Source organism: Manis javanica, chromosome 6, assembly GCF_040802235.1.
Source record: "Manis javanica isolate MJ-LG chromosome 6, MJ_LKY, whole genome shotgun sequence".
NCBI lineage: Eukaryota > Metazoa > Chordata > Mammalia > Pholidota > Manidae > Manis > Manis javanica.
The window spans coordinates 99,987,506-100,059,594 of record NC_133161.1 but is presented as its reverse complement, the minus strand read 5'-3'; positions in this window follow the sequence as shown (position 1 = coordinate 100,059,594).

Here is a 72,089-nt window from a genome sequence, read left to right as displayed (position 1 = left end):
TTAGGCCCAGAGTTCAAAGGCAGGGTTCACTGGCTCCAAAGCCCCTGTTGTACCCAGTTCAACTTTCCCTGAAAGCATCATTTAGAATATCTTAGAACAGTTCATAACATTCAGCAGAGCAGTTACAAATATAGGGATATGGACAGGGGACAGTGTAATCAGTGCATCAGTGGGTCATTAGGACAGGGCCACAGTGGGGACCTACAGAGGAGGTGCCAGGGATCTTCTTAGAGCTGGCTTGAATTGGCATCACCACAGGAAGCCAGTAGGTTCTTAGTCATAATACATTATCAGATTGCTTAGAGATTTCAGAATGGTGGACAACAGGAAGCTAGTGGTGCCAGAATAGACAGCTCAGAAGGCCTCAGAGCAAAGGAACTGAATTGGCAGGGGTTTGGACTGGAGCAAACTGGGAAGGGCCCCGCCCCTCAGGCTGGTAGCCTATCCGGGTGAATGGTGCCTGACTGTGGTGCCCTGGTGGAAGAGGGTTGCTTGGAAGTGGCCCAGGTCAGAGGCAGCAAGCAGGAACTATGCACTGGGCGCCAGCAAGACTCACTGGGAGTCAGTCACTGAGGAGCCACTGAAAAGTGAGTCACTGAGAAGCCTGGGCCTGGTGGAGACCTGCTGAGAATCATTGCTGCCTGGTTACCTGCAGTAGACTATCAGCTGGCACCACAGGAGGAAAACAGAGGGGTCCCCAGAAACAGGAAGAGGGCGCTCTTCCTTGTGCAGCACCCCTACTTACTCGTGCTTGTGGGTCCAGCTCCAACGTCCCAAAGCAGCACACAGAGGGTGAGTTTAGAACTGAGGAGAGAGCGTGCACGGCTGGAGCTCATACCAAGCCACCTAAATATCACCACCTCAATAAAGCGGTCCTGCTCTGTGTCATTTAGGATGAAACATTTTTATCAGCTTTCCTTCCACCTTTGTTATCTAAGGTGTCTTATTTGCTGAATTATCTATCACTTGACTATTTTATGAAGCCTTCAAGAGCAATACCTATGTTATTTTACTTTTTGCAAATATGCAAACTTCTAGCCACAGTGTACAGTATACGGTGGGAGTTCAACATATAGTTGTAAGTGTGAAGTATAATGAAAGCTGGTGGTGTCTAATGTGTGCACATGAGTGACTTTCTTATGCTTTTTTCCTAACCATGTAAAGCAAAGTATCTATTAAAACAAGTAGGACTTCTTAAAGCAAATCCGCTTTGGACAGTTTTTTAAATGTTTCAATTTCATCCACCTCAAGGAAAAAACATTTAAGAAATAATTTTGTCACTCATTATTTTCCAGAACTTTAATGAAGCAGAGCCTAAGGGAATATTGCCAACACACCAGCCTAAATAAAGCCACTAAAATGTTGGGCCAAACATCACATGTTTCGGTGGGCGCCTCCTGCATGCTGCAGCCTCCTGAGTGTGACGGTGGGTGTCCCTGAGGTGGCACTGTGCCTCTGTGTCTGGTACTGAGGGGTTTGCTGCCATCTCAGCAAGTCCTGCTGAATCCATCCCTCGCTCCCTACATCACCAGCAGTGCTTAATTCACTCACACCCTGTCTGCTTTCCCTTCTCAACCTGTGTTCTTTGGAAAGCAGCATACCCAAAACCACACAGCCAGAACTGACCTAGCAAAGTTCATTACAGGTGCCACAGAACAGCAATGGAATATAAAAAGTGTGTTAATGCTAGAGAAGGCAGAATGGGGTCCTCTCTGTAGCAACCAGAGGGCACTTGGTGGATGTTGGGAGGCTAATGAAGGAATGGGCTGACCACTGAGGGGGAGGGAAGAGGCTCTGTTTTAAGAACCACACCTGAGTCCATTTAAGACTCAAATTCTTCCTTTGAAATTGAGAGTAATGTTAATTTATCTGCCATCTCCATCAAGTACATGTGGAATAATAATACAACTAAGGAGCACGAGGTTTCACTGTGCTACATTCTGCAAATCCAGGGATTGAACAAGTAATGTTTTGTACAACTGAGACCATGCTAGCTCTAGATCTTAATTTGGTGTACACTAGTATGCTTTGTCTGATTCCCTAATTCTTTATTCAAATTCAAGCATCATTATCTCATTCACTGTCCAACTCAAATTTGCTTCTTACTGACGTCTTCCCCTCTTGGGCATTTCCTGCTCTACCTCTTCCCAGAGCCACTTCTACATTGTAGGATTTCTAGGTCTTGTAAGGAGAAAGGTGATTGCCCACAGAACTGTCTCCCAAACAGCAAGGCAGAGGGCATCTTCGGTTTTACACACCTCCACTGCTGGCCACAGTCGCTGCGTTGTCACCAGACAGTGAGGCTGCAGGGTCAGCAGCGGGCCAGCGAGGGACCAGACAGTGTCCCTGGGCTCAGCTCAAATCAGGGTGAAGTCTGTGGTCTCCAATGTCTGGGATGGTCTCGGCCAGAGCAGGGCCTCCCCGCCAGCCCCTTGCTTGCAGATGTAGATGGGCAGCATCCTTCAGATGAAATTCAGAAGTCAGATCCCTCTTTTCAGAAACACTCCTCAGCAGCAGAGACTGGGAGCTAGAGAAGACACAGTCTCTTACTCCTCCACTCAGATTCTGATAGGAAACAGACAAGCATTCCTCTTCACCCACCTGTCTTCTTTCCTAACTGTTTTGTGTTTTATATCTGATCCTCCAGCAAAAGGGAATGAGACAAAGCACCCCCTGGTTTCTGTGTTTTCCAATCCTGTTGTGATTAGGAAGGCGGTGCTGGGTCTGGGCAGAGAAATGAGCGCTCAGGTTACTTACAATGAGACAAAGGTCAGCAAGAACCCTTCATGGCCACAAGCATCACTTAGTTCCAACTTAAAAGCAGATATGCAAATGCAGTTTGAGAAAGGAAAACACTGTACAAACATTAACAACTGTAAGTGAGCACAATGAGATTGCTTACATCAAGGATACATGGTACTAAATGTGTCTTTATTAACAGGGGTCGTGCATCAGAACAGTGGTTTGGAATCTCCTTGTACTTAGGGTCATAGAAATCCTTATATCATTGATTAAAACTGCCTAAAGTTCTGCCAAGCTGACTAGATTCTCTTGTATGTAAGTTACTATAGGTCACAAGGGTTTTACTGTTACGAATAAGGGATCTTTGCCATGACAGTTAAAATTTATAAACCAATGAACTGTCAGAAAATAACTGAGATAATGCATTAAGCCACCTTCAAATGAATTCTAATCCTTGTTAACCTAAATATGGTGATGTTTTCTTATCAATATGTTAGTATATACTTTGTGGAGTGAATAAATGTCTTGCACATTCTAATTCCATGCATGTCATTTTTAATAGAAAACAATATGTGAATTATCATTATACCCTGTCAGATTTAGTCACTAATTAATACTATTTGGGCTACAGGAGTGCATTCAATCCTGAATATATTGGTCATTAATTGCAACAGCTAAGAGAGGTAAAGAGTGCATAAAAACACCTGAAGACAATTCAGAAAGCAGAATTTCACAGGAATAGTTTAATGTACTAGAAACTTTCATTTCATGTAAACTTCTCACCAATGAGAAACTGAAGTCGATTTGGCAAAACCAACATCAGTTATGCATTGCTTTAATGAAAAAATGACATGAAATCCATCAGTGTCAGCAAGAATCCCATTTCAGAGAGTTTTAAACAAGAAGCACAGTCTTGAAGAATGTGCAGATATGTGTGTGAATCAAATGCCTGTCAGATGTATTTACTCACTTCTAGTTTACAGACCCAGCAAGTCATCCAAAAATGGTTTTCGCTTTAGGAAGACTTATTAATTGCTATAAATTCTTTATTTTAAACAATTAAACTCAAAAGTCAATGGTTTCTTCCATTTACAACTTACACTAAAGTAAAATGTGCTCTTAGTATTTCTTACTATTTTTTAGTGTTTTAAATGCAACCTTTCAAAACAGAAAATAAAATTAAAAAACATTTTTCTATAATTATTCTATCTTAAAATTTAGAAATTTTTGCTATTTTCATATTTATAATTATAGCTTACACATATATCTGCACTCAAATTAAAACCTCATGTTTTTCTAACTCTGTTCCCTGAAGAAAATTATTTTCCTACACACCTCTTTTAATAATTTAATTATAGTCCATTCAATTAGGTTGGTTTTTTTAACTTTGCATTTACTCTGCCATGAGCTATGCTAGATGTCAAATCTAATGTAATAGACAAATTATTCCACTTTTCTTATTTTGACTTATTTTCTATATTTTTATTATTATAAATATCAATTCAATTAACATATTCATGCCCAAAGCACTCTTCTTTCTTTTTGTTTATTTTTCTTAGAATAACTTCTTGAAAATGATGATGGAGTTAAGAAGTCCTAACTACATCATGATTAAAGATTCCCAATCACCCCAGTTTAGCCTGTGGTACACTGATGTCCTCAAATCTAGCCAGGGTTGAGTATTACTATTATACTTGTAACATCTTTTAGAAGAAGTTAACATTTTCATCCAAGGCTAGATTTCCCAACAATATAAAGTATTGAACTCCATGAACTTTCCGTAATCACAGAAGGAGCCCTTGAAATAGTGACACTCGGTGGGAATGTAAGGCTCAAACACTTCATGTCTTGGTCTGAACCTAATGGTTCATCACCTTCAAATCAAGTCCTTACAGCCTGCCCCCTGGCAGGCTGAAAACCAGGAAGAACACTGACTCTAAATCAAAGCCAAGCTCTCAGGACACAGATCAAAGCATAAGGAGAGACACATCCAGTTTCACTGGTGACCCACCAGCAAAGCTGAGGCAAGTGGATGGTGGTCTCCTGGGAACCACAAACCCACTGGCCTATGAGGTCACCTCAAACCACAGGCTTACACGGCCAGTGCCTGTGCCCCACCCTACGACTCTCCTGATGACAGTAGTACTTTTAGACAGCACAGTACATAACAGAAACAAAAAGCCAGCAAATAGGAATGGCCTGACCACACCAAGGATGCCAGATGAAGGAGAACTTAAAACAAAACCCAGTACCACTCTAAGAAAAAATAGCCAAGGACCACAAACTGAGGCGAGCAGGGCTCAGATCCAGTGTTGACTTCCCACAGCTTCATGAACTTGACAAGCCTTGAGCGGCAGGGCATGGGGGCCACTGTGGGTACCATACCTGGCTGAAGGCCAGGGTCCATGCTGATGGGCAGTGCAGTCTGGACCTTGGTGGGGCTGCCCTGATTCACTGTGGGAATAAATGAAGACCGACCAACTGTAAATATGTGAAGGCTACATTTTCAGAGCTGGTTACATACAGCAAGAGGAGCAGCGACCAACACTTGTGCTTTGGCAGAGACCAAAAGGCCAGAAGAGGAGTGGGGAAACTTTCTAGTGGAGTAGGCTCGGGCGGGCTCCAGCGGAGGAGCAGTCTGGGGAAGCTAGAGCAGGCTAGTAGCAGGGCACCCCATTGATTGGTTAGAGGAGACTATTTGGCTCTTTCTGTTGGTCCTAATTTAGAAGTGAGAGCAAACATTAGGGAAGCTGTCTGTTATTGATCATGTCCTGACCATTTGGGACCAACTATTGCAAAAGTTATTGTTTAGCCTCTTGGCTTGTCACTAGAGAACAATCTGGCTTCCTGCAAGTCTTAGCAGGCTGGCTTCCTGTGTAATTTACTGTAAATAAGGGGTTGGTTTCTGGAGCAGGTTGGTGCCAGTTTGGATCAGATTCTGTTTTTGTTTCTGGTCTGGTCATTGTCTGTTTGCACATTCCATCTCTGTTGGGATGGACTAAGTCATTTTTAGCATTTAACCTTGTGTCCTTAATCCTGATAAAGCTTATCTCACCTTAAATATTCAAAATAAGCCACACCAGTTCCCTCACCATTCAATGCAAACCTCAAAATATTGAAAATCTAAATTATTATCCTGGAGAAATGGTGAGGTAGACAGTGCTCATTTTTCTGAGCAAAGCCCTGCCTGGAGAAGGTGGGAGCTGGCAGGTGTTACAGAGACATGCTTGTGTTAAAAGGTCTTTTAGGTCCTTAGCTAGGAATGAAAACAGAGAAACCCTCCCTGCAGATGCGAAGTCATCAGAATCATCTTCCTTTAATTTTTCCAGAGGACAGAGAGAGAGAGTTCCCTCCCCATCACATTCCTTTTTTTCTCTTTCAACCTCAAGTGTAAATTCCTGCCTTTGGACTTCATCTTTTGTCATATGTTACCCTCATTCACTAGTCTACACAAGCCCACTCTAGCCATTGAGTTTCTTATGGTTGATGTTAGTCAGTGTCCTGTCTGACCAGCCAGTGTCTCTTCTAAGACAGTTGTTACGTATTTTGAATATCATTCTGTGCGCATACATTATGTTTAAGTTTTTTAAAATAAATGCATGTTGTTTGATATATATATGCATTTTTATTTTATGTAAATGGAATTATGCACATAAATAGTTCTGTTTCTGACTTTTTTTCACCCAGCAGAGTATTTTAAAGATCCATCCATGTTTCTGTGTGAGCACCTAATCCATTTCTTCCATATGGTAGAAGATGCTGTTTGGTTCCCTCACCAGATACACTCAATGGGACCAATGTGTCCATTTGGGATGGTTACATTCTAGGGATGTTGGCCTCTGAGTTTCCACACCTGTTCTCTTCTCCAAATCAATGCCTTTGGCTGATGGGAGCCACATGGCTGGGAGGATACAAGAACACATCCTCTTACCCCCAGGGCAGCTGCTGTAGACCAATGTACTATAACAGATAACCCCTTGTCTCTGGTTAAGACAAACTGAACGGTGGCACAATTTATACTCTGAAGTTCATCAGATGAGGCTACCACTACCCCTTTTCAGAAACATCTATTTGCCCAGGTTCTTTGCTGCTCTAATCTGCATCCCTCACTTTTCTGTTGGGTTCTCCTGAGAGTATTCAGTCAATAAATCACTGTAAAGCGATCAATGCTGTAAGCCCTGCTTTTAGAGAGCCCATCCAAACCAGGCCATACTCTGAACTTGCATCTATTACATTTTCTTGCTTTACCCAGTTGCCCTTAACTTCCTCCCACCACAAGCATCTCTCTAATGAATATACTTGCAAACCGATTTGAAGTTTTCTTTTCTTAATACACTCTCAGGAGTGGAATTGCTGTAATAGAGTGTGCTGCACATTATGTAATTAAGTACTTCCATCCTGCTCTACTGAGGGTTCCATATCTCTCTAGATTCTCAGTCTGGAAAGTTTTAAATTCCCACAGTTATTGATGAAATTTTGTTTCAGATTGGCTGGTCTACTGTCATTGAGATTTTGTAAGACAAAAATATCATACCTTGGGTCCTATTTATCCTATCAACAAATTTATTGGTTCTTTTTTAAATCAAACTGTGTATATGAAGTTTGTGGGTTTGAGTAATAGAAGGGTTTAGGTAAATTACATCAGCAAGGCACCATCTACATATAAATTCCTCTAGCTTTTGTTTCCCTTTCAAAGTCTTGATCCTTAGCTTCCTAAGTTGTCAGGGAAATACATTAACAAGGCTCAGATTTTTCATTCATTCAGATGACATTTTTTGAAGAATTCAATCAACACCTATTGTGCACATACTATATTCGCTGCCCTGTGTTGTGCTCTGGGAAACATAACATTTTAATAGACATATTTTACCTGATTTGAGTATGGACTGAGTCAGTATTTAAATTGCTAGTTGAAAATAAATCTAATGATTTGGTTAAGTTTAGCAAGCAGTGTAGTTAACTGCAAGAGTCCAGGGCTGGGGACAGCTAACTTATTGATAGGGGTGTAGAGAGTGGTCTCCAGCATGGAGCACATGACTCATTTACCCTCATTCCTCCTGCTCTTCTGTGGCCAGAACTGGAGTAAAGTTCTGGGGTGGAAGATGAACATTCTGCAATGATGTCATCTAGGATTCTTTATGAAAGGTTCCCTGGCCCTATTTCATTACTCTAATGCATTAAATAGAAAGGCTTTAATACATTCTACAAGTGCAGTGAGGGCATCACAGAGACCAATGATTCCTAACTGATTCAATCAAAACAACCCAAGGTCCCACTAAACATTTAGTGATTACTCAGTGTTTTTTGGGCAGCCAGACTGCTCACTTTTCCTTTCCTATCAGCTCACTTCATACTATTAGTCCAAGGTTAGATGTGGTTCTTTCCCTTATTGGTCCAAGTTCTGACTGAGTCTGTCTTTTACCTCCACCCTCTTCATTTACTTTTGGGTAGTATTATTATTGCTGCAACTGCTGTTATTTTGTGCAGCCTTTCCTAGCAGGCTAACTGTTCTAATGATAGCCCTTAGCCTCATCTCCAGACTCTAGGTTAGTACTTCCCAAATTTGGAGTTACACTGCAGTCATCTTTGGAACTCTGTAAAAAGTGGAGAGGTTCTGATATTGGCCCTAGAAATTCTGACTCAGTAGGTCATGTGGAGCTTGAGAATCTGTAATATTTTAAAAATATTTTCCACCCCATTTATGACCCACCCACTAACCTGCAAGTTCACACTTGCCCTGTCTTGAGCCTAATAGAATTTAGTGTAGATATCCATAGAATGTCCCTTAGCCCTGCCCTGAACCCAGCCAATTCTACAACCCCTGGACAGACTATAAAGTCATTTTCTTTCACAAATTACTCTATTCTCCACAAAAGTGGTGCTTCGGGGCTCCAGGGGTGAGCTCTGTTCATGGATGGAAGCCCAGACCCAGAATTTCTTCCTTGCTCCCAACTGACACATCATTATGAAAAGGCTTCAGGCCAGCTAAAGCTTTAAACCATGGGTAGGGCACCAGTTATTCACCCTACCTTAAAGAACAGTGAGTCCCTCTGTCTTCATCTTTAGCCATTACTCTTTCATTTCCCTTCTTACTAACTGGATTCTGACTCCCTCAGCCCACCTCACTCTAAAATGTGAACTTATAAGAAACCTAGTTCCATGGCATTGGACAATAATTTGAATATACAACCCACCTGTCTGGGTGACCTACAGCTAATTTGCTCTAGAAACAAATCTGAGACTACCAGATGCCTAAATAATGTCTCAGGCTTGGTCATTATCCATATAGGAACCAAAATATATAACTAACATGATTCTCTCCCATCCTTGTCCCACTCAGTCAGGCATCTTCTGCCTCTCTCTCCTCTCTGACCCTGATTAATGTTCAGTAAGGTCTTGTGTGCATGCATGATCCTGTTCTTTTAAATTTTGATAACATTTGACTCAGTATTCCCACCATTGATTCTATAACATAAGAACATAATCCAAGATTAAGACAAAGAATTATCCACAGTTATATGTACTGCAAAATTTTTAAAACAAATTGCAATAACCCTGCAGTTCAACAGAGAATAATAGTTTAGTGAATGATGGCATAGTTTTAAATTGGCATATTATGTCACCATTAAACATAGTGTTTGTGAAGAGGTTGGTGACTTGAGTAAATGCTAATGATTATAGTGGTTTGAAAAAAGCAAGATACAAAATTATGTAAAATTTTAAGTCTATAAAACATTGTAATTATTTTCATTTTTTATTTTTAATTAATTTTAACCTTAAAGAAAAGTTGCAAAAATAGTACACGGTTCTCTTGCATTACTTACCAGAATTTCTCTGATGTTATCCTACAAAACCACAGTACAGTTATAAAGAAGAGGAATTAATGTTTCTGGATCCTTTTACTATTGGTATTCTTGCTCTTTTGTATTTTAAAAATTCATATAATTACTATGGATTTATTCAATAATCAAAAGTTATAAATTTCAAAAAGAAAAAGATCAGCTCTGGTCCAGGGATGTGAACCACAAATGTAGAAACATACTGAATCATAGTAACAACCACATCCTACAGATATTTTGATTAGTTACTGAATTTTGGTTTTGATTAGATCTTTGTTTTGCATCAACGATGAAACCAACACTTCCCAACTTGTCTTTTCCACATTTTGTATATTTATAATTCCATCAAATCCCTTGTCTGATTTACCCTGATATCCAGCTGACTTCCAAAGTCAGCTCTTCCTATTTTGTCAAATCACCCCAAGCCACCTACTATGAAAGCTCTCATATACATTAAAAATTGAATATTCCTATCATGGACTCTATCGACTCACTTACAATCAGAAATTACTGCCTTGTGAAGAGGATTGATCAGCATATACTCTGCATATAATACTTCATCTACTTTTCCCCATAATCCAAACTACTTTATTTAACAAAGAAAATAATATTCCTCATCTACAGGCATCTTTTGAAACTAATTCTTTGAAGTGATCTGCAATTAGATCTTACAAAAGTTTATTAGAAAACTTAACTGACCTATGCCACACACACACACACACACACAGGCTATGTAGCTATTAATATTTGCATCTTTGTGAGTCCATAGGTCCTGACCCCTGAGAAAAATATTGTTTCTTTGAACACGAATGCTAACAAATAAAAGAAACACTAACTTGTGTTTAAAAAAGACTATTAATCCTGAGACTCTTGAATAAGAAGAGTAAAATGGCATATCAATTTATTCAATGTTCAGCTGGACTATAAAAGGGATACAGGATATATGGGCTTTATTGTGAGATTCCAGTTGATCAGTCATAGGCTTTGAGACTTCTGTATAAGGTTCTATAGTAATAATAAGACTTATTCCAACCTTTGAAATAAAAAGAGTGCCAAAGTGAACCAGATGTAATAATTGTTATCTGTAATGGAGTAATTGATTCCAGGTTTCCTTTCTGCTGTAAACAACACTTACGCTGCACAGAAAGCCAGCTATTTTCAAGTATAGTTCATCAAGCAAAGCAGAGCCATAGTCCTTGAGATGAGGAATGCATTCAAGATGAGCTAGACGTTAGTGCCATCTGCATACCTGACAGGCTTGAGAAAAGCCCAAAGTGAGAGTTTATCTCTCTGAACTGAGGAGGCATAAATCAGAATTTATGAATACTTAGAAGTTTAGCATTTGTGGTACAGGTATAGGAGAGGTGGTAGGTCCATACGATTGTGATGCTAGAGTTCTTCCTAGGTGATAGCTGAGATCTAGGAATCACATGTGTACCACTCAACAAAAATTAGTGGAGAGAAACTGCTAGAAGGCAACTAACTAAACAGAGACAACAGAGGTTGCACAGTGCTAGGAAATGTTGTTGGTTATTCCTAGCCATAGCAAAACCATCCCTGAAAACACATACATTCTGATGAGAGCCACACAAAAGACGAAAGAAGGTGACAGTAGTTAAAAAACATGACAGCTGAACACCCTTTGAAGGAAGACAAGATAATCCAGGTTCTCTAAATTGCATTACCCATAATGTCCACCATACAAGAAAATTACTAGATTAAAAATTTTTACATGTCACTCATAATCAAAAGAAAAAAAATAACATAATCAGAGCCCAAGATGACTCAAATGTTGGGATTAACAAACAAGAAATTAAAAAGAGATATTACGAATTATTTAAAGGATTTAAAAATGGACAAATGAGTATGCATGTGGACTACCAAAAGAGAAATGTAAAAAATAAATAAATAGATAGATAGATAGATAGATAGATAGATAGATAGATAGAAAGATAAAGTGGGAATTGTAAAACTGGAGTATAACATACTTAAAATAAATGTGCTTTATTTAAGTATAACATACTTAAAATAAATAAAATGGATGTGCTTATTGTATATTGGACAATACAGAATGAAACGTCAATGTACATGAAAACAGATCTATAGAAATTACCCAATAAAAGAACAGAAGAAAAATAGATTGAAAAAAGTGAATAGAGTTGTAGTAAACACTGACACAATATCAAGCAGTCCAATATATGTAATTTGAGCTCCAAACGATAAAAGAGATAACACAGGAGAAGAAAATAAGAAACAATAGATGAAATTGTCTCAGATATAGAGACAAAAGCATCAGCTTACAGATCCAAAAAATTCAGCAAACCCCAAAGTTGATCAATGAAAAGAAATTCCTACACCATGCTGAGGAAACAATGTTGAAAAAAAGGTTAAAATAAAATTCTAAAAGGCATCAAGAGGGAAAAAAATCACGTTAATGAAGAAAAACAATGAAAGGGACTGGTTGCTTCTTATTTGAAATAATAGTGAGCACAGTACCATGAATAATATACTTATAATCCAAAGAAAAAAACAAAAAGCATTAATTTAAAATGTATAGCCAATGATCGTATTGTTAAAACTTGAAGGAAAAAAATATGAGGAAATTTTCAGGTAAATGGATGATGAGAGAATTTGTTTTCATCAGATTTGCATGGAAAGAAATATGAAAGGAAATTCAGGATAAAAGTAAATATATAAAACCTGGATCATCATGAAGGACTAGAATGCTATAAATGATAAAAACGTTGGTAAATTCAAAGAAATCTATTTTTCTTTTTAAAATTTATTTAAGATACAATTAACTGTTTAAAGCAAAAATACTAGTCCTGCATTATGAGATTTATGATACATGCAGAAGTAAAAAAAATGTAAAAAAATAGCACTAAAGAAATACATTATTTCAAGATTTATATATTTGATGTGAAGTTATATAATGTTAATTTTTAGTCGACTGTGATCAATTAGGAAGACATTTTCATTCTTAAAGCAGCCTATAAAGATAATATCAATGTAACTGCATTGCTATGAAAAAAATACAGAGAATAAAAATAAATAGTACAGTATATTGGACACAAATATCAAGAGAAATAGAAACAACAGTGAAACCTAATACAGGAAGACAGTGAAAGATTTAATCACAACTATCTCAATAATTACACCAAAGGTAAATGTAATAAACACCTCAATTAAAAGATAGCACTTTTCAGCCAAGATAAAAAAAAATAAGACAAAACTACTTACTGTTTAAAATATAGGCACTATAAATATAAAGACATAAAGATGTTAACAGTAAAAAGATGGGACATCAGATTAAGCAAACTGAAGAAACTTGCTTCAGTAGCAAATAAAAATTATATATAGAATAAATGCTTCTCTGGCCCTGCCCAATATCTCAAATAATAAGACACAAAGGGAAAAAAGAAATTATTTCATATAACTTATCTGCATCTCAGAATTACGCTCATGAATATATATAGAAAAAATAAAGTGATCAAGGGGGACATTTACAAAGTCTAGCATCCAATCAAAGATTACCAGATATTCAGAGAAACAGAAAATGTATTAAATCATATGAGGAGAAAAATCAATCAATAAGGAAAATGACTCAGAACTGGCACAGATATTAGAATTAGTAAATCAGGACAATAAAACAGTTATTACATCTGTATCCCATATATTCAAAAAATTAAGGAGAAAGTGGTGAAATGAAAAAGATTCAAATCAAACTTTCAGAGATGAAAACCATTATGACTGAGATGAAAAATATCACTGGCAGAAGTAACACCACATTGAACACTGCAGAAAAAAAGAATAGTGACTAGAAGACATAGAAATGGAAACCACTCTATATGAAAGCAGAGAATATTTTTTTAAAGAAAAAAGCATTAAAAGTTTAGGGGAAACTTTAAACACTCTAATATGCATGTAATTAGTCAAAAAAAGAGAAGAATGAAGGAAAGAAACAAAGTATTTGAAGGAATAAGAGGTAGAAAAATTATAAATTTAATAAGAACCATTAACTCGCAGTTCAAAAAATATCAACAGAAGTCAAGTATAGGAAATATGAAACTACATCAGAGCACAATTACAATCAATTTTTTAGAACCAATAAAAAAGAAATCTATTGATGAACTAAGTGACACTGCACACAGAAGAACACAGATAAGGATGACAACAGATTTGATTTCTCAGAGGAAACAACTCAAGTGAGGTAACAATGTAGCAATACTTTTTAAGTTCTGAAAGAATAAATAGAAACTGTCAACCTAGAAATCTCTACCCAGTGAAAAAATATTTCAAAAACAAAGGCAAATAAAGTCCTTTTACATGCAAACGCTGAAAGAATTGACGAACAGCAGCCTTTCAGATGGAAAGAACTGACATAATGTGGAAATACGTATTTAAACAAATGAATAAAGACACCTGGAATGGTGACTACATATGTAAATACATGATTATTTTATTCACAAAAACAACATAAAATTCATCAGAGAAGAAACTGCAAGGTTTTTATTCTATAAAATAGTATAATATCATTTGAAGGCAAACAGTGATAAGATAAAGATTTAATATGAATTTTTAAAAAGTTATTTTTTAAAAAGTGGCATAGTTAGTAAGCCAAAGAAAGAGTTGAAATTAAATTATAAATTATATTCAAGTCATCCAAAATAAGGCAGAAAAAATGTAAAAGTAGGACAAAGAAGAGGTGAGACAAATATCAAATAGAAAGATGGTTGGTTTAAAGTACCATATTTGTAATTACATTAAATGTAAATTATCTGTATATATCAATAAAATGACTGAGAATGTCATATCAAAACAATCAAAAGTAAGACCCAACTTTACATTGCTTACCAGAAACTTGCACTTGAAAATGTCATAAAAATGTTAAAGTTTAAAAACTATAATATTTCTTCATTAAAAATTATACTGGAGTGGCTACATCAAAAACAAAGTATTTCCCCAGCAATAAATATGACAAGGAAGGTCATGTAATAATGGTAAATGAGCCAACTAATCACAAGGACATAAAAATCCTAAATATTTATGTACCTAGTAGCAATATTTAAAATATACGAGAAAAAGAAACTGGTAGAAATGTAAGCAGAAAAATATAAACCCACAAGTATACTCACAGAATTCAAAACTCATCTCTCAATAAATCATAGGAAAACACAAAACCCTTAAGAATATGGAAGATTTGACCAACATTGTCAACTAATAAGACCTAATGTATGAAATCCAACATTTGAAGATGGCACATTGCTTTCAAATTCATACAGGCCGTCTACCAAGATAGATCATATTCAGTACCAGAGAGGAAGATAAGTGAATTTAAAAGGCTTTAAGTGGAACTAATAATAGAAATCAACAGTAGAAGATACTGGGAAAATTACCAAATTTTATATAATAAAACTTCTAAACAACACATAAGTCAAAAATTAAATTAAAAGGGAAATAAGGTATTTTTTACTAGAGGAATAAAAACAAAACATTTTAGTATTTGTGGGGTGCCACTAAACAGTATTTAGTTTTCCTCTACAGCATATCACCACACTTATTTTTATATTAGTAAAGAAGACAAGTCTCAAGCCAATCATCTCCAATTCCATTCTAAAAAAAGGAAAATAAGAGCAAGGGAAACACAAAATAAACCAAGAAAACAAAATGACAAGAATCAGAGGGGAAATCAATAAAATAGAAAAGAGAAAAACAATAAAGTCAAGTGGAACAAACAGCTGAAATCATAAATCACTAGCCGGTCAGTATAGGAAAAAAGAAATCTCAAGCAACCGATATCCACAGTGAGAGAGGTAGTATAACTAGAGATTCCATTGTTATTAGACTGATGACAAGGGTATATTAGTCACTAACTTGGGTAACTTAAGTGAAATTGGCAAATTCCTTGGAAGTCACATGCTACCTCAAGAGTAATAGATAATCTGGTAGCTATATATCTATTTAAAGAAATTTTATTTGTAGGAAAAAACCCTTCACACACACACACACACACACACACACACACACACACACACACACACATGCAAAACTACAGGTCCAGAGGCATTCACTATTGAATTATATAAAACTTTAAAAAACAAATAATGCCAGAAGCTCTTCCATAAAATTAATGAGAAGGAAATAACTTCCAACTTATTCTGAGGCTGGCATTACATTAATATCAAAACAAATAAAATAAATTACAGGTAAAAAAAGCCCCAGACCAATATCCCTCATGAATATACAAGCAAAATGTTAAATATAGTTCTTACAAATAATAGCCAATAAAATGTGGGAAAGGGTAATATGCCATGAAGAAGTGGACTTCCACTGTTTCTTACAACTGCATGTGACTCTACAATTATGTCAAGGTATAAGTTTAATTTTAAAAATATCCTAGCAGGCATTCTTTTAGTAGAATTCAACAAGTTAATCCAAAAATTCGTATGGAACTAAATGCAATTCATATGGAAATGTTGACAAGTCAAACAACTCTGAAATAGACAGTGAAATAGATTTTTAGTCCTTTGAAAAAGCTACAGTTGTCTTGGACAGTATGGACAGGACTCAAGATAGGCAAATAAATTAATGGACCTGGATAGAATGTACAAAAATAGTTCTATATATCATATATGGACAATTGATCTCTGATAAATACACAAAATCAGTATGGTGGCAAATAAATAGTATTTTCTACCAATGTTGCAGGAACAATTAGATATACATTTGCAAAAATTACATTTGGAGCTATACCTTGCAACCTACAGAAAAATTGACTCAAAATATATCGTAGACTGAAATGTAAAAGCTAAAACGATAAGACTTTTGGAAGAAAATATGGGAGAATATTTTGTGAAAATATGGGAGAACAAAGCTTTCTTAGGCTATAAACAGAAAAATGATCAATTAAAACAATTGACAAGTTAAACTTTATCAAAATTGAGAATTTTTCTAGAAAATGAAAATAAGTCACAATTTGGGGAAAACTTTGAAAAGATGTATTGGATAAAAGGGTTGTATCTGGTGGAAGGCGGAGCCAGGATGGCGGTGTGAGTAGAGCAGCAGAACTCTCCTCCCAAAACCACATAGAATTATGAAAATATAACAAAGACAACTCTTCCTAAAATAGAGACCAGAGGACTCAGGACAACATCCAGACCACATCCACACCTGTGAGAACCCAGCGCCTCACGAACGGGGTAAGATACAACAGCGGGACCCGAGCGCCCCTCCCCCTGGCTCCCGGCTGGTGGAAAGAAACCAGAGCGGTTTTTTTTCTATTTTGGTGACTGCTTTTTGGAAGCCTTAAAGGGACAGGGACCCCAATACCAGGGAAACAGGGCAGTAAGACCGGAGAGCGGGCGCCAAAGACCGCCTGAGGATGAAGAAAATCGCGCGTTTTTCCCTTTTTTTTGGTGAGTGCTTTTTGGAAGCCTTAAAGGGACAGGGACCACAATACTAGGGAAACAGGGCAGCAAGAACAGTGAGCAGGTGCCTGAGAATGGCACCTGAGGACAAAGGTGCCTCCCTTGCGCGTTTCTCCCTTTTTTTTTTCCTCTTTCATTGTTGCAGTTGTTTTGGTTTGGAGAGTGCTTTTTGGAAGTCTGAAAGGGGCAGGACAGGACACTTAGCCCAGAGGCAGGGAATCTGGGGATCTCTGGGCACTCTAACCCCCTGGGCAACAGGGAGCACAGAGGCCCATTATGGAGACAAAGAGCCTCCTGGCTGCTCCCCATCCAACTTGGCTCCACCATTTTGGAGGAGCAGCCAAAGCCAGGCCACGCAAACAGCAACAGCAGAGATAAACTCCATAGCAACCGGGCAGGTAGCAGAAGCCTTGTCTGTGCACAGCTGCCAAGCATAAGCCACTATAAGTCGCTATTCTCCCAGGAGAGGAAGGCCACAAACCAACAAGAAGGGAAGCTCTTCCAGCGGTCACTCATACCAGCTCTGCAAACTATCTCTATCACCATGAAAAGGCAAAACTACAGGCAGACAAAGATCACAGAGACAATACCTGAGAAGGAGACAGACCTAACCAGTCCTCCTGAAAAAGAATTCAAAATAAAAATCATGAACATGCTGACAGAGATGCAGAGAAAAATGCAAGAGCAATGGGATGAGATGCAGAGAAAAATGCAAGAGCAATGGGATGAAGTCCGGAGGGAGATCACACATGTCAGGAAGGAGACAACAGAAGTTAAACAATCATTGGAAGGATTTATAAGCAGAATGGATAAGATGCAAGAGGCCATTGAAGGAATAGAAACCAGAGAACAGGAACATATAGAAGCTGACATAGAGAGAGATAAAAGGATCTCCAGGAATGAAACAACACTAAGAGAACTATGTGACCAATCCAAAAGCAGTAACATTCGTATTATAGGGGTACCAGAAGAAGAAGAAAGAGGAAAAAGGATAGAAAGTCTCTTTGAAGACATAATTGCTGAAAACTTCCCCAAACTGGGGGAGGAAATAATCGAACAGACCACGGAAATACACAGAACCCCCAACAGAAAGGATCCAAGGAGGACAACACCAGGACACATAATAATTAAAATGGCAAGGATCAAGGACAAGGAAAGAGTTTTAAAGGCAGCTGTAAAGAAAAAGGTCACCTATAAAGGAAAACCCATCAGGCTAACATCAGACTTCTCAACAGAAAACCTACAGGCCAGAAAAGAATGGCATGATATATTTCATGCAATGAAACAGAAGGGCCTTGAGCCAAGGATACTCTATCCAGCACGACTATCATTTAAACATGATGGCGGGATTAAAGAATTCCCAGACATGCAAAAGCTGAGGGAATTTGCTTCCCATAAACCACCACTACAGGACATCTTACAGGGACTTCTCTAGATGGGAGCACTCCTAAAAAGAGCACAGAACAAAACACACAACATATGGAGAATGGAGGAGGAGGAATAAGAAGGAAGAGAAGAAAAGAAACTCAAGACACTGTATTATAACAGCTCAATAAGCGAGATAAGTTAGGCAGTATGATACTAAAGAAACTAACGTTGAACCTTTGGTAACCACGAATCTAAAGCCTGCAATGGCAATAACTACATATCTCTCAATAGTCACCCTAAATGTAAATGGACTTAATGCACCAATCAAAAGACACAGAGTAATAGAATGGATAAAAGAGCAAGACACATCTATATGCTGCATACAAGAAACTCACCTCAAACCCAAAGACAAGCACAGACTAAAAGTAAAAGGATGGAAAAACATATTTCAGGCAAACAACAGTGAGAAGAAAGCAGGGGTTGCAGTACTAATATCAGACAAAATCGACTTCAAAAAAAAGAAAGTAACAAGAGATAAAGAAAGACACTACATAATGATAAAGGGCTCAGTGCAACAAGAGGATATAGCCATTCTAAATATATATCCACCCAATACAGGAGCACCAGCATTTGTGAAATAAATACTAACAGAACTAAAGAGGGAAATAGACTGCAATGCATTCATCTTAGGAGACTTCAACACACCACTCACCCCAAAGGATAAATCCACCGGGCAGAAAATAAGTAAGGACACACAGGCATTGAACAACACACTAGAACAGATGGACCTAATAGACATCTATAGAACTCTACACCAAAAAGCAACAGGATATACATTCTTCTCAAGTGCACATGGAACATTCTCCAGAATAGACCACATACTAGCCCACAAAAAGAGCCTCAGTAAATTCCAAAATATTGAAACTCTAACAACCAATTTTTCAGACCACAAAGGTATAAAACTAGAAATAAATTCTACAAAGAATACAAAAAGGCTCACAAAACATGGAGGCTTAACAACATGCTTCTAAATAATCAATGTATCAATGAACAAATCAAAATAGAGATCAAGGAATATATAGAAACAAATGACAACTACAACACAAAGCCCCAACCTCTGTGGGATGCAGCGAAAGCAGTCTTAAGAAGAAAGTATATAGCAATCCAGACACACTTGAAGAAGGAAGAACAATCCCAAATGAATAGTCTAACATCACAACTATTGAAACTGGAAAAAGAAGAACAAATGAGGCCTAAAGTCAGCAGAAGGAGGGCCATAATAAAGATCAGAGAAGAAATAAACAAAATTGAGAAGAATAAAACAATAGCAAAAATCAATGAAACCAAGAGCTGGTTCTTTGAGAAAATAAACAAAATAGATAAGACTCTGGCCAAACTTATTAAGAGAAAAAGAGAATCAACACAAATCTACATAATCAGAAATGAGAATGGAAAAATCAGACCCCACAGAAATACAAAGAATTATTAAAGACTACTATGAAAACCTATATCCCAACAAGCTGGAAAACCTGGAAGAAATGGACAACTTTCTAGAAAAATACAACCTCCCAAGACTGACCAAGGAAGAAACACAAAAGTTAAACAAACCAATTACGAGCAAAGAAATTGAAACGGTAATCAAAAAACTACCCAAGAACAAAACCCCAGAGCCGGACGGATTTACCTCAGAATTTTATCAGACACACAGAGAAGACATAATACCCATTCTCCTTAAAGTGTTCCAAAAAATAGAAGAGGAGGGAATACTCCCAAACTCATTCTATGAAGCCAACATCACCCTAATACCAAAACCAGGCAAAGACCCCACCAAAAAAGAAAATTACAGCCCAATATCCCTGATGAATGTAGATGCAAAAATACTCAATAAAATATTAGCAAACAGAATTCAACAGCATATCAAAAGGATCATACACCATGACCAAGTGGGATTCATCCCAGGGATGCAAGGATGGTACAACATTCGAAAATCCATCAACATCATCCACCACATCAACAAAAAGAAAGACAAAAACCACATGATCATCTCCATAGATGCTGAAAAAGCATTTGACAAAATTCAACATCCATTCATGATAAAAACTCTCAGCAAAATGGGAATAGAGGACAAGTACCTCAACATAATAAAGGCCATATATGATAAACCCACAGCCAGCATTATACTGAACAGCGAGAAGCTGAAAGCATTTCCTCTGAGATCGGATACCAGACAGGGATGCCCACTCTCCCCACTGTTATTTAACATAGTACTGGAGGTCCTAGCCACCATAATCAGACAAAACAAAGAAATACAAGGAATCCAGATTGGAAAAGAAGAAGTTAAACTGTCACTATTTGCAGATGATATGATACTGTACATAAAAAACCCTAAAGACTCCACTCCAAAACTACTAGAACTGATATCAGAATACAGCAAAGTTGCAGGATACAAAATTAACACCCAGAAATCCGTAGCTTTCCTATACACTAACAATGAACCAATAGAAAGAGAAATCAGGACAACAATTCCATTCACAATTGCATCAAAAAGAATAAAATACCTAGGAATAAACCTAACCAAAGAAGTGAAAGACTTATACTCTGAAAACTACAAGTCACTCTTAAGAAAAATTAAAGGGGACATTAACAAATGGAAACTCATCCCCTGATCATGGCTAGGAAGAATTAATATCGTCAAAATGGCCACCATGCCTAAAGCAATATACAGATTTGATGCAATTCCTATCAAATTACCAGCAACATTCTTCAACGAACTGGAACAAATAATGCAAAAATTCATATGGAAACACCAAAGACCCCGAATAGCCAAAGCAATCCTGAGAAAGAAGAATAAAGTAGGGGGGATCTCACTCCTCGACTTCAAGCTCTACTACAAAGTCATAGTAATCAAGACAATTTGGCACTGGCCCAAGAACAGAGCCACAGACCAGTGGAACAGATTAGAGACTCCAGACATTAACCCAAACATATATGGTCAATTAATATTTGATAAAGGGGCCATGGACACACAATGGCAAAATGACAGTCTCTTCAACAGAAGGTGCTGGCAATACTGGACAGCTACATGTAGGAGAATGAAACTGGACCTTTGTCTAACCCCATATACAAAGGTAAACTCAAAATGGATCAAAGACCTGAATGTCAGTCATGAAACCATTATACTCTTGGAAAAAAACATAGGCAAAAACCTCTTAGACATAAACATGAGTTACCTCTTCTTGAACATATCTCCCCAAGCAAGGAAAACAACAGCAAAAATGAGCAAGTGGGACTACATTAAGCTGAAAAGCTTCTGTACAGCGAAAAACCCATCAATAGAACAAAAAGGAACCCTACAGTATGGGAGAATATATTTGAAAATGACAGATCCGATAAAGGCTTGACGTCCAGAATATATAAAGAGCTCACATGCCTCAACAAACAAAAAAAACTAAACCAATTAAAAAATGGGCAGAGGAACTGAACAGACAGTTCTCTAAAAAAGAAATACAGATGGCCAACAGACACATGAAAAGATGCTCCACATTGCTAATTATCAGAGAAATGCAAATTAAAACTAAAATGAGGTATCACCTCACACCAGTAAGGATGGCTGCCATCCAAAAGACAAACAACAACTAATGTTGGCGAGGCTGTGGAGAAAGGGGAACCCGCCTACACTGCTGGTGGGAATGTAAATTAGTTCAATAAATTATGGAAAGCAGTATGGACGTTCATCAAAATGCTCAAAACAGACCTACCATTTGACCCAGGAATTCCACTCCTAGGAATTTACCCTAAGAACGCAGCAATCAAGTTTGATAAAGACCAATGCACCCCTATGTTTATCACAGCACTATTTACAATAGCCAAGAATTGGAAGCAACCTAAATGTCCATCGGTAGATGAATGGATAAAGAAGATGTGGTACATATACACAATGGAATACTACTCAGCCATAAGAATAGGGCAAATCCTACCATTTGCAGCAACATGGATGGAGCTAGAGAGTATTATGCTCAGTGAAATAAGCCAAGCGGAGAAAGAGAAATACCAAATGATTTCACTCATCTGTGGAGTATAAGAACAAAGGAAAAACTGAAGAAACAAAACAGCAGCGGAATTATAGAACCCAAAAATGGACTAACAGTTACCAAAGAGAAAGGAACTGGGGAGGATGGGTGGGCAGAAGGGGGATAAGGGGGGGGAGAAGAAGGGGGGTATTAAGATTAGCATGCATAGCAGGGGAGGGAGAAAGGGAAGGGAGGGCTCTACAACACAGAGAGGACAAGTAGTGATTCTACATTTTGCTAAGCTGATGGACAGTGACTGTAAGGTGGTTTTTAGGGGGGACCTGATATAGGGGAGAGCATAGTAAACATAGTATTCTTCATGTAAGTGTAGATTAAAGATTTTAAAAAAAAGAAAGAAAAGGGGAATTACTCCTTGATAGGATAAAACAATTGGTAAATCAAAGATTAACGCCTGCTTTAAATATCCCTAATGTTGATCACTTAAAGGGTGTCAGATGATCAGCTATGGAGGTACTCTTTTCTGATAATACTCCTTTCTCTTAATAAAAATAAAAATAAAAATAAATAATGCAGTTCCTGTGTGCTGACCTCCAATGAGTTCTACACAGTGGTATAGAGGGCATGTCAAAGTGTGGGCAAAGGATCTGTTTGTTTCTATGCAGAAGATCAAGGCCTAGCTTGGCTACCCAGAAAATGAACTAAGATATGATATGAGGAGAAGCTTCTGGCATCAGCACTCTCTGGAGGACTCGTGCCGGGGGATGATCATCAAAACGCGTTCACAGGGATCCAGGCGATGCTGCGGTTGTGGCTGCGTCCACCCCACCATTTCCTGGACTTGCCATTGGAATGAGGAGGGAGATGTGTAGGCTGGCATGTGCATACGGTGAGACAACAAATTTGACCGGATCTGTACTGTTGGAACTCAACCAGGAGTTGGGAGGGGTGCAAGTTGTAGCGCTCCAAAATCTTACGACTATAGACTATCTACGGTTAAAAGAACATATGGGATGTGAACAGATCCCAGAAATGGGTTGCTTTAATTTGTCTGATTTCTCTCAGACTGTTCAAGTACAGTTGGACAATATCCATCATATCATAGACAAATTCTCACAAATGCCTAGGGTGCCTAACTGATTTTCTTGGCTTCACTGGAGATGGCTGGTAATTATAGATTTGCTTAGTTTATGTCACCATATTCCTATTATGTTAATATGTGTGCGCAAGTTAGTTAGTAGTTTAAAACCTATACATGCTTAAGGTACTGTACAAGAAGATATGTCAAAGAAATAATCAATCCTCCCATGTTTTCTTCCATCTGCTACCTCTATAGCTTTTCTTCTTCCTTCCTAATTATAACCCTTCAATATAATTCATGCCTCATATCGAATTTACCGAGTATCATAATTCCTCCAGGTGATAAAGATACCTCGAGACAAGTGCTGGGCATAGAAGCCACAGGGCATACATCTGCAAAGAAGTATAAAGCTAACCTTTTCAAACAATATGGCTTCTTTCTCACTTACCAACTTTATATTTCCCTGTATGGCCCCGGAAGATGACTGGTTAGCCAGAGACAGGTAAGATTCCTCAAGGGAGGAACAACCTAAGACAGGCACAGTCGCAGGGGGGCCATCAGGTGAGAAATTGGGGAACAACAGTGGTGAAGCTTAGAACCTCACCACCCCTGTGTTGAGAGAAAGCTTCTGCATGTATGGATGTTTTATTGCCCTTGTTTAGCTCGGATTAGCACATAGTCTACAGGCACACACCTGATCATCTACAATTGCTCTCTTACAACACTGAACTATGTTTTCTACCTTTATCCTGCATCTACCTACCACTTTAGCAGTTTATTAAAAATAAAAATAATATTAATAATAATAAAGGGAGAAATGTGGGATCCACATATAAATCAAGTATAAAAATGAAACAAATATTCATATTTGACCTGATTGTTTATAGTTCATAATGCGTGATCAGAACCGAAAGTTTCTGTGATGAATGCCCTTGTACTGTTCACCATGTAAAAACTTATTCACTATGTAAGAATTCGTTCACTATGTAAGAACTTGTTCGTTATGCTTCAGAAGATTGGAGACTGATGAGAACTAGGCTTGAGATGGATTAATGATTGTGCATTGAACATTGATTCCCCTATACAGAATTTTATTGTTGTTAACAACCATTTGATCAATAAATATGAGAAATGCCCTCTCAAAAAAAAAAAGGGTTGTGTCTATAATACATAGAGAACTTTCAAATTCTGCACTATAATGAGGGCACAGGTGGCACATATAGGATTTTTAGGGCTGTGAAAATATTCTCTATAACACTATAATGGTGGGTACATGTCATTTACATCTGTCCAAACCCACAGAATGTACACACCAAGAGTGACCCCTTTCATAAGGATCTATCAATATAGATTCATCAGTTGTAACAAATATCTCCTGGGGATATTTATAATGGTGGAGGCACTGTATTTAGTATTTAGTTTTTATGCAACTAAAGTTGCTCTAAAAAATTAGTCTTAAAAGTCAATAATAAACAAAAATAATAATAAAAATGGGAAAAGATTTGAACAGATAAATCACCAAAGAAAATATATAGGTGGCAAATAATCACATGAAAAGATACTTAACCTCATTAGTCACTGGAAAAATTAAAATCAAAACCACACTGACATCCCATCACACATCTGTTAAAATGGCTAAAAATAAAAAGACTAGATAAAGACAACTGAATATCACAAAGAATGTAAATTAACTTGTGGCACACTGTCACACAGTCTCATACACTGCTAGTAGGACTGTAAAATGGCATAAATACTTTCGAAAACATTTTGGATTTTCCTTAAAATTTGCACATACACATAAAATGTGATTTAGCAATTTTGCTTATAGGAATTTACCCTAGGGAAAGAAAACAAATACCCATACAGACATTTGGCATGAATGTTAACAGCAGCTTTATCTTTAATAGCTTCAAACTAGGAAAAATAATAGGCAACAATTATCCATCAATATATGAGTGAAAAACCAAACCTGGTGTATCTATAAAATGGAATGTGTGAGCACAAGAGCCCAAAGTAATCAGCTCTAAATGTTCACAGCAGTCATGAATCTTAAAATAATTATTCCAGACTCCTCTCTCCAAACAAAACAAAAATACTGTGGCATCCAATTTGTATAAAACTCAAAAAAATACAAACTCTTTTAGAGTGAAAAAGAGCATATCATTGGTAGCCTTGGGCAGGAGGGGTCAGAGAAGGTGTCCTAAGATGTGTGAGCAAACCATTGAGGTAAAGGATCTATTCCATATTGTGGTTGTGATGGATGTTTCATGGGCAACTACATATATCAAATTTTATCAAATTATATACTTTAAATATATGCGGTTGTGGCTAATTATCTTAACTAAGCTGTTAAAATGGAGAAAAACCATTTGCAATTATACTATAATATATGAAGTAATAAATTAAACAAAGGTCATGCAAGACCTTTATGCTGAAAACAATTTGCTAAAGAGAGAAACAAATAGAGATATAACATATTCATGGATTTGAAGACTTACTACTGTTAAAATTTTATTCTCCCTCAATTAATAGATAGATTCAATGCAACTCCAATGAAACCCACAGTTTTTTGTAAACTGCATCAAACTGACACTAAAATTTCTTTGAAATTACAGTTAGAGAACATATACCTCTTGATTGCAAGGGGTGTCATAAGTCTGTAGAGAAGGCAATGTGGTGTGGGTATAAGAACAGACAAGCAAATCAATTAAACCAAAAACATATATAGAAATAGTCCCACAACAAATTGTCAATGCAATCCAAAAGGTGTCAGAACAACTAGTTAAATATAAGAAAAAAAAGGTAGTCTTCAAATCCTACCTCATATCATACACACATAAAAATAATTTGAGAAGCATTTATAAGATTAAAAGTAAAAGCTAAAACTGTTGTTTTTAGGAGAAACTATAACAGAAAATCTTCGTGTCCTCTTGTTAAACAAAGACATTTTTGAGAGGACATAGAAAGCACTTGTATAAAATAAAAATCATTGCTAATTTAGGCTACATCAAAATTTAGAGCTCCTTTTCAAGAAAACGAACCATGAAAAAAAGGAAAAGGCAAGCTGTGGACAGGATTCATAGTTCACAGTCTGCCAAGGGACTTAGATTACCTACATCACTCCTGAAATCAATAATAAAAGTAATCTGATAAAAATGGACAAAAAACTTGAAGAGACACTTAACAGAAGAAGATAAAATGCCAACAGATCCATGAAAAGATGATCAGCATCAGTGTTAGGGAAAATGCAAATTAAAACAACACTGGGGAAAGACCTATACACTGAAAACTACACGACACTCTTAAGAGAAATTAAAGAGGTCACTAACAAAAGGAAACTCATCCCATGCTCATGGACAGGAAGAATTAATATTGTCAAAATGGCCATCCTGCCTAAAGCAATCTACAGATTCAATACAATCCCTGTAAAAATACCAACAGCATTCTTCAATGAACTGGAACAAACAGTCCTAAAATTCATATGGAACCACAAAAGACCCAAATAGCCAAAGCAATCCTGAGAGGGAAGAATAAAGGAGGGGGAATCTTGCTTCCCAATTTCAGGCTCTACTACAAAACCACAATTTGGTACTGGCACAAGAACAGACCACAGACCAGTGGAACAGGATAGAGAGTCCAGATATCAACTCAAACATATATGGTCAATTAATGTACAATAAAGGAGCCATGGACATACAAAGGGGAAATGACAGCTTCTTCAACAGTTGGAGTTGGCAAAACTGGACAGCTACATGTAAGAGAATGAAACTGGATCACTGTCTAATCCCATACATAAAAGTAAACTTGAAATGGATAAAAGACCTGAATGTAAGTCATGAAACCATAAAACTCTTAGAAAAAAACATAGGCAAAAATCTCTTGACATAAACATGAACAACTTCTTCATAAACATATCTCCCCAGGCAAGGGAAACAAAAGCAAAAATGAATATGTGGGACTATATCAAGCTGAAAAACTTCTATACAGCAAAGGACAACACCAATAGAACAAAAAGGCATCCTACAATATGGGAGAATATATTCATAAATGACAGATCCGATAAAGGCTTGATATCCAAAATATATAAAGACCTCACACACCTCAACAAACAAAAAGCAAATAATCCAATAAAAAAATGGTCAGAAGAACTGAACAGATAGTTCTCCAAAGAAGAAATTCAGATGGCCAACAGACACATGAAAAGATGTTCCACATGACTTATCAGCAGAAAAATGCAAATTAAAACCACAATGAGGTATCACCTCACACCAGTAAGGATCGCCACCATCCAAAAGACAAACAAGAACAAATGTTGGCAAGGTTGTGGAGAAAGGGGAACCCTCCTACACTGCCAGTAGGAAGTTCCACCATTGGGGAAAGCAGTGGAGGTTCCTCCAAAAACTAAAAATAGAAATACTATTTGATCTGGATGCAGCGGCCCAGTTTGAATAAGACAGATGCACCCCTATGTTTATTGCAGCACTATTTACAATAGCCAAGAAATGGAAGCAACCTAAGTGTCCATCAGTAGATGAATGGATAAAGAAGATGTGGTACATATACACAATGGAATATTATTCAACCATAAGAAGAAAAGAAATCCTACCATTTATAAAAACATGGATGGAGCTAGAGGGTATTATGCTCAGTGAAATAAGCCAGGCGGAGAAAGAGAAATACCAAATGATTTCACTCATATGTGGAGTATAAGAACAAAGAAAAAACTGAAGGAGCAAAACAGCAGTGGAATCACAGAATCCAAGAATGGACTAACAGTTAACAAAAAGAAAGTGACTGGGGAGGATGGGTGGGAAGGGAGGGATAGCAGGGGGGAAGAAAGTGGGCATTAGGATTAGCATGTATAATGAGGGGGCATGGGGAGGGCTGTGCAACACAGAGAAGACAAGTAGTGAGTCTATAGCATCTTACTACGCTGATGGACAGAAACTGTAATGGGGTATGTAGGGGGGACTTGGTGATGGGGGGAGTCTAGTAAACATAATGTTCCTCATGTAATTGTAGATTGATGAAACCCAAAAAAAAAAAAAAACCACACACTGGGATACCACTGGATGTCCACCAGAATGGATAATATGGAAAAGAATGATGCCAGCAAATAATGGCAACTAGATGTCTCTCATTCATTTCTGGAGGGATTATGAAATGATACAGCCACTTTGGAGAATTTTTGGTATTTTGTTTCAAAGTTAAACATTCATTACCTTTTGTCCCAGCAAGTAATTCCCAATTGGCCTTTGGAGCTGCCACAATAATGCAGAGGCAAGGGATCGAGAACTGAAGGAAAAGTGTCAAGAAAGGAGGGACAACAGTGTTTTGTCACAGAAGGAAGTGGCTTCTAACAACATCAGCAAAGCATGAGACTAATACACAGCCTGGGAAACATTCAAAACCTGCCTAACTTTCCTGTCCTATTTAGCTAACAGCTTATACAGCTGATTTACATGCTTTTATTATCCATCTTATCCTTCTTCCCCACAGCATTCCCAATGCTGTAATTCACTTCTCCACATGGTGATATTCTTTTTAATCAGCCCTCAGCCAGGCATCTCCCCTCCTAAGGAACTTTTCCTGACTCTCTAGTCTAAATTCTAGAACTTGCCCAGATGTCTCACCAGCACCTTTTATCTAGTGCATAACACTTCCAGAATATGCACCACTTTACTCTCCCAATAGACTGAATGTTTTTTATCACCAAGAAGTGTGTCCCTTGGACATATGTGAATTACTAAATCTTGGCCAGACCCTGGCATGCACTGAGTCTTTGATGACTATTACTAGAATGAATAAATGTCTGAATAAAGGATTGCCTCTGTAAATCTAAGAATTTTTATATTGAAAAATATTTTTACATATTAATACCCTAATACTAATCATCACTAAGTTATGTTTCATCTTACCAAATAAATAATTATCAATCTCCCCTCACCACATAACTAGGGACTATCAATTATAATTCTTTAATATATCAATCCTGTGTCATTAATCGTATTTAAAAACTTGGATCATGACTGCAAAGGCAAAATCAAAATGCATACAAAGAACATTTTGATACATTCTCTAATTAAAATTCCTACTTTGTTCTTAATAACGACAATTAAAAAATACATGCAGGTATTTATACAAATCATGACTGTATCCTGAGGAAATAAGAATGAAAGCAGTATATTTCACATTGATGCTGTGGCTCTATCATCATGTACTTGAAAGTCCTTCAGAAGTCCTACTCACTGGCTAATTTTTTTCTATGTCCAGAGCTAAGCATCAGCAGTACAAATACCTGACCCCAATATTGATGGGAACATATCGATATGGTCTACAGTATGGCAAACTCTAACTACCCAAAAATATCAAAGCAGCACTTATACCATGGTGAGTCCTCCACCAAAATGGCTTAATGAGGGTTGATATATAACTGGTCATCAGGGAAAGCCTGCTTTTTAGACTTACATGAACTTTTACACCACTGATTGAATATAACAAATTGATTTAAAACAAAGTCTTTAGCAGACTTCAAGAAATAATATTATTTTGAGAAAAGATTTTCTTCAACTTAATCTCATTCAGATACGATGTGATCCTTGATTTGGAGAAAGTGTAAGACAAATGTACAACTCTTCAAAGAACTTCACCTTTACTAGCGACCTGTTTAGTTACAAAATAATGCAGTATCTATAATTTAGGAAAAAAATCAGAAAATTTTTACATTCGTTGACCACAGTCCATCACTTATCAAGAGGCCTGTGTTACATGAGGAATCCTAGGACATACTCAACTCAGCTGCTGGGTAACACCCAACCCAGAATCATGTGATGAATGGATGAACATGGTGGATGACAGTGGATGGGCATTTGGGAGCATAAAGAAGTTGTCACTTATCATCTATCATCATTTTAGTACAGGTAATATACATACCCCTAATTTTCTAAGAAGTCAAGAAGATGAGTTTAGAGTAAATGTAGTTAACTAAAGGGAAGCAAGGTCAAGTTCCTACAGTGAGCTTATTTAACTTAAAAATAGGGACAGTTATCAGATCAAAGTAATAATAAGATACAAGAGCTGTTCTTTCCTGGGTCATTTATGCAGTAGAAAGCAAGATATAGGTAATAGAACACTGATAACTCCAAGCTTGCCTATATAAAATTCATCAGAAAGAGGGAAATATAATGAAGATAAAATTCAAAAATGACAATGAAAGCAGTAGAGATGATAAAGGTAAAACTTGGAAACTGCAGTCCACAAGTCTTAAGGGTTAGCAGTAGAGGCAGCAAAAAGACAGCTCTTGTCTAAAGGTACAAGTAACATGGAACAGAATCCCCTGGCTCAAGAAAGGGGGAACAAACCAACAAATGAACTTTCAGGTCACTGGTGCTTCACTGGTGCCTTGTGGCTCACGATACCTCTATTTCTCATGACAAACAATTAGGTAGGTATCATCATTCCTCTGCAAGTGCAGAAACTCAATTACTTAATTTATCAAAGGTCACAAATATGGCAAGTAATGTAGGCAGGATTTGAATCTAAGCCAATGTGAAGTTAATGTTTAATAAACATTTAAGGTTCAAACAATAAGGCTTCTCTCTCACTTACCAACTTTACATTTCCCTGTATGGCCCCGGAAGATGACTGGTTAGCCAGAGACAGGTAAGATTCCTCAAGGGAGGAACAACCTAAGACAGGCACAGTCGCAGGGGGGCCATCAGGTGAGAAATTGGGGATCAACAGAGGTGAGGCTTAGAACCTCACCCCCCCCCCTGTTCTGAGAGAAATCTTCTGCATCCATGGAGGTTTTATTGCCCCTGTCTAGCTTGGATTAACACATAGTCTACAGGCACACACCTGATCGTCTACATTTGCTCTCTTACAACACTAAACTACCACCTCAGCATTTTATTAAAAATAATAATAATAAAGAGAGAAATGTGGTATCCACATATAAATCAAGTATAAAAATCAAACGAATATTCATATTTGAACTGATTGTTTATAGTTCATAATGCATGATCAAAACTGAAAGTTTCTGTGATGACTGCCTTTGTACTGTTCACCATGTAACTTAGTCACTATGTAAGAATTTGTTCTCCATATAAGAACTTGTTCATTATGCTTCAGAAGATTGGAGACTGACGAAAATTAGGCTTGGGGTGGATTAATGATTGTGCATTGAGCATTGACTCCCCTATACAGAATTTTATTGTTGTTAACAACTGTTTGATCAATAAATATGAGAGATGCCCTCTCAAAAAAAAAGTACAGACTTCCAATTGTAAAATAAATAAATAACCAGGATGTAATGTATAGCATAAGGTATATAGTCAAAATATTGTAGCAACTTTGTATGGTGATAGCTGGTAGCTAGAATTATCATGTATATAAATGTTGAATCACTGTGTTGTACACCTGAAACTAATGTAATACTGTGTGTCAACTACCTTTCAATAAAAAAAAAAAAAAACATTTAAGGAAGACCATGGCATTTCTTCAGTTTGTAAGAATGACATTCAGGAGAATGGGGTATTTTGATCATTAGGCACTGCTGTCTATGCTATTCTCCACACCACTTTATGTACCTCTAGTGTGCCCAGCCAAGGATGAGTAGATTCATATCAGATGACACTGTTGGCAGCTCATACTGGGCAGCCATGGATTGCCCGAGATGGAGAGGTACCCCCACCAGAGAACTCACCATGGGCAGATGTTACCAGATCCCATTCAGGAACCAGTCTTACACACTCAACAACTAATATGGCATAGAGTATGATTTATACCTTTGTAAATTCAGATTATCAGAAGAAAACATACTCAGAATAAAATAGATCAAATTCTTATAAAATGTCTTCACTATTTTATGCTTAACTGTGATCACCTTAGCTCTTACAGAAATAGATTTCTCTACCTTCAAATCCGAATTTATATATAAATGGGCAATTTCCCTTATCATAGAAAACACTCCCCAAAGCCTCCATTGCATTCAATACTATTGGCTCTCTAGCAGAGCCAAGAAAGTTTCCATGGGAGAAACAAAAAATTAGAATTCTGTAACTTAACAGGTATTTCCTCTCTGCTTATGCTGCTGAACCACAGGGCAAAAGGTATGCTTGGAGGGTGTAACTGTATCATTAGAAAAAATGATTTCATGTGCCTTTATCTTCTTCCTAATTGGTTTTTTATTTGCCTTTAAATTTTAATTGTCCTGATTTATGTGTATTTCATTTTACAATATTCCTCAAAACTGTGGAATAGGCTATAAAATATAAATTCTTTAGGAAATGTATTGTCTAATAGTACGTATCTGTGCAGATATATGAAGGGTATGGCAGTGTGATTACAGAGCAGCCTTTCTCTATAAATACCTAACCGAGTTGAAAATGATTAAATGTACATCATTAGCTTCATTAGCCTGTTCCTGGTAAAGATGGGGAAGATAATTCATTCTTGCTACTACCATGGAAGGCATTTTATAAAATACTTAACAAAGCTCAGTTGGTTTTTCAACATCTTCTTCCTTTATGCTGACCATTTGGGCATAAAGTGGAATTTGATTTAATTCTGTGCTGCAAGATCAATAGAAGATGGTTACCAAATGTTTATGAAATTCTTATTGATTATTCTAAAAATCAAATATCATCATGTTTAAAGTCATCATATCAAAATTAAAATATATGTTCCAGGACTAATTTAAAGTCACATTTAGTGTGAAAGAACTTAGACACATATTTGTTTAATTAACTTTCAATTAAAGTCATTATACAGTTGAATCTCACCATAACCTTTGGGTTATGTCACAGTTGAATAAATTGAAAAGCCTTGTTACCTTTTAATTTAAAATCAGGAGAAAACCAATCTAAATGAATTTCTTCATTGCCTTACTTTATTATTGTATATATGAGAAAATTATCCTGGCATGAAGAAGCATAAAAGGTTCTTTACAGAAAGAAATATGAAATTAATCTTTCTTTGACTGAATCTATTCACATTATCTATTATTGCCTTGGTGTCCTTGTTTGAGGTTCAGTCAACCATCATTTGCCATCAGAAATCTTAAGTAGGTCTTATAGATGTCAGGACAGTGGTTGCTGACTTTGGCTATGGCACGTGGAGGATGCAGGAGACAACACAATACTGATCCTTCTGTGCACAGCCCAAAGTGAGTCATTTATGCCTCTTACAGTTCTACAGTCAACAGACCTGTTGTCACATCTTGAGGGACAGACATTGTGTTCAGCATCATAAATTTAAGGATAGAAACTCTTGGTCTCTCTTCTCAAAGGGCTTACACCACTGGACAGAGAAGGGCTTTGGAGGAGTAATCACATATAAATGACATATAATGACATGGAGATAGGAGTAAATTATAACTGACACCCCGAGGAGATGCACGGAAATAAGAATGAAAGTATTAGGGAAATCCCCTTAGAGACTTCTGCTGTGACTTAAAGAATGAATAAAATTTACTCTGGCAGACAAAGGCAGGAGACGACTTCAGACATGAGGAACGGTGGATGTGATGTGTTCAGGGAAGACAGCATCATTCAGTACTGCCAGAGCACATGGGTCTCAGGAGAATCTCATGTGCAGACCCCCGGGCGAGGCAAAGGCAGACCACAGAATGCCTTCTCACTTGGCCAATAACCTTTCACCTTTCCCAGCTGTCAGTGGGCAGCTATGGAAGTCTCAGAAGCTAAGGAAACAGCACTATGGGATAGAACCAGCAGCGGAGGAGGTGACAGCAGTCAGTAATGACATGATCTGGACCAGAGACAATGAGTGACTTAAAATTATTGAAGTACAATGGAGAGTAAATGTGATTTTAGTTATGGCACTTTGACATATGGCTTTTTAAGAAAAGTGGATTTTGTTCTCCTAAAACTGAAGTGGAATTTATTCTACTATTGCGTGTTTATAAGTCCTGTGACCGTTGCTAGGTACTGTGAGGCATCCACACCTAATATACCTCTGGAAGGTCTAAACCAAGGAGTTTATGAAGTTGGTTGACCCTACAGATGGATGGGACAATGACTTGTTGATCACATCCTTAGTAAAGCTACTTTGAAAGCCAGCATAATTTATAGGAAATCTATAAGGTCATCAGAAGGTTTCAGGGGATTATTCAAGCACAAACTTAGTTTCATAAGAGGAAAATCTGTTGAAGTGTTAAGCTTAGAAACAGTTGTACTGTTCAGCAATCTGGAAGGAATCAGATGGCATGTATTCAAAGTATGGGCTGAAGGGAGTCCAATGAAGTGGGGGTGAGCTTAACAGAATCAAGAGTTCATAGAAGGCCCTGAGCACTAGCAACCTTTCTGCTCCCCAACCTGAGGGGGGCACATGAGAAGGTGGTGTTCCCAGAAATGGCGAGAGCTGTAGCTGAAGAAGGAGGCAGGTGCAGCACCTGGCAGGAAGGGGGTCCGTATGTAGAGGGAGGGATCCAGGTCAAAACCCATTGGAGGAAAGAGAGTGGGGGACAGTTACCCATACCTCTCCCTTCTTTCACATGGCTCTCCTGCTGGTTTCCCCATGTGCAAAACCAGGCAGCAGAGCAGTGGTGATGCTGAGCAGAGAGAGCCCCCAATCCAGGACCCAGAACTCAGAGGATGGGCACGGGCGGACAGGACAGGGAAGGGACAATGGGCGTCAAAGTATTGAACAGTACCGGGGATGGCAGCTATGACTTCTTTCGAATGGTGGACCTGGCTGGCTGTGCATACTGCTTTCCCACCCTGCACTTCCCAAAGCACGTGCTCTGGCATGTGGGGCTCCCTCTGCCTTGTTTGCTTCCACACCCCTGCTTTGCCTTTCAGAGTCTTGCTTCGTTCGACCCCTCTGTGTCAAGTCTCCCTTGAGACCCATTTGTCACCAGAGAGGACTGATCCACTATCCTCTGTGCTTTATTTGTCCAATCATGCATTTTAATACAATAAAGTGCATGTTTGACATTTCTTTATAGAAGCTTTAATGAATAAATAAAATAAGCAAAGGCCTTGATAAATTATCCTAAGAAAGATAAGCCTCAAAAGTGAATTTCCCAAGATTAAAGAATCTGGGCTTTAGATGACGAAGAGTTTTACTCCATCTCACTTAATTTTGTCACCGTCTGCCTTACCTTCACCCAACAGTTATTTAGTTGTCAGCACATGGCGACCATAAATGAGAACTTTCCTTCCAGGCTGACTAAAAGCGTCTGTACCAATGGCAAGAGAGTGGAAGCAATCACCTAAAAACAGTCATGATTACGTGAATTGCCAGTTGAAATAACATTTTGGTGCAACAAGAATTCTTGCTTAATAGGTTTCTAGTGCATTAACTCAGCCAGTTTTATAGAATTATAGGCTTTTTAAAAAACAAATAATCCACTTATTATTCATAATCTTCAGAGCAGTACTTAATGTTAAATAGCCCTTAACATATACTCAATAAAATAGCAGTGCCTGCTCCACACTTCACTGGGAGACCAGGAGCTCCTCTCTGAGGCTCTGCTCAGATGCTCAGAACCATGCACTATTATTTTTGAAGCACAGCTATTTAATCAAGTGCAAAGGCATGTTGCTCAGTCTCTAGAATTGAGGGTTATAAACAACGAATAATGCGGCATCGAAAAAGCCAAACACGCACCTTAAGATTTATGGCTGCGGTGTTAGTGAGGAAACAGAAAAAGAACTTTTGCTTGAGTGTTGAGTTCTGCATCCTCAAATGCCAAGACTGTGGCTCGTGGGAGAAAGTGCAAGTTCCAGAAACAGGGTTCCAGGGAACTGAGATCCCAAGCATCCTGCACTGTAAAATAGGGTCACCATACAGTTAATCCATTGCATTTTTGAGGATAAAAATGGCTAATAAATGTGAGAATGATTTGTTAATTGTGATGACTTAATAAATAATATTTTTTGCTTTGGACATACTATTTCTGAAACTTGCCAGCATTCAGTTTTCTGATCAGAGATATGTATTAATATGGAAATAAAATTATCATTTACTCCTAAACATTTAGTGGTTAAAAGAAAGAAAGATAGAAGCAATTGCTGCACATGGATTTCCCATCGTGGTCAGGCTGATAGCTGATTTCCTGCAGTAGCTACATGGTTCCCACATAGGATACTTCTCCACAAGAGCTCTGATGTGTGCCAGGAAGTTCTAAGGCTGGGAAGCTGAGAGCCCAGCAGATCCAATGACCATTCTCTTCACTGTCTCAGTCCTCCTCCAAATCCCACACAGCAAAGCCCAGGACACTTCCTCTGTGACTTTTGCTTCCTTTCCCTCTTTTCTGCAGAATACAGCAGAGAGCCTTCCTTAAATCCATCCCCTTGCCTTTCTAACCATAACTGTCCTTATTTAGGTGTCCTTCATACTTTGTCTAGACTATCTATTAACTTTCTGCTTTCCCTTCTATTTTTCTCAAAACGATTTTTTTTATAATGTGATCACAGCTGCTGGACAGCAGCCTAAAAGAGTTAACCCTCACAGTGTCGTTTTTCTGTTACTGGCTGCTCCAGAAGCTGGCTTCCATCTCCTCCTCAAGTCTCAACTCTTGCCACACTCGGTTTGTGCTCCCTGGCCGCCCACGGTGCATGGTCAGGGTCCAGCTGCTGTGGGAGCCTTTGCTAACAGTGAGGCCATTTCCAGTCCTCACGTGGTAACTGCTGCTCGTCCTCCCAGACTAAGGGTACAGATTCCCCATTGCTCCACTTGCGCAAACTGGGTACCTCATTCGGGCATCAAATCTACTGCAGCCACTATCCTAACCACAGTGAGATGGAATGAGCTCCTTGCGATTTTTTCTTCAGTTTTCTGTGATCTATTTTCAGTCAGTCTGTCTTCCTGATCCTTTGAACACCAGTTTCAAATGCAATGTTTTGCACACATAGTAATGCTCTGAAATGAAAGGTATGCTCCTTGATCCTGATCTTACAAATATGCGAACAGTATCCACAAATCCATAGGTGCCCCATACTGCTTCCTGGGGGGCTTATGCTGTCACTGGGATTCTCCCTTCTCACCTCTATTACATTCGCTTTGACACCAGATGGGCTAATAAAATAAACTGAACTCCTGCCACATCCATAAATGCAGCACTGGGGCTTTTCTTACCCACTGTGGACCTACCGAGTCATTTTCCATGTTCCTGTAATTCTTGATCATCCTTTGACATGTGAGCTTTAACCAAGGGGACTGATTATGATGCAGAGTACATACTGCATGAATTGGATCCTCCTTTATTTCTTTTAGTCATTAAATGTTCAAAAGTAGATGATAAATTTTCTTGACTTCAATATATTTCCCTGACATAAAAAGCACTAAAAGGGAATTAAAGTTTCATAAAATCTCTAATATGCACTGTACATATTTCCCTGTCAGACAAGCTGTTTTTAGTAAAGACTAGCAGGATATTTGGTTTCAATCATTGTAAATTTAAATAAATTCATTCCAATCCCCACTTTCCCTTCCAGCTATAAATCTGGGGAGACCTGCAGAATTAATCTGAGCTCATTCTCAATATAATATCACTGGGAAAGATATTTTATTGCTATTTAACAGAAAATTACAATAGGTGGTTCAACTAAATCTCTGGATTGGAAGATATAATAATAGAATTAAATCAAATTTTGTCACCTTAGATTAAGATATTTAAATGTAAGCTGCTATTGTCAGAGAAAGGTAAAGCTACCCCAAAGATGATTTTTAATGTAGTGTGAACAAACAAAAAAGAATGAATGAAAAAGAAAAAGAATATTCTGGTAAAGGGAATGGTATATTTCACACATGCATAGCCAACTTCACCTCTAAATGTGAATCAAGTTTATTTGATTCTCAAGACATTGAATATTGCTCCCAGTACAGGCCATTGATTTATTTTTCTGATGATTTAACCCCAGAGACTGGGAGGTGTAGTACAAGAGACAATGACCATTATCTCCCAAGGCTAAACGAAGCCACCTCCAATAGCCTTCCAGCTCTGACTTTCTAAGATTGCAACCATTCCCACCATCACAACACTTTCCAACAATGGCAGTAATGTGGACGCATGGGAAAAATGAAGCACTGAAAGAGAAATTACAGTTTGCAAATCTGTACTGTGATTTTCCAGATAAATCACTGTCATCAAGCCAACCATGACCACAGACTAAGTTGAAACCCTTGGAGGAAAACCTTGTTTATCACCATGTGTTTGGGCTAAGATCACAGTCAAAAAGCCCAGGCAGGAATGGTATGGGTTAGCGTTCTAAGAGGAAGTCCACTGACTTCTGGTGATGTGCCTGATTTATAAAAATCAGATCATAACTAGGGAGATTGCCTGGAGACTTGCCCTCATCCTCTAAGCCTCGGAAGCTCTCTTCCATGACACTCCTCTCCTGGAACAGCCCTGTTTCTTACAGTGTTTGTTGTCTTCTGCAAAACTGATAAACCTAGATTTGTTTGCCTCTAGGTGTGTTCCCCAGGGTCTTTAGCTAGGGAAACAGTCTAGTTTCCAGATCGTAGGGCTGTCACAAAGATTAAATAAGTTTATGTACCTGGTACAGTATGAATTTTAATAATATTAGGTGTTGCCACCGGGAAGTTAATTTATTTTGTCTCAACTTCAAACTCATCTTTAATGGCCTTGCTTTGTTATACAGGAGCTGGACCCTGTCATTATTTTTCTTTGGCAGCTGGCGTAATGGTGGCAATGTACAGAAGGCTCGGCAGTGTCTCCTTCCCTCCTTTCAGTGTGTTTTCTGCGGTTCCAGCAGGAAGCTTCCAGCCTCTTAGTCCAGTCTACCGCTCCATGCTCTCTGTGATTGGCGGCTTGCAGTCACCCAGCTGAAGGTATTGTGCTCAGCAGCCCCTGCCTAAGCTTTCCTGCTCCTCAGCTTCACCCCAAGCCTGTGGCCTGGTCTAGCCAAGGCAGTCAGACAACTCTCCATCACCTCTGGGCCACAGCCACCCCAACAAGGTCTGAAAATCAGTCCTGGGGAGGGAACTCCCCTCCATCTCCCCTCCGTCCTCTGGCACTCTGGCTTAGCCCTGGGTCCTTAGCAGAGCTCCCTTGCATCCCTTCTCTCCCAGGCAGGCAGGAGGCCTCCTGTAGGAATGCTGGAAAACTAGCCGGAGGGAGATGCCAAAGAGAAACATTACCGTTTAATAGTACTTTACGTTAAAATCCCTCTCTTTAAGTTACCAATGTTTCCCCTCTCCTGATTGGACCCTGAATAATATAGTCTTTTAAAATACCACTTTTTCAAATGAAATGTTATTTATATGAATTTATTTCTAGACTTCTCTGAGGGATCTCTTCCTTCTTTGGCTCCTTGACCTCTGACCAAGTAAGATCTCAAACACTTCACCTGAGTTGGGGCTATTTTGAATTTTAATGATTTGCAGTTCCCTAATTTATGATTCCTTTCCCAAGATAATGGTTTTGGCCAGTTGTTTTCTTTCAGGTCTGATTGGGGGTAACATGCTAAGCCAGCTTTGACCTCAGTTTCAACAAATGCAATGTTCATAAATGTAGTAATATCCCAAGACTAACCACCTTCTTTCCTTCCCTCTGCTTGCCTGCATTTAGTCTTTCTGCCTAATAAGGGAATAGTGTAGGTAATGCTAATATAATGTTAATAACAACAGAAATAATAACAATATTGGCATTTATTGATTCCTTACATTTTTGTCAGGTACTGTGCTAAATAATACCTTATTTAATTTCCACAACAGTCTTACTAGTTAGATATTATTCTGTATCATATCTATATTATAAATAGTGAAACTGAGGCATGGAGAAATTTAGTGACTTGGCCAAGATCATGTGACTGAGAAGTGGCAGATCTGAGGTAAGGTGAGTCATGGGAAATGATTCAACATTAAATGATTATTATTTAGCCCATGTTATTCCAACAGTGGTCAGAATTTCACTTCTCTATGGCTTTTTAAATAGGTTATTTTTCAATGAATACTCTTTAACTATTGAATTTATTCACAACTCATGGTATTTAAATGAGTATCACTGTTTGCATATTCCTGTTACAGTGACATCTGATTTAGTAATTGTTACAAAGGTGATAAAAATTATTCAAATATGTGTGAAACTGATTTGATGGGCTCAGATAATGTCAATGAGGGCAAATATTTTGCCCTGAGGACCCCAGTGACTAAATTTGGGTGACAGAAAGATCATGGACTACATTTTTGACTCAATTTAATTAATTAAACTAGACTTTGTGCATTAAAATGATGATTTATCTTTCTAAATGTAGTTCATAAGCTCATGCCTCAGCATATTTAATCAATTTTAAAATAGCTGTTGCTGTTTGGGTAGATCAAATGAGTAAATCACTTTAAAATATAATTATATAGGGTTACCATATAATTGGGAGGAATCAGGAGGCTAGTAACCAGAAAATACACATAAATACAATTAATTAGCTTTTATTCGACAACCAAAGCAGTTTAATTTCTATTTGATCAGGTAACAAAATATGCCTGTTCACTTACCTTCACAATTCTGAATCAGAATAAATTAAGAGTCATGCATAATTCAGAAGAAGCCCTGAGATACAGTGAAAGGAAGAGTTTGAAAACAACATGTTCCTCACTGGGATTTTAGATTAACTCTTTACAAATAGAGAGGTGGCCATCATGGGGCTGAGATGAGTGTCAAATGATATGTGTATGTGTGAAAATATAACGTATTTTACAAATATAAATAGGCAATACTGGTGTTGTAATCTCCAGTCTTGTTCATGTCTTCTTGCTGCCTCGATTGGTGAATCTTACATTCATCATTTGCTTATTGTTGGTTTTTGCTTTTCCCAGCATCTCCAATTTTTATACATTCCAAAATCTTTAGACCTCTTTATTTCTTCTAATAATTCAGAAGGCAAAAAAACATCACCTTAACCTCTGCAATTTATAATTGGTGCATAGGGAGGAAAGCAGAATGGAAACACTAAATCCTCCATATGACAAAGTTGTGTTACGTTACTTTTTAATGACATTCAATGTATCTTCTATTTTTAATTTACATTCAGTAAATTTCCACTTTTAGAGCTTGCAGTTATATATTTTTAACAGCTTTGTTGAGATGTAAGTGATAAAGAACTGCATATATTCAATGTATATAATTTGAAGTTTGGACATACTGTAAACATCTGTGATTAAATCATCACAATCAAGAGAATAGACATCCAACATTTACCAGTGTTTCCTTATGTCCCTTTGGTTTTATTTTGTTTGTTTGCTCATTTGCTTTATGGTAAGAATGTCTAAGACAAGTGCACAACGTAATACTGTTAACTACAGGCAGTATGTCTTGCAGCAGGTCTCTCAAACTTAACTCATCTAGCGCAACTGAAAATTTATAGCCATTGAACAATTTCCAGTTTTCCCCACTCCCCAGCCCCTATCAACATTGTTGTATTCTCTGCTTCTGAGTGGCCATTGTAGATACCTTATATAAATAGAATCATGCAGTATTTGTCCTTCATGATTGCCATAGGTCACTTAGCATCATGTCCTCCAGGTTTATCCATGTAGTTGCAAATAGCAGGATTTCCTTCTTTTTTAAGGCTGAGTAATGTTCTATTGCATGTATACACTACACTTTTCTTTATCCATTAGTCTCTTGATGGACATTTGGATTGTTTCCATATCTTGGCTATTGTGAATAATGCTTCAGTGAACATGGAAGAGCAGATACCTCTTCTCTATGCCCAGAGTTGTAGAGCCACCATCAATACACAAAATGGTTTCATCACAACAATTTCCCTTTGATTCTGTCCCTTTGTAGTTAACACAGCCCTCACCTTTAACTTGTGACAATTACACATCTGTTTCTGTCTCTACAATCATGCATTTTCCAGAATATCATGTAAATGGAATTACACATTGCATAGCCTTTTAGGACTGGCTATCTTCACCTGGAATAATGTAACTGAGATTTACCACATATTCCCAGGTATCAGTGGAAGATTCCTTTTTATGTTTGAGTAGTATTTGATTGTATGGATTTGTCAGATTTTATCCCCTCATCTTTTGATGGATACTTGGGTTATTTTTTAGGTTTTAGCAGTTATGAATAATGTTACTGTAAACACATTTGTGCTTTTGTGTGGACATTATATTTACCTAGTATAATAAATATTTAGAATTAGGATTGCTAAATCCAATGGCATGTGTATGTTTCACTTTATAAGCAACTGCCCAACTGTTGTAGAAAGAGGATTTAACAATTTTTTTTAATTTATTTATTTTGTTGTCATTAATCTACAATTACATGAAGAATATTATGTTTACCAGGGTCCCCCCTTCACTAAGTCCCCCCCCACAAACCCCATTACAGTACTGTCCATCAGCATAGTAAGATGCTGTAGAATCACTACTTGTCTTCTCAGTGTTGCACAGCCCTCCCCATAACCCCCCCCAACATTATACATGCTGATCATAATGTCCCCTTTCTTTTTCCCCACCCTTATCCCTCCCTTCTCTCCCTTTCTCCCCAGTCCCTTTCCCTTTGGTAACTTTTAGTCCATTCTTGGGTTCTATGATTCTGCTGCTGTTTTGTTCCTTCAGACTTTCTTTGTACCTATAGTCTTTGGGTTTGAGGTGAGTCTCTTGTAAGCAGCATAGAGATGGGTCTTGCTTTTTTATCCATTCTATTATTGTGTCTTTTGATTGATGCATTCAGTCCATTTACATTTAGGGTGATTATTGAAAGATATTTACTTATTGCCATTGCAAGCTTTAGATTCATGGTTGCCAAAGGTTCAAGGTTAGCTTCTTTAGTATCTTACTGTCTAACTTAACTTGCTTATTGAGCTATTTTAAACACTGTCTGGTCATTCTTTATTTTTCTCCCTTCTTATTGCTCCTCCTCCGTTCTTTATATGTTGGTTGTTTTATTCTGTGCTCTTTTGTGCTTCCTTTAACTGCTTTTGTGGGTAGTTGATTTTATTTTTTGCCTTTAGTTAGTATTTGGTTGGTCTGCTTTCTTTGCTGTGATTTTATTTTCTCTGGTGAGATCTATTTAGTCTTAGGAGTGCTCCCATCTAGAGCAGTCCCTCTAAAATACCCTGTAGAGGTGGTTTGTGAGAGACAAATTCCCTCAACTTTTGCTTGTCTGGGAATTGTTTAATCCCTCCTTCATTATTTAAATGATAGTCATGCTGGATATACTATCCTTGGTTCAAGGCTCTTCTCTTTCATTGCATTAAATATATCATGCCATTCTCTTCTGGCCTGTAATGTTTCTGTTGAGACGTCTGATGATAGCCTGCCTTTGTAGGTGACCTTTTTCCTCTCTCTAGCTGCCTTTAAAACTCTGTCCTTGTCCTTGATCTTTGCCATTTTAATTATTATGTGTCTTGGTGTTGTCCTCCTTGGGTCCTGTCTGTTGGGAGTTCTGTACACTTCCATGGTCTGATCCATCGATTATTTCCTCCCCTAGTCTGGGAAAGTTTTCAGCAATTATTTCTTCAAAGACACTTTCTATCCTTTTTCCTCTCTCTTCTTCTTCTGGTACCCCTATAATGCGGATATTGTTCCTTTTGGATTGGTCACACACAGTTCTCTTAATATTGTTTCATTCCTGGAGATCCTTTTATCTCTCTCTGTGTCAGCTTCTATGCGTTCCTGTTCTCTGGTTTCTATTCCATCAATGGCCTCTTGCATCTTATCCATTCTGTTTATAAATCCTTCCAGAGTTTGTTTCACTTCTGTAATCTCCTTCCGGACATCATCCCTTGCATATTTCTCTGCAGCTCCATCATCATGGTTATGAGCTTTATTTTTAATTCTTTTTCAGGAAGACTGGTTAGGTCTATCTCCTTCTCAGGGTTTGCCTCTGTGATCTTGGTCTGTATCAATTTCTTCTGCCTTTTCATGGTGATAGATATATTTGTGGGGAGCTGGCATGTGTGTTGGGTAAGAGAAAGTCCCTTCTTGCCAGTTTGTGGCCTTCCTCTCCTGGGAGAACAGCGGCCTCTAGTGGCCTGTGCTGGGCAGCTGCATGCAGATGACTTCTTATCTTGCCCAGCCGCTATGGAGTTTAGCACTGCAGTTGCTGTGGGCGTGGCCTGCCTCAGGCTGTTTTTCCAATATGGCGGAGCCACGTCGGAGGGGGAACATGTGGGAGGCTGTTTATCATGGTGAGGGGCCTCCGCGCTGCGCTGCAAGGGTTCGGGTGCCCAGAATTCCCCATGATTCCCAGCTGCTGGGCTAAGTGTCCTGGGGCACTTCTATCCAGCTGTGGGGTCCCTGTCCCTTTAAGACTTTCAAAAAGCACTCACTTTTCTTTGTACTGGGTGCACCGGCTGTGGGGACCCACTCACAGGTCTTACTCTCCTATTTCCCTAGTTCCCAGCACCCCACGCATGCACTGTGTCTGTGCTCTGATGCGGATGGCTGGGGCTGGGTGTTCAGCAGTCCTGGGCTCCCTTTCCCTCTTGGCTCTGACTCCTCTCCTCCCACCGGGAGCTGGGAGGAGGGGTGCTTGGGTCCCGCCGGGCCATGGCTTGTATCTTACCCCCTTCGCGAGGCACTGGGTTCTCACAGGTGTGGATGTGGTCTGGATGTTGTCCTGTGTCCTCTCGTCTCTATTTTAGGAAGAGTTGTCTTTGTTATATTTTCATAGATATATGTGCTTTTGGGAGGAGATTTCTGCTGCTCTACTCACACCGCCATCTTGGTTCTGATTCGGATTTAACAACTTTTATTCCCTTGAGCAATGAACGATATTTCCAGTGGATACATACCCTCATTGGCACTTGGCAATGTCATTTTTTTTCAATTTTATTCATTTTAATGGATGAGAGGTAGTACTTATTTTTTCAGTTTGCATTTCCCAAATGTAAACATCTTTGTATGTAATTATTCTCCATCTATATATCTTTGGTAAAGAATCTTTTCAAATGTGTTGCCCTTTTTAAATTGGGTTATATATATGCTTATTGCTGAATTTTGTGAGTTCTTTATATATTATAGTTACAAATCCTTTGTCAAAGGTAGATTTACATACCACTTCCTAGCCTGTAGCTTGTCTTTTAATTTTCTTACCTGTTTTTTACAGAACACTTTATTTTTCATGACATACAATTTACCATAGATTTTCTATGTACTCAGATTTTTCTACTGTATTTCCTTTTTGACCATTATAGTCTCACATTTTACATTTACTTCTATAATATGATTTGACTTAATTATTTTAAAACTTTGAAATACAGGTCAAGATTCATATTTTATTGATATACAGCTAATTGTTCCAACAGACAATTTTTAGAAAGATCATGCTTTTTCCCCATTGAATTGTCTTTGCATTTTTGTCAAAAATCAGTTGGGCATATCTATGTGTGTCTATTTCTGAACTCTCAATTTTGTTTCATCGGCTTATTTCTCTAATCTTGTCAGTACTATACTTTCCCTGTTACTATAGTTCTACATTAAGTCTTAAAATTAGTGTGAGTCCTCAAGTTTTGTTCATTTCCAAAATTATTTTGGCTTTCCTTATCTGTTTTAAGATCCAGCTTGTTTACATCTATAGAAAAGCCTGTAATATTTTGATTGCAATCATATTAAAACTATAGCTCAGTTTAGGGAAAATGAATATCTTAAATATATTGTGTCTTCCAATCCACAACTCTAAGTCTTCTCACTTATATCGGTCTGTATTTAATTGGTGTTCTGTTGTTTGTGTTGTCATACAGACCCTGAACTAATTGTGTTAAAATCTAAGCATACCAGTTTTTGTACCCTGCTGGTATCTTTACTGGGGGCTGGAGGGGTGCAGAATGTCTATGGTTTTAATTTTGGTCTCCAATTGCTTGTTACTTTAATAAAAGAATATATTTTATTAGGTTGATTTTGTATCCTACAACCTTATTAAACTCATTATTTGTTCCAGGAGATTTATTCTTTAGGCCTATTAAGATTTTCTATGCAGACAACTATGGAATCTGTTAATAGAGAGGATTTTATTTCTCCCTTTCTGATTTTTGTGTCTTATGTTTATTTTCCTCAATGTATTGTACCAGCTAGGACTTCCTCTACACTATTGAATACAAGGGATAAGAGTAAAGATATTCGCCTTGTTTCAATTGTGAGAGGGAAAATAGGAATTCTTTCACCACTAATTAAGACTTAGCTATGTGTTTTTGCTTGTTTGTTTGTTTTGGTAGATGCCCTTTCTCAAGATGAGGAAATTTCCTTCAATCTTTAGTTTTCTTAGTTTTTTTTTTTATCATGGGCATGTGTTATAATTTTGTTAAATTTTTTTTCTGCATCTATTGAAATTTTATGCATTTTCTCATCTAACATGGAGATTTTATTGACTTGTCAGATTTAAACCAACCTTCGATTCCCAGTATAAATTCCAGTTGGTAATGATGGGGTTTCTTCGAAAAGAAGAAACTGACAATTTGATTTGTTAACATTTTGTTGAGGATTTGTGTGTGTAAGTTTTTAAGGGCTATTGGCCTGTAGTTTTCTTTTTATTCTCTGCTTTTGTATGATTTTTCTCATCAAGACAATGCTAGCCTCATAAAATCATTTGAGAGGTACTCCTATTTTTCTGAAGAGATTATGTAGAATTTGTATTTTATTTTCCATTTATGTTTAGTAGAATTTACCAGTGAAACCAACTTGTGGAATTTTCTCTTTTGGAAGGTTTTTAACTACAAATTCAAGTTCTTTGATAGATATATTTTGGTTATGTTTCTTCCTGAGTGAGTTTTATGGTATTTTTCTTATGAGTGTTTAGTTCCTATGATCTAAGTGGTCAGATTTTGTGCATTGAGTTTGTCCTTTCATTAGCTGTGAGTGTTGTAGTGACAGTTCTAATATTGGTCATTTATGTCTTTTTCTCTTTGTCCAGAAATGTTTGAGGTTTATCAGTTTTATATATTTTTTCCTAAAAACAGCCCTTGGTTTCATTGATTTTCTTCATTGGTTTTATTTTTTTATTTTTTTATTTTTTTCAGTTTCATAAAGTTTTACTCTAATATTTATTTTATTATATTTGTTTTAGTTTCATTTTGAACTCTCTCTGTTTTTTTTTGTTGTTGTTGTTCTCAAGATTGAAGGTTAGATTATGGATTTGAGGCCTTTGATAGCTCACGAATTTAATATCATAAATTCCCTCTAAACATTGTTTTAGTTGTATCTCACAAATTTTGAAGTCTTATTTTCATTTTCATTCAGGTCAAAATATTTTCTAAGTTCCCTTAGATTTGTTTAACTCATGGATTATTTGGAAGTCTGTTATTTTTGCTTTCAAATATGGGGAGATTGGTTACTGATATCTAGTTAATTCTCATTATGTCAAAGAATATACAATTGACCATTTCAATTAAAGTTTGTTGAGGTTAATGATTAAGGATCCTATCTATCTGAACAAATACTCTATGTGAACTTAAAATAGTTTGTCTTCTGCTGTAGTTAGGCGGAGTATTCTACAACTACAGATTTGGCTTAACTGGCTCATATTGCTATTTAGGTCTTCATATCCTTGCTGACTTTCTGTCTACTTCTTTTATCACTTAATGGAATATTATCCATTTCTCCTTTCAGTTCTGCTAGTTTTTGCTTTATGTATTATAAAGCTCTGATATGAGGTGCCTACTCATCCAGGTATATCTTCTTGGTGAACTGACCCTTTATTCATGTTTAATGCCTTCTGTTATCACTGATGAACGTTCTTCTTCTGAAGTCTACCTTGTCTGATATTAATATACCTACTATAGCTTTACATGGATTAGTGTTTGCATGGTAGATTTTTTGTTGTTTTAGGGTTTTTAGGGGGTTTTTTTGGCTATCCTTCCACTTTTGGTGTATCGTTCATCCCAGTTGGTATCAAGCTGCAAGTCTGACCCACCTTCTGTAGCCAAAATGTGTGTTGGGTTTTTAAACCCTGCACAGTGATATTCAAATCTTTTGAGTGTGTGCTCCCCCCTGGGCCCTGTCAGCCTCCTAGTTGTTGGTGTAGATCATAACCCATTTCTTAATTTAATTTGGTGTGCTATTCCAGGACAATTCTACATCTTTAGAGTTCTAGCTTGGGCCCAGGATTTCATACATAGCTTTATAGGATCTCTTTCTTGAGCAACCTCCTCCATGAATTTTCCCTCTTCTTCAGCACCCAGCATCTTCTCTTTCTGGGTTACTCTCTGTAAAACCATGGATGTGTCCGCCTTCAGACCCTCATGCTGTCACACTCTTCTTAAAGCTGAGTCTGCTCTGGGGCAAGGTAGCAAGAGAACCGAGAGAAGGAAATGTGGCAGGGGTCCCCCTCCACCGTTCAGGTGACAGAGGGTGCATCCCAGTCATTTGCTGAGGATTTTTCTCTCAGAGGTGTATTGTCTTAGCAACAGTGTCCGCCACAGACTCTGCAGGGGGCTGCTTTGGATACTGAGACTTATTTAGAATCTGGGCTGGGAGAAAAACTTAAAACAAAACATAATAAGGAAACAAATAAACCAGGGGAAATCTCCCCCCTAGCCTCTCTCTTTCTCTGTGTCCATCCCTTAGGGCACCTAGTCCTGGAAACAAGAAAGAGAGGGTTTGTCTTGGAGCATTTCTGCTCCTGCCTATTGAACATTCAGGTGTCCAGACAGCCTTGAATCTAATTCAAGAGATTTGGGAGGGAAAACACAAACATCCAAATATTCACAAACCATACACAACATACACAACACACATATACACAATACACCACATATATATATATATATATATGCATACAAACCACAGACACCACACACTGCACATAAATACCACACATACACACACATACCACACACACAATACATGTAATACACACATGCCACATATACACATCCTACACTGCACATGTATACTACACATATACATAAAAACACCACACACATATACACATTCACACCAATACACACATCACACACACAAGCATGCATACACACACAGCCACAAGCATACAAACGTATACATACAACACACACATGCATAAACCACAATATACCACATACACACACATGTACAACACACATGCACACAAATGCATGCACACAACCACACCATGCAAACATGTATACATATACCAACACATACTATACACACAGATACACAAACATACAAATACACACTATACACACCACACATCACCCATATATACACCATACCCCACACATACCTACACAAATATATGAAACATTCCACCCTCAGATCAGTACTTTATGGTTTCCATCTAGTGCTTTTGGTTATAATAGGCAGAAATAATAATGTGAAACATCCTTACTCCATCTTTAGAAAAACCAAACCACTCTTTTGTGTTCTTGATCTCACGGCTTTTGAAACTAAATGTATGCAATCCTTTATAACTCATTTGACACTTCCTCATGCAAACTTTGGGATTAGGGAAATACCGTCAACACCATCCCTGCTTGCAGTTCCATAGTATCCCAAAGGAAGCAGCAGATGGCAATGCCACAAAGAGCAGAGACACTACAATGACCTAGGTCCCAGACCCAGAGCTCTAGTCCAGATCTAAGGCTTCATGCAATGGAACGTCAGCCTAGAGATGCTGCCCTGTAAATCTAGTGGGAGCAGCCCAGGAGAGGAACAATCAGAAGCACCTTTGTTTGCCTTTATTGACAAGGTAAGTTGGGTCAGGAGACTGGTGCTTGACCCCAGAGAGTTTGGGGGAATAACTAATCTCATGAATCTAGACCTTGCAAAGTGATTTCTGTTCTGTCTTGCCTCTTAATTCTAACCTTATATAACTGAAGCTACATGAAGTCCTGCCTCATTCACTAGGGTTCTACACAGAGCTTTTCTGGCAGTTGTTCGTTGTTTTCTGTGCAAACATTTCCTTCAGGTCCTAGAAGGGAGGCATAGCTATCGAGAATAGTATTCCAGTGTCCTAGACCCATTGCCCAGCATTCAACTTCATCTTACTTCCTATTGTAATATGGCTCCAGTAACTGCTAAACTAACTGCTGTTTCTGCACACCTCCTCACCAGGCATGATGGGGCTCCTGCACTGCCCCTAAGCTCATTAGAGACCTCCTCTGCCTTGCCAAGGAGAGGCACCACCACTGTCACATGAGGGAGACAACCAGATAGACTTGAACTCAAATCACAGCTCTGTGGAACCTGAGGGCACCACTTACATTCTCTGGGCTTTCGTTCTTACATCTGCACAAGGAAAATCGTGCTCTCATATCACAGCTGTGGGGAGACAAATGAGGAAATATATATCCAAAACCTAACACCCATAGCTGGTACCAACTTGATCCTGAAGGAAAGGTAATGTACCTTTTCTACCTTAAATTCTGTTGCCAGGTCAGAATTTTCTGGAGAGCTCTGCAGAACACCTATCTCAGTGAAATAGTAGTTGGGGAGCCGAGCTGGAGATGAATTCTGTGGTTAACAAAGTCTGGACACTGTAAATATCTGACCTTATAGCTTGAAGACTCACAACTTTTATCGACATACCGGTTGCTCTGGAGTGTTGTCAGGTAACAAAATCACTATTGCTTCATTTATTCCTGGGAGAAAGGCCAAGCCAACTGGGGGTCATGCCATAAGTTTTCTCTCTTGAGTCACTACCTGCCAGCCTGCTGATCAGTCCTGGTGGCCCATGCTAACCCCAGACCACATGGCTCACACAGACCCTCCTGAGTAGCACACTGACATAATTTCCTTGGTCCCCCTCTACCAGCCTGTGTAGCAGGCATACTCTGGGGTTCTTGCAAATGCCACCCTTGAGCCAGTTTGTCTTCTCACTCCTCCAGCCTGCTGCTCATCTCCACTAACCTGCAAGGTGTTGGTGATTAGCACAGTAATTGCCGTAGCACCAAGATGACAGCCAGAAAGCATCTGAGCTTCCAAGCTGTTTTAATGGAAATTTTGCCTGGAAAGGTGAGGAGAGAAAAGAACAAGGAAAGCTTAACTAGGCCAAGAGACACTACAATGACCCAGGTCCCAGACCCAGAGCTCTAGTCCAAATCTAAGGCTTCATGCAATGGGACGTCAGCCTCCCCACACCAGCTAGCTTTGCTGGCCCATTATGCAGTTCTGTATGTTTTTCCTTTGTTCTGTGTCTGTGGGTATTTTTACTGTACTTCCCAAAGTCAGCAAACATTCATTGAGTCCTATGTAAAATACTATGCAGAACAGAGAAAGAATAGTTTCAGAAGTTCAAATTTTAGCAGACATCACAAGCTTATAATAGGTATAATTCAAGGGTAACTGATATATGTCACAGCAGGGCCACACAGAAGCAGATAGGACGGTGAAGGAAAGGTGGACATTATTTCTTCCTGGAGGCATGTGACATGTGAAGAGACTTCTTAGAAGGAATGGGATATGACCTATATTGAAGGGAATTCCCTATTAGACCAATTTCCTACTGGAGTTTCTCCAGCTTACAGCACAAAGCCTGAGTACACTGCACATTCCTGAGAAGTTTTGCGTTCTTCTATTAAGTGCCCTGGATCTTGGAGATTAACTTTGTTAACATGGAAGGAAGGGCATTCCAGGCAGAGAAAGTCCTAATAAAGATATGCAGATGGTAGTGTTCCAAGAGGCTTTAGAGATGAAGTAAAGGCAGATTACTGGAGGAAAGTTAGAGATCTGGGTTTGAATCCTAAATGTGTATGTTCAAACTCTGTAAATGAAGTGAGCATACAGAGCAGGGTCCTGAGCATTGCCTTCCCCCTCTGTCCCCCAGCCCTCTTCCCTGGGGAACACTAACCAACATGGTATCTCATGGCTCTGAGCTTCAGTGCACTGAACCAGTGACTGAAACCCACTTCCCTCGTATGAAGATACAGTTTCCCCCTGGATGTTTAACACAGTTTACTACCTCCTAGTTAGTTTTGAAAAATAAGTTGGAGGGTTCCAATGGGGCCATCTGAAGCAGAGTGTGGGGAAGATTGAGGCTCTGCCTGTGGACCCCATCCTGAGCCTCCGTGAAGCATCAACTTATCAGTTAGGTGAAATCACATTGTGTCCTTTTCTTTGATTTTTTAGTATAGTTTCAGAATTTGCATTTCTACTTCCCAGACAAGAATAGCCTATGACTATTTTTTAACATGAAAAAGATTATCTTAATGAAAACAAAGTAGAAAAAGTACTCTACTAATGTATCTCTGATTCATTCACATAAAGTAGATGTGAACAAAGCTTGTTTAAGATATAAACATTTTTCCTCATGAGAACCAAAAGTAGGAGAATTTTAAATTGAAAACTAGACCATACGTGCCTAATTAGATCACGTCAAATGAGAGTTCCAGAACACGGAACTTCCTGAGTGTTTAGCGGTCACCTATCCAATGTCTGCATTTTGGGGAATTTGGAATTCCACAGTTAAGACTGTCTGGAGGTTACACAGCAAAGCAGCGGCACAAAGGACAGAATCAGCAGTTTTTCTCATCAGCCCCTGTTGCCAAATAAAATATGCAGTATAGAGACCTTCAGGCTCTCATGCAGAACACACCCAGTTCAGTCTCCCAGGCGATTCCCAGACAGATGGTTTGTTATAAAATATGCACTATTTTTTTTTCAGCTGACAGGAAACACCACAAGAATCCCATTCTTTAGTAGTGCACGTTTCAACAAAAATCGGCCCTACTTTCGCTTATTCGTGGCCAGATTCACAGCTGTGAGGCCAAATCTCCAAATCATGCCCTTTAATTTCTCACTTTGGTCAAGGTTTAATCCAATTCCTCTCTCCATCCTTCTGCCAACAGCTCAGTTGCTGCCATTCTGATGCCCCTTGCATTGCAAGAGCCTTCGCTCTGCCCTTTCTGCCACCTCAGTTCATATTTCAAGCTTTCACAGACTTATTTCATTATAATAGTACATCTAATTTCATCCTTGCTAAAGGCCTCCTTTGCCAGTTTCTTCAGGATGAAATGCAAAATGTCTTAGCTAGCACACAGCTGCTGAAGCTTTTCAAGAGAGAGGCCCCAATTCATGTTCTGGCCATTTTCCTGACACTTCCAACTAGCATAGCACCACCAAAAAAAATAATCATTTCTCAAAATCCTTTATTAAGTCGTCATGCCTCTGGTATGCCTGAAATGCCTTATCCATCTTTACCCCCAACAAATTCCTACCTATAATTACCTGTTACGCATGTGGGGGTGCCTTTCAGGGCTGTCCTCCCACGGCAGTTGGAGATGACAGGAAAAGCCCCAGCCCCTTCTAGAGCCTTCTTCTCTGGCACATGAACTTGCTGGTGTTTAAAGGAGGAAGGAGGGAAGGGACAAATCTGTCACTGCAACATTAACAGGGGGAATGATGGCCACAACACGAACAGTGCTGATAACTGGTATTCTTTCTGCTCATTGTAAAAGAACTGGGGTTGTGTTACATCAGTCTGACATCTTCCACTGCAGTCTTGCTCTAGAGCTGCATCATTTTAAAAGTAGCTTATTTCATACCAAAAATAAAACATAAAATGGTCATGGATCTATAGCCTTTATACTTAACAACTTTTAAAATATCTTATGAGAAGGGAAGAGCTTGGAGTCTGAAGTTCTCTTAAGAAGACTGGCGCATGTGCATATTTATGTGTGTGTGTGTGTCATAACAAATATACTGTAGACTTTCGGTTGGCACAGGCAAACGGTTCCCCTGAGATTTATTAATAAATCCTGTGGAACTGAAAGCTGGATGGAATAAGTAAATGAACTGTGAGGAAATATTAAATTAGCAGCAACCTCATTTGTAGAACAGAGGCTTTATTCTAAATTCTAGCAAAATCCCATTTCTGCCAGGAGGCTTATGCTGCTGTATGGGCAAATACAAATCTTAAAAGAAATTCTAAAAATTCCCCTGGTGAAAAGAAAAAAGACGCTGCCCCTGTGTTCTTCTTAAAGCACTTCCTTTAGAAAATATAATTGCAAATACTTTCTCTGTCCCTTTGAGATGTATGTAAACATTTTAGAGGGTAAATAAGCTTCTTTCCAGTTTTACAATCAATAACAGTTTTTCTTACGTTCCCCCAGGGGCTATTTCTTTTGAAATGTAAACATCAAGGAAGTCAGCGTCCCCATCCCCAGTCTCCCCTTCTCCTGGGAGGATGAGCATTAACTTAGCTTTAACTCAGTTGTTTGGCTCCAAGCTGTAAAATTTTCTGCTCATCGTAGAAATGTGAGAAGTTCTGTTTTGCTGCTGGATAAATGCAATTAGCTAAAACAAATGGCCACCTTAACTATCAGATTAATTTAGGATGAACTCTGTGTGACTATTGGTGCTGTCATAGTCTCTTATCTGAGGACTAGTTATTGTTTATCCTGAGAAAATGTATACATTGGGTGTGATCTGCCAGACTTTCCCTCTGTTTTTATAGATTCCTTTCTGTTTTTGTGATCTCACTAGGGAATGGCCTGTGATGTTCACTATGGTTTAATGCTTACTCAATAATAAGACTGTTCTTTTCTACATTTACAGAGAGGTAACCTGGGGTGGCAGAGATTTTGCTTTTAATTATTTTCCACTACCACCAGGAAGCTCTTATTTTCCTGTCTTTTAATAATCCAGATGTCTATGAAAATAATTATCCCTGTTTCCCAAGAAAAATGACAACAGTAAAAAATATTGTCATATCTACCATTCCTGATAATGCCGCAAAAGATGGACCTTGGACTTTCTATGGCACTGTAGGCATCTATATGTTTTCTGAATAAAAAAGACAAAGTGTGTTTAATATTCACACACACACACACATACACAAATTGATTGGTACCAGATATAGGAAGTGTAGCTCTGTATGATATTTTTGAGGCTAGTAACTATAAAGTAATTTTTATTCATTTAACTAATTTTCAGAGTATATATTTTGTGTCAAAAGTATGCTGAAAAACATTATTCAACAGAGAGATGCAAATAAAAGTTCTTACTGTGACCCTCAGCTGCACAGAAACTGTGCCTTCAGAACAGCCATGATCCCTGTCCTATACTCACATTCCTCAGACTAATTTTGGGGTCCCATCAGTAACACAAGCAATCCTCTTAGGAGACACTGGTGAGTGGTCTCCAAACCCCATTAAATGACACAAACCTAATTATTCCTTTTTTTTCTTTTCTTGTAGCAAATATAAATATTTTAGAAGGAAAAATATTCAAAATATTTAAATTTCAAATTTTTACTACAGCAGTCATGATAGTTGTAGTCATAATTCAAGTTCATTTTCTTACAATGAACAATTTTGATTGAGAATTAGAACCTAGTTTTTACAAGTGTATCAATTATTTCTTTTGACTAAGTCAAGGAGCTTTTGAAACTGCAGTGAAGTTTCAGAGTCCCAAGATATCATTTAACTAATGGGTAACTCAGTCTGTTACCTGGTACTGTGATGGTGTGTTTCAATCAGTGTTACCATGTGTAACAACACCATGAAGATTAAATCAGTTTACACAATGGGTTTCATTATTAAATCTGATCGAAAGAATTAGACGTCTTTCCCAGGTCAAGTTTTACTACTAATTTCAAAGAGCTTTGAAGTATCCTGGATGGCTCTCTAGAGGCTTCCTTCCCACCTAGGACATACACGGTCTGACTTAACTGGGCTGAAATGAGGGCTTACCTCATACATCTCCATTTTATAGACCCAGAAAGTAATGTATCTTACTTGAGTTTTCCTGGAGAGCCACCCATCAAAAATCCATAGATTGTTGGTTTGTTTACTGTAAACAATTCTAAGCCAGAGACACCTAACTATTAGCATTCTATAGATGAGGATTCTCCTTGGTACAAACATCATTCCTGTTACTTTTACAAGAGAATCAGACCAGGTCACAGGTTTTCATTTCTTTTCAGGAAAGAAATGGATGGCAGCTAACAGTTACTCCTTCCTCCCTGGGAGGTAGCCAACTAGATGCATATGGGGCTCTAACACCCATAGCCATCTGGTGTGACCTCTCTTCTCTGAACCTTAGCTAAGGATATCAGCATGTAAATTCCCGGCTTTCTCTTAGTGTTAGTTACAATAAAAAGAACCAGAACCAGGATTTCAAAATGCTTGAATCAAGTCCTAACATTTACCATCACCTACACATAAAAGAGACAAATCAAGAAAATTTCTAAGATATATGGGGCTCCATCCCTGATCTATTCAATCAGACTCTTTGGTAACTGAACCCACCTGGAAACTGCATTTTTTAAATTTCCTAGTGTGATTTTTATACACACCAAAGTCTGACATGATCTGCTCTAAATGCAGGTTAGAGGGGCATACTACTAGTGAAAATCACAGACAACATGTATTAAATGTTCAGCACAGGGCTCAACTCATAATTAATATACCCTGAATAAAGGATTTTGATGATAAGAAGCTCCACTAGTCTTCCTTGCACTGCTCACTCTCCTCAGATATTGACTTAGTGAAGAGTTAGCCTCTGGGGTCAGGAACCATAATTTCTGTAGGTTAAATTGGAGGTGAGAAAGATAAAACAAAAGTAAAACATTTTGGTCCAAAGAAACCTTGCAACAGTTTCCTAATAACCCAGATTCAGTAAAAATTTACTGAGACCCAGAAGCTGCATACATTTTGATGACTCCTTATCACCAAAGCAGCATGAACTGGAGCTAGAATGAACTAGCTGTCGCATTTTGATGGGGCATTCTTTAATCTCATGGGCGCTGGGTGTGCAAACCATGAAAGTCAGAGGACAAGGCAAAAATGATCACGTTCGCATATTTATGTTGAGTTTTCAGGCTGCAATAGGCACAAGGAAGGAGGGCCTGCACATAAATCTGAACTCAGGTTCTCTGCGCCTTGGACAAATTCCTTTCTTTTCATTTTTCTGAAAATTATACTTCAGGCAGTGCCTAAAAAACAAGGAAATATATGTGAAACACCCCACACAGTGCCCAGCATGGTAGGCACACACCAGAAACTGTTTCCAGTCCTGTTCCAGAATTCCAGCAATAATATTATTTAAGAGTAATCTGTCTTAGTTATTTTTCCCCAAAAACTATTCTACTTGCTCAGATCTTAAAATACAGGGAGGCCCAAGTGAGAGAAACCATTTAGTTTGTTCTCAATTGACCCTTTCCTCACTTTTCTCCTCCATTTATCACTGAGTTGTGCTTTTTCTCTGGGCTCTGATATTTGGCTCCATGACGAATCTCTGCCTCACTCATGCATCGTGCATGTTCTTAACAGCCACCACCCACCTGCTCCTGTAAGGTCCCCAACGGAAGAAGTGGCAGTCTCAATGGCCTCACCCTCTCTGTGGTTTTCATCTTACTGCTTTAGGGGAATCCTCAGTTCCCCTGACCTTTGCTGACTCCTGAGTTCCTCGGATTTTGCCTGACTGACAATATACATATATATATGTATGTGTATATGTTTATGTTTATCTTTATATTTATGATGTTGGCTCATTAAATTATGTGTATTATAAATTATATATATATTCATAATTTAATGATACATTATAAAAGGGTCAATTAGTCATTTGAAAGCTTTTCTGTGTACTTTAAAATCTCTGCTGTTGCATATTTTAGCTGCTTTTAAAAATACATTCTTCAAATATATTAATATTTTAGTGAAGTTTTTAAAAAAACCTCTACTTTCAATATGTTAAATTTTTAATTCTTATACAATCGATTCAATTTTGAGAAAATATATCAGTGATCGGTGTTATATGCAGCAAGTCGTTTTCACATAAGTTTTAAAATTTTTAAAGAACCGTTTGGCATTTTCTTACAAAGTAAAACATAAGCTTATGACTCAGCAATTCTACTCCCTGGAATCTCTCTGAGAACAATGAAAGCATGTGTCTCTACAAGTGTTCACAGCAGCATTACTCATAATAGGCAAAAACCTGAAGCAATTCAAATGGCTATCAACTGGTGAAGAGATAAACAAAAAGGTAGTATATCCATTTAATTGAATACTATTCGACAGTTAAAAGGATACACACATCACACCATGGATAAGCTTAAAAACATTTGCAAAGTAAGAGAAGCTAGACACAAAGACTACATATTATATGAGTCAATTTTTCTAAAATGTTTAACACAGGCAAACTTTGGAGACAGAAAGCAAATTGATTGTGCCCAAACCTGACACCTGAAGTCATCTGGGATTCCCCTTCTCCCTCATTGCTCTATATCTAGCCAATCACAAAATCTTGCTCAATCTGCCTTCTAAATGTGTATTTCATGATCTCACTTCTCTCTATCTCAGCAACCACGAGCCTCTGTGGGAGCCCATTTCTAGGAAGAAAGCCCCTCAGTGGTGTCTGCCACTACTTGTTCCCCAAGTCAGTGTAAGTGGCCTCACATCTGGAGTAAATGCCCTTCTCTGTGGCCCCAGAGCTTCCCATGTTACTCCTATCATATTATTCCTCAAGTAGCCACACACAATTTAATCAACTGACACTCCTACAGCCTTGACAGTAAGATTTGTGAGAGCAAGGTCTACACAGATTGAATCCCCAGGGGTCGCCAGGGGCAACCATGGGACAGTGTGTCAGGGAATTAGCCAATGCATGGGTTTGAAAACTATGAGTTTTAGTTGTAAGCTCAACATTATTCAACAGAGAGATGCAAATAAAAGTTCTTACTGTGACCCTCAGCTGCACAGAAACTGTGCCTTCAGAACAGCCATGATCCCTGTCCTATACTCACATTCCTCAGACTAATTTTGGGGTCCCATCAGTAACACAAGCAATCCTCTTAGGAGACACTGGTGAGTGGTCTCCAAACCCCATTAAATGACAAAAACTTAATGAGATAAGGGAAATATTTAAAAATAATTTTAAGGCTGGTCTGGGGATATTACTTCTTTTCTACAAGGTCCATGACAAAGGCCACTGGAGAGTTTTGGTTCAGGAAGAATTTTATATCAGGAGAGATGACAAAAGATGAAACAGGATGGCTTGGACCTCCAGGAACTGGAAGTGTTCAAAATAACTAACTGGGCAAACTATTGGTAAAATCTGAAGCATCAAACCTTCACTTCAGTGGCTAATAAGCTTTCTTAAGGCCAAAAGAACCCAAGGTAAAGCAGGAAATTTTACCTAAGTGCAGATCACTAATTATTTAATGATGCAATCAGAGATATGATCTATTAACAAAGTTTCAACTCATCTTAAGAAGCTAAACTTACCTAAAATAGACTTTAGGGTGAACAAACAATAAAGGCATCTTTGTAAATGCCAATACATGAAACTTGTATATGTGATCATAATTTAGCAGAAGTCACAGAAGAATTCTTCATTACCTTGGAGAATTAACCCAACTAAATAAATACATATTTTAGTAAGAGAAAATGTAGTCAGTTAGACATAAGAAAGTCTGTTCTGACTAATAAAAACTCAATGTTGAGAAAACTAACAAAACCTATTTTGAAATTTCTTACCACGGGGATAAAAAATACAGGAAAAGAGAAATACTTGCTGACACTGTTTCAGGAACAAGATACCAAATGGATGACACAACAGAGATTTGTAGTAGACAGCCCTCCCATAGCTTTCCAACCCAAGGGCTTAGGGTTAAGAGGGGAGGGAAAACAAAGATAAAATGTTCTTTTCCAAGTACTATTTCAAAGTGCTTATGCAGTATATAGAGCAAGATAAATGTGCTGAGAGTCAGAGGTGGTTGTTTGGAGAGTCAAAAGTGCTAGTTAGAAGAGAAAGTGCCTCCCAGTAAGGAGAACCAAGTCCCAACATCTGGTAGAAGCTTCATCCCTACCCACCTTGGCCAAGGTCTCAAATGCCAGTAGTCCCTGCACACATGGGATAAAACTGAGAGCTCAGAGCATGAGTCTTGGACAGAAAATGTACTACATTGTTCATTCAGATCCTTTGTTCTTCCTCAGCAGAAGGGAGGAAGAAAGGAAAACTGAGCTTTAGTCATCACTATGTGAAGTACCAGATGGTCATGCCCCTCAAGCTTTGCATTAAGGATAATCCCAGAGAGAATGTTTAAGGCTCTTGCAACTGTGTTGATTCTATTTTAACAAGCATTTGGCCAATTACTACTGACAAGCTCATAAATATGACAATCAGCTCAGCCTCCTGCTTCTTTCCACTTCCCAGATGGATAGTATCTTCAGTGGGCATTCATCTCCAAGGCTCTCTCTTCTAAGCCCCAGAGCCATGCTTCTTCCAAGGTAAGTTAAATTCCTGAGGTATCAATACTAATTCTCTGTAGCTCATAACTCCTTTCTATTGCCCCTCAAGACCTGGTCATTTTTATCTGTTGAACATACTCCCCTCTGGGTCTGCACAGTTATTCATTTATACCCACAATTTATTAACTCTGCTGCAGTCGTGGACATAAAGAGTTTGGATGTGATTCCAGAATTTGCTGCTGTCTTTGAGATTTATTTCAAGGCTCTTTGTGACCCTGTAACTTTGAAACGCCCATATAAAGGAAGGTTTATTATTAGAGCGACAAGAGGAAGGGTGGCTTTCGTTACAGGTCTGGCAGCAGTTCTAGAAGAGATTTCTCTTTTTAGTTCTATCTGTGTACTGGACCTCAGTTAAAATTTAACAAGTGCAAGTGCAATCATGCAGAGAGTTTGTGGTAACAAAATGTCATTCCCTGAGTTTGTCTCATCTGAGATAAAATAATAAGTGTTAAAAAGAATAAAGCACAACAAAGGCCTGGGCATTCTGTTATCCTTTTATAGGTTAAAAAAATTAGCTACAACTTTGTAAGGATCAGTAAAAGAAAATGTTGGACTAGAATGATGACAATGAATTATTCATAATGAAAGTCTGAAGTCTTAATTTTGCAGGTTCTTTATAATTTCCTTTACTCTTAATAAAGTTCTCAATTTTGGATTTATAGTCGACACAGAACAATTAAATTGAAAGCCAGCTGTTACTCATACCTATGATGTCAGCCTACAAGGTGCGGTGACAGTAACACTTGAACTCATTGTCAAAGTTCAGGTCCCATGAGGGTGGCCAGTTTTGCCAAAGGCACTGTATGGCTATTGCATTTCAATCAGGTCAATGCTTTGTCAGTGCTGGGGATATGCACCCTTTTCCAAATACAGTTTCTTTTCTCATGCAGTAACAATGATATGTAATAGTGGGTCATCCCAGGACAACAGAATGAAATAAAACAAAGGAAAACACATTTACCCATCATCTACTTTTATCAGAAAGAATTTACTGGCCAGGAACCATAGACCTCAGCCCTGGCAATTAGTCTAATCATTAACTCTATAAAATTCCTCTATCAAACAGGAGAATGACTTTGCACTCAGATGATTCCATTAAAATGTTGAAAGGAAAAATAACCTGCTCTTCAGTTCAAACCTCTCAAGGAATCTGTTCCCAGAACCACTGCTAATCTGAAGTCCTACATCCAGAAACTCTTGAATCCATGCCTCCTGGGGTAACTTGTTCAATATGTTAAAAAAAAATGAAATCCATCAATATCTTCCAAACATCTGAGAGTTCTGAATGAGAACTTTTAATTTTGTATGTCCATGTTGAAAAGGATAATGAAAGAAGTTCTTAACACATTGAAAACCACCACACAATGCAGTATTGTTACATAATTACACCCCTTCATTTGCATGTGTTTGTGATCAAATTCATTACAAAATTTATTTTAATTTGAATCTACTAATGAAAAGAATTAAAATACATTTAACATGTAAATTGCATGTTTGTGTCAGATTATTTTGATGTGTGCTATTCGAATGAGTTTCTCATATTAATTTAACAAATATTTTCAGAGTGGTTTCTTTGCATCGGTACACCTCTGTACCTAGCACTGGAGAATTAGTGCTGAATGAGAAAATATACTCACAGGGAACACACATCCTCATGAGCCAGGCAGAGAGAAAGCAAATGAACTAATGCATAAACATCCATGCATTCATTCTTCATTCATTCAAATCAATGAGTGCTGAGAAGGGAGTCCTGTGAAGCGGGAGGACAGACTTGGCCAGGGGGCAAGCGGAAGGACAGACTTGGCCAGGGGGTTGAAACTGCCTGGCTGGAAAGTTGTCTCTGAGATCTGGCTGATAGGAAGGAATCTGCAGTGTGCATGGCACTGCAGAGACCATCCCAGGCTGGAAGCACCTACTGGTATGAAGCATCTACTTCAGAAACACACAATTTCACACATAGAAAGGGGCCTGTGGCTGGTGTGGAATGAAGCGGGAGCAGTCCTCACGAGTACCAGCAAGCAGAAGCCTGGGATCAGGCAAGGGGTGGAATGCTTTACTAAATATGATGGGAAGCACTCAGATGGTTTCATTATTTTTTAAATTAATTTTTTCAGCTTTGTTGAGGTATAGTGGACAAATAAATTATAAGATACTGAAAGTATACATGTGATGACTTGATATACATATACTTTGTGAAAGGACTCCTCCCATCTAGTTAAATAACACATTAATTGCATCACATACTTATCTTTTTTTTTGGTGAGAACAATGAAGTTATCCTTTCTTAGCAAATTTCAATTATACAATGTAGTGTTATTTAACAAAGTCACCAAGTTATACATTAAATCACAGAACTTACTCATCTTATAGCTAAAAAAGTGTACCCTTTCGCCAATCTCTCCTTAATTGCTGGACCCTCCAGTCCTTAGCAACCACTTTTCTACTCTGTCTCTATGAGTTTGACTTCTTTTAGATTTCATATATAAGTGATACCAAGCACGTTTATCTTTCTCTCTTTGACTTATTTCCCTGCTCACAGTGTCCTCAGGGTTCATCCATGTTGTCACAAATGGCAGGATTTCCTTCTTTCTCTTGGTTGAATATATATACGTGTATATATAAAACATCTTCATCTTCTCTATCCATTCATCTATTGACAGATTCTTGGGTTGTGAATCATGCTGCATATAATGGTTTTTTATATATGGTCTTTATTGTGTTTATGTATTTTTTTTATACTTTGTGTGTTGAGAGTTTTATCATGAATAGAGTCTGAATTTTGTCAAATGCTTTATCTGCAACTATTGAGATGATCATATAATTTTCCTTCTATCTGTCCCTGTGGTATATCACATTGATTTATTGAGCTATCCTTTCCACTTGATCATGGTGTATGATCCTTGCAACATAATGTTGAATTCCATTTCCTAATATTTTGCTGAGAATATTTGTATCCATATTTATCCAGGATTAGCATGCAATTTTCTTTTTTTTTTTTAGACTGTCTACTTATCCAGTTTTGGTATCATGATAATACTGGCCTCATAAGATGCGTTTGGAAGTGCCCCCTCCTGTTCTACTTTTTCAAAGAGATTGAGAAGGATTGGTAATAACTCTCTTTAAATGTTTGGCATAAATCACTCAAAATGTCTGGTTCTAGACTTTTTTTGTGTTTATGATTTCGATTACTGATTCAATCTCAGTACTAGTAATTGGTCTTTAAGATTTTCTATTTTTTCATGATTTATTCTTGTTACATTGTTTCTGTGAATTTATCTGTTTCTTCTAGGTTGACAAAAATTTGTTTGTAATAGTCTCTTGTAATCGTTTGTGTGTTTTTTGTGTGGTCGTAATTGTAATTTCTCCTCTTTCATTTATAATTTTATTTATTTCAGTTCTCTTTTTCTTATCAAGTTGAACTGAAGGTTTGTCTATTTTGCTTTTCTGTTAAAAAAGCATCTCTTAGTTTTATTGATCTTTTTTATTGTCTTTTTGTCACTCTTTCATTTATTTTTGTTCTGATGTTTGCTATTTTTTTTCTTTTCCTAATTGGGGCTTCATTTGTTCTTTTCCTAGTTCCTTGATGTGTAAATTTATCTTGTTTATTTCAGATCTTTCCTTTTATTTAATGTAGGTGTTTATCATTACAAACTTTCTTCAGAGCACTACTTTAACTGCATTCTGTATGTTTTAGTACATTTATTTTCATTTTCCTTTGTCTTAATATTTTTTAAAATTTCTCTTTTGATTTCCTTTTCACCCATTGATTGTTCAGGAGCATTTTGCTTAATCTCCACTTATTTGATAATTTCCCAGTTTTCTTCATGTAATTCATCTCTAATTTCAAATCATTGTGGTTGGAAGAGATGCTTGATATGATTTTGATCTTAAATTTAGCATGGCTGTTTTGTGGCTTAATGTATCATCTATCCTGGATAACCTTTCATGTGCACTTGAGAAGAATGTGTGTTCTGTTACTATTAGTTGGAATGTTCTATAAATGTCTGTTAAGTTTATGTGCTCTAATGTAAAGTTTATTTCTAATATTTCCACATCAATTTTTCTGTCTGGATGATCTATCCATTGTTGAGAGTGAGGCTGAAGTCCCCTAACATTATATTATTGCTGCCTATTTTTCCCTTCATGTCTGTTAATATTTGTTTTTTATACTCAGGTGCTCTTATATTGGGTTGTAAATATTTATAAGTGGTATGCCCTTTTGTTGGATGGAACCCTTTATTATTATATAATGACCTTTTTCTCCTATTACGGTCTTTGCTTAAATTCTGTTTTGCCCAATATAAATATAGGCACCCTTGCTTCTTTTTGTTTCAATTTGCATAGAATGTCTTTTCCATCCCTTCACTTTCAATCTGTGTATATACCTAAAGCTGAAGTGATTCTCTTGTAGGAAAAATCTATTTGGGTCTTCTTTTTTTCTTAAATCTATTCAGCTACTCTATGCCTTTTGACTGGAGAACTTAGTCCATGTACATTTAAAATAATTATTGATTTATATGAATTTGTGCCATTTTGTTGTTTTCTGTCTTGTAATTCCTATGCTCTTATTTTTTTCCCTTTTCTCTTCTTTTGTGATTTAATGATTTTCTGTAGTCGTATGCTTTGAGTTCTTTCTCTTTCTCTTTCATGTTTCTACTATAGGATGTTGCTTTGTATTTACCAATAGTATTTACATAAAACACTGTATAATTTTAACAATCTATTTTAGCTAATAACTTAATTTTAAATACATACTAAATCTCTATATTTTTACTATTCCCCCACATTTTATGTTTCAATGTTACAATTCACATCATTTTATTTTGTGTATCCATTAAGTTATTGTAGTCATAGTTATTTTTAATACTTTTGTCTTTTAGCCTTCACACTACAGCTGTATGTAATTCACCCATCATGCTTACAATATTAGAGTATTTTGAACTTAAATATATATATTTACCTTTGCCAGTGAGATTTATACTTTTTTTTCTATACTTACGTATATATGTATATATTTTTTATGTATATATATTTATACTTTTTTTTTCCTACACTTATGTTTTCCTATTACTACTTTGGATCCTTTCATTTCAGCTTGAATAAGTCCTTTTAACACTTCTTATACAGCCATTCTAGTGGTGATGAGCTCCTTCAATTTTTTGATCATCTCCAAAACTCTCTCTCTTCTTCAATTCTAAAGGACAACTTTCGCCAGGTAGAGTATGCTTGATTATCAGATATTTTCCTTTCATCATTTTATATATATCATGTTACTCGCTTCTTCCCTGAAAAGTATCTGCTGAAAAATCTGCTAGTACTCTTAGGGGATTCCTAAGAACATTCCTAGGTATTCTTAAGAAATCTTCTGTACACCAAAATTTGTTCTTTCTCTTGCTGCTTTATTTTAAGAGTCTCTCCTTGTCTTTAACTTTTGAAAATTTAATTATAATGTCTCTTGGTGTGGGTCTCTTTGGATTTATTTTATTTGGAATTCTGAGCTTCCTGCATCTGGATATCTGTTTCTTTCCCCAGGTTATAGAATCTTTTAGGCACTATTTCTTTAAATAAGTTGTCTGCCCTTTTTGCTTTCTTTTCTCCTTCTGAGACCTCTATAATGAGTTATATTAGTCCACTTCATAGATTCTACATTGAGACCTCTCTAAATAGTGTATTAATCCATTTAAGCTCTCTTCACTCTTTTATTTTTGCTTTTATTTTTTGTTCCTCTAACTGGATGAATGGAATTGCCCTGGTTTTGAGTTCACTGATCCTTTTTTCCACTTGACCTAATCAGTTGTTGAACTTCTCAGTTGAATTTTTCAGTTATTATATTCTTTAGTTTTGTGATTTCTATTTGACATCATTTTGTAATTTTTATAACTTTGTTGAAAGTCTTGTTTTGTTCATGCATTGTTCTTCTGACATTAGTGAGCATCTTTATAATCATTATTTTGGATGCTTTATCAAGTAAATCACTTATCCCATTTTCATTAATGTCTGTTTCTAGAGTTTTATCTTGCTCTTTTTTTGGAATCTATTCTGTTTCTTCATTTTCTTGGCTTTGTTGGTTTCTGTGCATTAGATAAAAAGCCAGCTCTCCCCAGGCTTCATGAAGAAGTCACCTGTAGGAGATGAACCTTATCAATCACCCTTGATTGGCACAACCTTTTGCTTGTTTGTCAAACCTTTGGGATTGTCCAAGCTGCTTTCTTTATTCTTAGTAGCTCCAGTAGTTGAGACTTTACCACAACCTATCAGTGTCTCAAAGAGGAAAATGGTAGTCAGCATGTAGATGCTAGCTAATGGGAAGCCAGACCTTCAAGCAGAAGCTGGGAAAATATGCAGTTATGGCGAAACTTGGTGATGGATTTTGTTGTTGTTTTGCTTGATCCTCCTGTACTAGGCCTGGATGTGTAGACACTAGGAGATGTCCCTACACCCACTAACAATTGTTCTCTATAGTCCTAAGTGAAGGGTCCCCACCAGTAAGACGGCAAACTTCCGGCTTCTCTTCAGGGTCCTCAGTTCCCGCCGGCGCCACCTGAAGCCCAATCACCTCTCGCCCCCCTCCCAATCCCAGCACCTAGCCAACAGCCACCAGCCCCGTAGAAGTGACACCTCAATCAATTCATGCCCCTTCCTATATAACCCAGCACCTTTCCCTAATAAATCGGAACTCTCCGGTGAATTGCTGCTATGTGTCGCTCGTTTCCTTTCATTGGTGCCGAAACCCGGGAGACGGGACACCCCAACTGAGCCCCGTCTTCCCCCCGACACCAGCAGCAGCTTGCCCTCCTCCTCTTTTTCCGGCGCTGGCTCATCACACTCACCACTCCTCTCTGGCCTTTAGGTAAGTTTTCCCCCCGGAGTGGGCCACTCTTCCCCGAGCTATCGCAGGGCCATTGACCGTGATCGTCCGGCAAGGCCCTGACGCTCGGGGATGAGGAGGGAACTCTCCCCGCCTCAGGCCTTCACGGCTGCGGTGGACCCTCAGGCCCCTCCTCCAACAGCCATAAATCCCCGCCTCAAGCCTTTACGGCTGCGGCAGATGCTCAGGCCCCTCCTCCGACAGTCATAAATCCCCGCCTCAGGCCTTCACGGTTGCAGCAGACCCTCAGGCCCCTCCTCCGACAGTCATAAACGCATTCACCGTCCCTTCCATCAGTGCTGAAAGTTTTTAAGCAAAATTTCCCCAGGGTGGGCCACTCTTCCCCGAGCTATCGCAGTGCCATTGACCGTGATCGTCTGGCAAGGCCCTGACACTCAGGGATGAGGAGGGAACTCTCCCCGCCTCAGGCCTTCACGGCTGCGGTGGACCCTCAAGCCCCTCCTCCAACAGCCATAAATCACCGCCTCAAGCCTTTACGGCTGTGGCGGACGCTCAGGCCCCTCCTCTGACAGTCATAAATCCCTGCCTCAGGCCTTCACGGCTGCGGCCGACTCTCAGGCACCCCCTTCCAACAGCCATAAACAAAGTGACTCCTTTGTGGATGAGAACGCTCCCTTTTCCCCCCCTCCTCCTTCTGCTCCGTCTGCCGAAAACACCTAGCGCTAGGTACCTCGTGACTCCGGCACTCTGCCTTCTTAGGGAAGTCTGGGTGACAACCCACACTTCCTAAGAAATTCCGACTCGTATACGAGTTTCCGCAGACCACCAAGGATCATTGGGGACGCCCTTTGTCTCCTTGTGGTCTGCTTCCAGTCCGAGGATCTCTGTTCGTCTTCCCCTGTTTGTCTCTTTCTCTGTCCTTTAGCCATGGGAGCCTCCTCATCCCTCCCTGAAGGTTCACCTCTTGAATGCCTGCTTAAGCATCTGGCTACCCTCTCCATGACGCCTGATATAAAACCAAAACTTCTCCGTAAATATTGCTCCCAAGATTAGCCGACATACCCCCTAGACAATAACAACCAATGGCCCACAGGGGGAACTCTTAATCCTAACATCACTCGCGATCTTTTTAACTACTGTCAGCACCTGAAACAATGGAAGGAGATTCCCTATATCGAAGCTTTCCGCCTCCTCCTCCCCCAGCCCCCTCCCAAGTTCTCCTAGCCTGCAAGCCGCCACCCCTGCAGAAGCCTCCCGTTCACTCCCTTCCCCTTCTTCTCCTACAACAGCCCTTCTCCCTTTCTCCCCCACCATCTCCTCCCCCATCTCACCTCCTCCACCTTCATTCCCTGCAGATTAAGCCTGAGCCTTTCAGCCCCCCTTTAACTAGGTCCCAGGGGCCTCTCCGTCTTTGCCCTCATCACCTGTTTCTCCCCTGTTAGGGACCGCCTTTGTCTTCTCACATGTTTGTAGGGAGAATGGGAAAGCACCTCCCCCCATGTCTGAACGCAGCATGGGAAAGCACAAGCTAGAGAACAACCGGTGCAGTCCTTAGAAGTTATCTGTCCACAAAAACATATCTTGCCAAGACTCCTCACTCTGAAAATAAGGAGACCTTGAAGATGTGTAGAAACACCGCCCCTGCTTCTAAATATGCCCTCCCCCCACTTACGGATGTGGTAGGAATGGAGAACAAAGAACATTCTGTTTACGCATTCATAAGCAATTAACTAGAGCCCTGCTGCAGCTCAGTTAGTAGAGCATGGGACTCTTAATTCAATCTTTCTTTATTTTTTTTGCCCCCCTGCTGCACTTCAGGACCTGCTTGACTAGGCACGGCTAGACCGCGTCACTCCCCCACAGACTGAGCCAGAACCCTTCAGTCCCCCTCAGACTCAGTCCCGAGAGCCTCCCAAAATTATTGCCTCCCTCCGGGAGGTAGCAGAATCCGAAGGCATCGTGCGCGTTCACGTCTCTTTCTCCTTAAGAGATTTAGATCAACTAGAGAAACACCTAAGTTCCTTTTCCACTGATCCCATGACATACATCAGGGAGTTTCAATAGACCCTCCAGTCTTACAGCCTCACACATCATGACATTTTCATACTCCTGGCCAATACTCAACTCCATGAAGAGCGTAGACGAGCTTGAGACTTCGCCCAAATGCAGGCTACCGAAACCCAGAGGACTGACCCCACCTATCCCCCTGGCCCCACTGCTGTCCCGAACAAGACCCACACTGAGATTATAACACCGCCATGAGTCTCTGCTCTCAAGATATTTTTGCCTCCTGCTTAATAGCAGGTCTGAAAAAGGCAGCTTATAAAGTAGTCAATTTTCAAAAGCTCCAAGACATAATTCAAAAGAGAGACGAAATCCCCTCCGAGTTCTTAGACAGACTCACTCAAGCCCTAATACAGTATACCAGCCTGGACCCAGAAACACCTGAAGGAAGACATGTCCTTATGACATACTTCCTAGCTCAAGGCTACCCCGACATTAAAGCTAAACTCAAAAAGTTAGAACAGGGCCCCGCTACCCCACAGACTGAGATCCTAACAGTGGCCTTTAAAGTCTTCCATAAGCTGGAGGAGGAGAAAGAACGCCGTAAACAAAAGGCTGATCAGGCCAATTTCCAAATGTTGGCCCAGCTGATAAAACCACAACCTGGGCACCCCTCTACAAACAAGCCCCTCCCAGGAGCTTGTTTCAAGTGTGGAAAAGAGGGACATTGGTCAAGGGCGTGCCCCTCCCCCAGATCTCCTACCACCCCATGCCCCAGATGCCACAAAAAGGGCCACAGAGGGTCTGATTGCCCAACCACCCGAAGGGGAGGCTGGACGAACAACCTCCATCCTAAGCCTGCCGTAGTGGGGCTGGCAGAAGAAGATTGATGGGGCCCAGGAGCTTCTCGCCCAACCATTTCCATCACCAAACAAGAGCCCAGGGTTACTTTAACAGTAGACAGTCACCCCATCTCCTTCCTCCTAGACACAGGAGCCACCTTCTCAGTCTTGCGAGAATACTGGGGCCCTACCATGCCTGCCATTACTTCTATAGTCAGGGTAAGAGGTAAACAGATTTTCCCATTAAACCCCCCCTTTATGCACAATCCAAGACAATCCCATACCTTTCTCCCACTCCTTCCTGGTTATGCCCCAGTGTCCCATCCCTTTACTAAGATGGGACATCCTTTCCCTCCTCCATGTTTCCATAACTATATCCACTCCCACAGCCCCCAGTACTCCCTTTCTGATGGCCCTCATAGTCAACGACCCCGTCTACCAAATGAAAGCTCCGGTTCTGCCCTCATACACCCTGTAAATCCCCAAGTTTAGGACATTACAAGCCCCTCCGTGGCCCTATGTCCCCCTGCCTCTATCAAATTATGTGACCCCTCTCAGTATATCTGTCAGGCCCAATACCCCCTAACCACTTCAGCCCTCATAGGCCTCCAACCCATCATTCAAGATCTCTTAAACAAAAATTACCTCAGACCCACTCACTCCCCATTTAATACCCCCATATTAGCTGTTAAAAAAACCAACAGATTTTTCCGCCTTGTCCAAGACCTTCGCCTCATCAACATAGCTGTTGTCCCTATCCATCCCTTAGTTCCAAATCCATACATCCTTTTATCACAAATCCCTGCCTCGGCTTCCCACTTCTCAGTCCTAGACCTCAAGGACTCATTTTTCTATCCCTCTAGGCCCCTGCTCCCAAGATTTCTTCATCTTCACCTGGACGGACCCATACACAAGACATTCTGAACAACTCACTTGGACAGTTTTGCCACAAAGCTTCCGAGATAGTCCCCATATTTTTAGACAGGTCCTAGCTCAGGACCTCAAACAGTTTCATCATGATCACTCCAGGTTCACCTTATTATAATACATAGACAATCTTCTACTCTGCAGTCTCTCGTGAGAACAGTCTCAACTTGACACTGCCTCCCTACTTAACCTTCTAGCATCCAGAAGTTACCGAGCATCCCCCGTCAAAGCTCAAACCTCTTCCCCTCCTGTCACTTATCTCAGATTCCTTCTATCTCAAAAAAGAAAGTCCATTACCTTAGACAGAAAATGGCTCCTCTCTGACCTGCCCATTCCCAAAACCAAGACAGAAATCCTTTCCTTTCTAAGCCTGGCTAGATATTTTAGAGTGTAGATCCCTAACTTCTCCCTGCTCCCTGTTGGCAAGACCCCTATATGAACTCAGCAAGAGCCCCCCCTAAAAAACCATTATCCTCCTCACCCCGACACTCCTTCATTAAGCTCTGTCAAGACCTTGTGGAAGCCCCAGCTCTCCATCTTCCTGATTTGTCGAAGCCCTTCTCATTATACATTCATGAGAAGTCCAGTCAAGCTCTAAGAATCCTAGGCCAATATTATGGCCCATCCTTTGCCCCAGTAGCTTATCTCTCCAAGCAATTAGACCCCACAGTTCAGAGATGAGCCCCCTTCCTACGAGCATTAGCCGCTAGACAGCTCTTGCATAAAGAAGCTCATAAACTGACATTCAGGGCGCGCCTTACCATTCTGTCCCCACATCACCTAAAAGATCTCTTAACCTACAAAAGTTTACAGACTCTCCCTCCCTCCAGACTCCTGACCTTACTGTCCTCTTTCCTCCAAAATTCCATTCACCCCCTTTGCCATCCATACCTGAA